The following is a 66,250-nucleotide window of genomic DNA, read 5'->3' as shown; positions in this document are numbered from 1 at the left end:
TAAACCAGTAGGGATCAACTGTAGCTTCGGGTCAGTTGATGAAGAGCCTCATTTTAAATCCCGACAAGTCGCGAAATTAACAACCATTACGAATGAATCAACTCCAAGAATTCCATTAAAAATTTTCCAGGTCCCGTTACAAGCATTATTTGATACAGGCGCGTCTAAAAGTATTATTCACGAGAGATTATTAAAAAAAGTTGGCCCCCTAGAGGTCAGGTGATCTGCAGTCAGCTTGATTTCGATTTATATGATGTAGGGGAGAAAAAGTTACATACGTTGGGAAAAGTGACTTTGCCCGTTGGATACGGAGAGTCAATTTTACAACAAGAATTTATTATTACAAATGGGATTTCTGAAGATTGTATCCTTGGATGGGACGCAATTCAGAAACACGCATTTAAGCTTGATGGAGAAACGAAGAGCATTTATCTAGCTAGAGATGGGCAAGGCTCATCTTCTGTTTTTAGGGTACCGGAAATGGCAGTTACGACGGTCAAAAAGACGACGCTATCTCGTCAGACGTCGCTCGTAATTGTAGGCCAGCTAAAGGGTTCATTTCGGTATGTTTCCCCCTAACACCGCATTTATATTTACACCAGTAGAAAATTTGCCGGCAGGAGTTTATATTGAAGAATTTATCGGAAAAGTATCGGGAGATGGAACGTATAATATTGTAGTTGAAAACCATTCGTTAAACCAAGTCAAAATCCCAAGAAACACCAAATTAGGCGTAATTGAAATTATTCATCATGTCATCAAAAAAATAGCTTTAGATCAACGAGAAGCTAAGCCTAACGAAATAACTGAGCCTATTGTAATTTCAGAAGTCAACGCTGAATTTCAAGCACCGCTCTCTAAATTATTAAATGACTTCCACGACTTGTTTGCTTCAAAAGATTCCGAACTAGGGAATACTAACCTTATTAAACACACAATTGATACCCAAGGACGAGGCCCCATTCGACAACGCCCATATAGAGTAACAAATAACCAAAGGAAATTATTAGAAGACAAAGTGCAAGAAATGCTTCAAGCAAACGTAATTCGATATTCGCAGTCCCCATGGGCTTCACCCGTGGTATTAGTAGAGAAAAAGAATGGAGAAATAAGATTTTGCGTCGATTATAGGAAATTAAATGATATTACAAAGAAAGATTCTTTTCCCATGCCAAGAATTGACGAAACTTTAGATAAATTATATGGAAAAAAATTCTTCACGACTCTCGATTTAGCTTCCGGCTATTGGCAAATTCAAGTTCATGATCCAGATATTGAAAAAACCGCTTTTGTAGTAGAAAATAATCTTTACGAATTTAAAAGAATGGCATTCGGGTTGTGTAATGCACCAGCCACTTTCCAACGACTAATGAATTACGTACTTAAAGACGTCTTAGGAAGTAAAGCATTAGTATATTTGGATGAGTCATAATCTTTTCAGACACTTTTGAAAATCACTTACGAGATATCAGAGAAATTTTTACCCTATTAAAAGAAGCAAATTTAAAATTGAAACTTAACAAATGTCAGTTTATTAAACGTTCAGTAAATTATTTAGGTCATGTCATTTCAACGGACGGTATTAAACCCGATCCTGCTAAAATTGATAAGATAGGGAATTACAAAACGCCAACTTCTGTTGACGAAGTGAGATCCTTTCTTGGGCTTGCTGGATATTATAGAAGATTTATTAAAAATTTCGGTTCAATAGCTAAGCCGTTAACTCGATTAACGCATAAAGATCTAAATAGAAAACCTTTTGCCTGGGGAACAGAGGAACAGGTTGCCTTTGAGAAATTACGCACTTCTCTGGTAACTCCCCCAGTCCTCGCTTATCCAAATTTTAACGAAAAATTTTTGCTTTTTACTGACGCATGCGATTATGGAATAGGAGCCGTGCTGTCTCAAATGCAGCATGGGCAAGAACATCCAATAGCCTACTCTAGTAGACAATTGACCAAGGCCGAAATGAAATACAGTACAACTGAAAAAGAAGCATTAGCCGTAATTGATGCAATTAAACATTTCCGACATTATCTCTTGGATAAACCCTTTGAAATTATTAGTGACCATCGTCCTTTGCAATGGCTAAAAAATCAGAAAGATAATAACGGTAGGTTAGGTAGATGGGCTATACTATTAGCTGCTACAAATTATGAATTAAAGTATAGGCCTGGACGTATTCATCAAAATGCTGATTGTTTATCACGATTGAAAGTAGCTAGTATTCAGCCGGTACCAAATAATATTAAGTTAATTTGTGAAAAACAGCTAGAAGACGACCTTTGTGTAGCCATTACAAATTATTTAGAGAAAGGAGAGCTCAATGAGGAAAATAACCAATCTAAACCCGAATGGGCTAAAGAAATTGAGTATTTTGAAATTAGAGAAGGTACACTTTATCGCCACGGAGTGCCTTCCAAAAATAGTAAGCGTAACGAAATTAATTGTCAAGTAGTGTTACCCTTATCGCTCCGCCATTTAGTGTTAAAAGAATTACATGACGCACCGATGGGTGGACATTTAGCTTTTTATAAAACGTATTTGAAGGTCAAAAATCATTATTATTGGCCTACAATGAGAAAAGATATTTTAGAATATTGTCAAGCTTGTGAAACTTGTATAGCTAACACTTCTTCCACATATAGAGCACTTTTGCACCCCCATGAAATTGCTAAAGCCCCTTTCCAAGTAATAGGCATGGATTTTTTAGGCCCTATTACTCCCGCTTCGCCTAATGGAAATAGTTATATTTTAGTTATTACTGATTATTTTAGTCGCTGGGTGGAAGCAGTTGCTCTAAAAGACCAAACTGCCCAAACCACGGCAGAATGTGTATATAAAACAATAATTGTAAGACATGGTATGCCTAAATCAATTATTTCCGATCGTGGAACGAATTTCACCTCGAAATTGTTCCGTTATTTTTGCAAGAAATTAAAAATTGACCAAAGATTGACAACGGCCTACAATCCCGCTAGTAATGGTGAGACAGAAAGGTTTAATCGGACACTAACCGCGATGTTAAGAAAAGAATTGAAAGACGGAGAACATGCAAATTGGGAAAATATGTTAGACGATGTTTTATTCGCTTATCGTAGTTCAGTTCACTCTTCAACACTTGAAACCCCTTATTATTTAGTCCACGGTAGAGACCCTAATCTTCCCATTAATGAATTTTTAGACGCTTCCCCTCAAACTTTTAAATCTGTATCCGACTATGTAGGAAATTTAGCTGATCGATTGCGCTATAGCTTTCAGCGAGTCCGTGAAGAAAGCGAGAAAGCACGGAATCGTCAGCGTGAGCAATATAATAAACGTGCGAAAGAAAGAAAATATGTCGTAGGAGATAGAGTTTTATTAGATATTCGTGTAGTTAAAGAAGGTGACAGTAGGAAATTCACTTCGAAATATAAAGGTCCTTATAGAGTTGTAAAAGTACATACCAATAATACAGTAGATATAGCCGATAATTCCTATGTATGCCAGCGTACCCACGTCAATCGTTTGAAACCTTTGTACGAAACAATGCTTTGGAAGACTGAAGATTGTCCATCCATTGAAAACTCATTGGATTTTGAAAATCGATTCCGCAAATCAATTGCGACTCAGACTACCGATATCTTCGAAAATGAAATCGGACCCGACAGTGACAATCCAGACGACACCTTTGACAGTGACGCCCTCCCATTTGACACTAATTTTCCGACTCAAGAAATGGATCAACGAAAGTTAAGCCAAGATGACGTCGCCGTTTCATCTCATCAAAATACAGAAAATCAGTTGCCATCCGCTGAAATATGCGCCGATGCTACAAGTCAGCGTCATTCCACTCCAATTTCCGATGACAACTCCACACGCGACACTAACGAGCCCGAAAATCCACCAACAGAGTCCAAGGACGATTTGTCAGTAGAAAAGCCGGAACACCAAAATGCTACCGGACGACGCCCGCAAAGAAATCGAAGAAAACCAATTCGCTTTACTGATGGAATGGTCGAATGACTTTATTGGACGGAAGCGGACGAGACATCCTCGTAATCACCATCCCCGGGGCAAGAGCTGGGATGCCAGCATCAACACCTGCCGTATCACCGTACGAACTTCAACACCAACCAGACATCGACCGGGATTCACCAGCGCCCAGCACTGATTCTCGGGAGTTCCTGCACTGGCGACACAGAAGGATCGACCTGCTGATCCGACGATGGCGCCGAGCAGCACTACCAGACGACGGGTCGTCGCAGGCCACCAACCGGCGGTCTCCACAATGACGTCGCCGTCGTGATTTTCTTTTTTTTTGTTGTACCCTTTGTAGTTATTAAGTAGGAATACATTGGTTGTTTTATGACGGTTCGAAAAAATATAATAAATAAAACATAAGAAGAGAGAGAGAGAAGTAAGTCTCTCCATTAGTAGTAAAAGAGAAAAAAATAAAATAAAACAAATGAAAGGTATACCAAAGAAAAAAAAAGGAAACAAAAACAAAAAAACAAACAAACATAGACAAATGAGAACAGTAAATTCTTGAAAAAAAAAAGAAAACAAAAACAAGAAAAAAACAAACAAACAAACAAACACAAAAAAAAAAAAAAAAAAAAAAACTTACATGAGTTCTCTCAGAGAAAAAAAAAAAAGAAAATATAGAGGAAAAGAAAATTACCTCTTTAGACGATTGAACTTCTTACACTCTTTCCATACGTTGAGATACCATAAAGCAATGTCGTGTCCAACCAGTATAAAATAATTTGTTGTTTCTTTTTGCCTCTGTGTTCTTTGAAATATTTGCATTTAAGTTGTTCCCTCTCTGAGTAGGCCCATAAATTGCAAAACTTTCCATAGAAGTAGCAGACATTTATCGAAAAAAAAAACTTGAAAGAAATAGTAGAATTTATTAGAAGTCCATCTGTTACTCTTTTTCAGTAGCAATACAACATTGGAAATAGAAAAAAGTAAAGTATTGAGAAAAGGAAATTAGTAAAACCTTGATAGTAATGTAGTCCATTTCAATTCAAAACTCCCACTCCTCTTAGAGATCCGTACACGAACGAAACAGCTGAAATTCTTTCTAAGTCCCACTGTATATCACTTCCCTTCTATGCTTTTCTATAGCTTTACTATCACTGCAAAGACTTTTCCCATATACACTACACATATATCAGCGCCACCGCTAGCGCATTCCATTCTTACACACTCCAACATACGCTAAGTTTTTCACTTTCCCTTTCGTTTCCCTACTGTAGCTTCCCCGCCGCAGCAATATTGAAAATATTCTAAGTTCTTTTTTTTTGCCGAAGGCTATTTTCTCTACTCCCCTATTCCATTTTTATTCCCCTCCGCTTCTTCCCTCCATTTGCACTTTTCCCCTGCATTGGACTTAGAAAAAAACGAGATATGCGCGTGACCTTCCACGGCAGAAAAATTTTCCGCCGTAAAACTTTGAAACGTTTCTTTCTCGTCAGCATTTCCACATGATTCAATATTTTTCAATTCTTTTTTTTGATAATTAAGCTCAGTTTCCCCTCTTTCCAACGATATAAATTTATTCAAAAATATTGTGTCCTTCTACCATAAAAACTGTTATATTACGACACCCCCTATTTTGCTATTATTTTGCCGTGGCGTAGCCGATGAAAAGCCGACGGGAAATCGTTGACCTTTCAAAAGCCGTCAGAATTTTTTCTTGCTGTTTTCTCTCTTTTACTTTGACGTTTACTTCCATTATTTCTTTTTCATATTTGATTATCTTAGCTAGTAAACCCACATGATGACTTAGACTAAGTTGGCCAGTATACTTTTCATTTTATTTTTGTTATGTCATTTACCATATATTTTTACATGTAGAAATGTCCTCGTTACCATTCCTACTGCTGCTATGCTTTTACGGGTTACACCCGCAGGCATTTGAGACCACTGTGTGCGATTGTTCGGAACCGAAGAATATGGGAATTATTCAATTTTCCGATTCAAACTGCAAACCGGAAACAAACAATACCGATACTGTGCAAGTGAAATACACCGTTTACAGTGATGAACGTGCCGCGGTGAAATTTCCCGGTTTTATTTGCGCACAGTGGATAAACATTCGCCGTATTACGAAGACCTTTTTCGGCCAATTAGTGATCGTGCCGGACAAAATTTCTATTGATACGACGCCAACCGAGTGCTACGACATGATAAACAATAAAAGGTGTGGTGAACATCATATGACTTTATCGGACAACAAATATGTTTTTGGACGTGATCCGGAAATTGTCGGATACTGGTTACAAACAATCGATTCGGAAATTCTGAATTGTGTGCTCGAACAAGTTCAGCTCTTTCAACAAATGGAAGATGAAGATTTTTCCACACCTATCGGCAAAGCTTCCGCAAAATCTGGTAACTTATCCCACAATCACCTGACACTTGTCTGGGACAAAACGTACACGCAAAAATCTCAACATACAATGCGAATTGTTGAATCTGGAACCGGCTCACTAACGAAGAAATTGGGAGATGAAAAAATATTTTCGTCTTTTGGATGATCGCCGCCAACTGGATTTCCATTTAACTCCTCAGCCACCTTGCGTTCCAACTCAACAACACTGCTCCAACCGTACTACAGTCTTTAACATCGTCGGCCAATCAAAATTGTCCCTCGTAACGGCGGCCATCATGGAAAAATTTCCGCCAATCACCGTAGAGACTCCCGCGCCATCTAGCGCTGAAGATTTAGACAAAGCGGCAAATAAACAATATATTCAAGACCGTGTTACCGATCGTGAAAATGAATTAGTGCGTATGATTCAAAGGTTAGAATGTGATGCCCGGAAAGCAAAACATGAAAGAGCAATTGCAGCCGCTCAGTATAACGGTTGGCTTGCCGCTTCACATTTAAAATTACCACAGTGCACGAAATTACAAGCTTTCGGACAAACTGCTGTTGTGGTTAAGTGTAACTCAGTGAACGTCACATTTGAAACTGTAATTACGTCATGCGGACCACAGCCAAAATTCAACAATTATACCATTAATCTCGATGGCTGGGAATTAGTTAAATATTCCCCATGCTATTGGACCAACGGATTCGTTAACTTCAACGATAAGCCTTACGCTTTTCGCAACAACACCTGGAAAAGAGTTGACGCTAACATGGTATTGCCGGAACAAACGCTGGCACATTCCTTCCGTTATGACGACGTCAAATTCTTCGATTATGAACATCGTGCTAACCCTGCTTACAACGACAACCTATTTAACCACATGAATGTCATGGCTGATATAGTAGCCGCCATGAATGAACATCCACCGACCGAATTTTCGTTGAATCACCAGCCCAGCGCATCAAGTGTGTTAGTGACAGCCGCTGGAGTAATACATTATACCAGCTGGTGGGAGACCATTAAAATGTGGTTCTTCATCAGCATATTCTGTATTCTCGGCCTAGTCATCTTACGTATCTGCTGCTGGTTGGGTATCTTTAGATAAATAAGAAAATTTTGCGGCTATCCAATAGAAGAGGCTCGTTCAACAACCACCAACCGCACCGCCGTGCATCCAGTTTGATTACGGGACGTAATCTCGCACCGCCGGGAGCGATGTAACGAAGGCCTACAAATACATTTAATTATGACACCCACATTCTTATAATATTATGTTTACTCTCCCTTGACATATAATTATGTCTACATTTTACTCTCTTGCATTTACTCTTCTTTTGCATATTACTCGATTATTGTAATTCGCATAGTAACCATTTGTCATAGACATCTTAGCGTTGACCTAATTGAACACCTGCTGTCTGACTCACACGTGCGACGCATTATCACGCCACTAAACAAACTTCCGTGATTGGTCACACGTGCGACGCATTATCACGCCATTAAATAAACATCCGTTTGATTGGTCGCACGCGCGACGCCAATCAAGCCATTAAACAAACACCTTCTGATTGGCTGCACGCGCGACATAGCGACACGTCAACAGCATCACGCCACTTTGACGAGATGCGAGGTTTCATGGTGAACCCAAAATCTAAGAAAGATCAGACAGCTAGCAGCTCGCTAAATGTTCAGTTGCCTTCAACAACACTAGTTCGACATCTAACTTGCCTTAGTGTTTTCTCTACAAGTGTTTCTCTGACTACCTGTTTCCGTAAGTGCCTATCTGAACTGTATTTCCAATCGTGTCCGTTTCGTGTCTGAATTCGCCGTATCGCTCGCGCTACTACGGTAAGATCAATTTACGTTGTCTCCACTTACACTTTGTTTCCCTTTAGTTCTCGTATTCTTATGCGTGTAGTCTCTCTTATATTTTATGGCCTAGTCTAGTAATACACTGTCATCATTGTGGGTAAACGCCTCCGAGTTCCGTGGTAATCTATTTGTCTTAATCCGTAAAGTCATTCACCCGAGAGGGAGGATGCTTTACACAAGTATATTCCATGCAGTTTACATATAGAAGTAAAAACTCATGGTATAACAGTGTATTCACATTGAATACAAGTATATTTGATGCTGTTTACATATAGAAGTAAAAACTCATGGTATAACAGTGTATTCACATTGAATACAAGTAATTTCCATGCAGTTTACATATAGAAGTAAAAACTCATGGTATAACAGTGTATTCACATTGAATACAAGTATATTCCATGTAGTTTACATATAGAAGTTAAAACTCATGGTATAACAGTGTATTCACATTGAATACAAGTATATTCCATGCAGTTTACATATAGAAGTAAAAACTCATGGTATAACAGTGTATTCACATTGAATTTAAGTATATTCCATGCAGTTTACATATAGAAGTAAAAACTCATGGTATAACAGTGTATTCACATTGAATACAAGTATATTTGATGCTGTTTTCACATAGAAGTAAAAACTCATGGTATAACAGTGTATTCACATTGAATACAAGTATATTTGATGCTGTTTACATATAGAAGTAAAAACTCATGGTATAATAGTGTATTCACATTGAATACAAGTATATTTGATGCTGTTTACATATAGAAGTAAAAACTCATGGTATAACAGTGTATTCACATTGAATACAAGTATATTTGATGCTGGTTACATATAGAAGTAAAAACTCATGGTATAACAGTGTATTCACATTGAATACAAGTATATTTGATGCTGTTTTCACATAGAAGTAAAAACTCATGGTATAACAGTGTATTCACATTGAATACAAGTATATTTGATGCTGTTTACATATAGAAGTAAAAACTCATGGTATAACAGTGTATTCACATTGAATACAAGTATATTCCATGCATTTTACATATAGAAGTAAAAACTCATGGTATAACTGTGTATTCACATTGAATACAAGTATATTCCATGCAGTTTACATATAGAAGGAAAAACTCATGGTATTACAGTGTATTCACATTGAATACAAGTATATCCCATGCAGTTTACATATAGAAGTAAAAACTCATGGTATAACAGTGTATTCAAATTGAATACAAGTATATTCCATGCAGTTTACATATAGAAGTAAAAACTCATGGTATAACAGTGTATTCACATTGAATACAAGTATATTCCATGCAGTTTACATATAGAAGTAAAAACTCATGGTATAACAGTGTATTCACATTGAATACAAGTATATTCCATGCAGTTTACATATAGAAGTAAAAACTCATGGTATAACAGTGTATTCACATTGAATACAAGTATATTCCATGCAGTTTACATATAGAAGTTAAAACTCATGGTATAACAGTGTATTCACATTGAATACAGGTATATTTGATGCTGTTTACATATAGAAGTAAAAAGTCATGGTATAACAGTGTATTCACATTGAATACAAGTATATTCCATGTAGTTTACATATAGAAGTGAAAACTCATGGTATAACAGTGTATTCACATTGAATACAAGTATATTCCATGCAGTTTACATATAGAAGTAAAAACTCATGGTATAACAGTGTATTCACATTGAATACAAGTATATTCCATGCAGTTTACGTATAGAAGTAAAAACTCATGGTATAACAGTGTATTCACATTGAATACAAGTATATTTGGAAAACTCATAGTATAACAGTGTATTCACATTGAATACAAGTATATTTCATGCAGTTTACATATAGAAGTAGAAATTCATGGTATAACAGTGTATTCACATTGAATACAAGTATATTCCATGCAGTTTACATATAGAAGTAAAAACTCATGGTATAACAGTGTATTCACATTGAATACAAGTATATTCCATGTAGTTTACATATAGAAGTAAAAACTAATGGTATAACAGTGTATTCACATTGAATACAAGTATATTTGATGCTGTTTACATATAGAAGTAAAATCTCATGGTATAACAGTGTATTCACATTGAATACAAGTATATTTGATGCTGTTTAAATATAGAAGTATAAACTCATGGTATAACAGTGTATTCACATTGAATACAAGTATATTCCATGCAGTTTACATATAGAAGTAAAAACTCATGGTATAACAGTGTATTCACATTGAATACAAGTATATTCCATGCAGTTTACAAATAGAAGTAAAAACTCATGGTATAACAGTGTATTTACATTGAATACAAGTATATTCTATGCAGTTTACATATAGAAAGTAAAAACTCATGGTATAACAGTGTATTCACATTGAATACAAGTATATTCCATGCAGTTTACATATAGAAGTAAAAACTCATGGTATAACAGTGTATTCACATTGAGTACAAGTATATTCCATGCAGTTTACATATAGAAGTAAAAACTCATGGTATAACAGTGTATTCACATTGAATACAAGTATATTCCATGCAGTTTACATATAGAAGTAAAAACTCATGGTATAACAGTGTATTCACATTGAATACAAGTATATTCCATGCAGTTTACATATAGAAGTAAAAACTCGTGGTATAACAGTGTATTCACATTGAATACAAGTATATTCCATGCAGTTTACATATAGAAGTAAAAACTCATGGTATAACAGTGTATTCACATTGAATTTAAGTATATTCCTTGCAGTTTACATATAGAAGTAAAAACTCATGGTATAACAGTGTATTCACATTGAATACAAGTATATTTGATGCTGTTTACACATAGAAGTAAAAACTCATGGTATAACAGTGTATTCACATTGAATACAAGTATATTTGATGCTGTTTACATATAGAAGTAAAAACTCATGGTATAATAGTGTATTCACATTGAATACAAGTATATTTGATGCTGTTTACATATAGAAGTAAAAACTCATGGTATAACAGTGTATTCACATTGAATACAAGTATATTTGATGCTGGTTACATATAGAAGTAAAAACTCATGGTATAACAGTGTATTCACATTGAATACAAGTATATTTGATGCTGTTTACATATAGAAGTAAAAACTCATGGTATAACAGTGTATTCACATTGAATACAAGTATATCCCATGCATTTTACATATAGAAGTAAAAACTCATGGTATAACAGTGTATTCACATTGAATACAAGTATATTCCATGCAGTTTACATATAGAAGTAAAAACTCATGGTATAACAGTGTATTCACATTGAATACAAGTATATTCCATGCAGTTTACATATAGAAGTAAAAACTCATGGTATAACAGTGTATTCACATTGAATACAAGTAAATTCCATGCAGTTGACATATAGAAGTTAAAACTCATGGTATAACAGTGTATTCACATTGAATACAAATATATTTGAATCTGTTTACATATAGAAGTAAAAACTCATGGTATAACAGTGTATTCACATTGAATACAAGTATATTCCATGTAGTTTACATATAGAAGTGAAAACTCATGGTATAACAGTGTATTCACATTGAATACAAGTATATTCCATGCAGTTTACATATAGAAGTAAAAACTCATGGTATAACAGTGTATTCACATTGAATACAAGTATATTCCATGCAGTTTACGTATAGAAGTAAAAACTCATGGTATAACAGTGTATTCACATTGAAGAAAGTATATTTGGAAAACTCATAGTATAACAGTGTATTCACATTGAATACAAGTATATTCCATGCAGTTTACATATAGAAGTAAAAACTCATGGTATAACAGTGTATTTACATTGAATACAAGTATATTCTATGCAGTTTACATATAGAAGTAAAAACTCATGGTATAACAGTGTATTCACATTGAATACAAGTATATTCCATGCAGTTTACATATAGAAGTAAAAACTCATGGTATAACAGTGTATTCACATTGAGTACAAGTATATTCCATGCAGTTTACATATAGAAGTAAAAACTCATGGTATAACAGTGTATTCACATTGAATACAAGTATATTCCATGCAGTTTACATATAGAAGTAAAAACTCATGGTATAACAGTGTATTCACATTGAATACAAGTATATTCCATGCAGTTTACATATAGAAGTAAAAACTCATGGTATAACAGTGTATTCACATTGAATACAAGTATATTCCATGCAGTTTACATATAGAAGTAAAAACTCATGGTATAACAGTGTATTCACATTGAATTTAAGTATATTCTATGCAGTTTACATATAGAAGTAAAAACTCATGGTATAACAGTGTATTCACATTGAATACAAGTATATTTGATGCTGTTTACACATAGAAGTAAAAACTCATGGTATAACAGTGTATTCACATTGAATACAAGTATATTTGATGCTGTTTACATATAGAAGTAAAAACTCATGGTATAATAGTGTATTCACATTAAATACAAGTATATTTGATGCTGTTTACATATAGAAGTAAAAACTCATGGTATAACAGTGTATTCACATTGAATACAAGGATATTTGATGCTGGTTACATATAGAAGTAAAAACTCATGGTATAACAGTGTATTCACATTGAATACAAGTATATTTGATGCTGTTTACATATAGAAGTAAAAACTCATGGTATAACAGTGTATTCACATTGAATACAAGTATATCCCATGCATTTTACATATAGAAGTAAAAACTCATGGTATAACAGTGTATTCACATTGAATACAAGTATATTCCATGCAGTTTACATATAGAAGTAAAAACTCATGGTATAACAGTGTATTCACATTGAATACAAGTATATTCCATGCAGTTTACATATAGAAGTAAAAACTCATGGTATAACAGTGTATTCACATTGAATACAAGTAAATTCCATGCAGTTGACATATAGAAGTTAAAACTCATGGTATAACAGTGTATTCACATTGAATACAAATATATTTGAATCTGTTTACATATAGAAGTAAAAACTCATGGTATAACAGTGTATTCACATTGAATACAAGTATATTCCATGTAGTTTACATATAGAAGTGAAAACTCATGGTATAACAGTGTATTCACATTGAATACAAGTATATTCCATGCAGTTTACATATAGAAGTAAAAACTCATGGTATAACAGTGTATTCACATTGAATACAAGTATATTCCATGCAGTTTACGTATAGAAGTAAAAACTCATGGTATAACAGTGTATTCACATTGAAGAAAGTATATTTGGAAAACTCATAGTATAACAGTGTATTCACATTGAATACAAGTATATTCCATGCAGTTTACATATAGAAGTAAAAACTCATGGTATAACAGTGTATTTACATTGAATACAAGTATATTCTATGCAGTTTACATATAGAAGTAAAAACTCATGGTATAACAGTGTATTCACATTGAATACAAGTATATTCCATGCAGTTTACATATAGAAGTAAAAACTCATGGTATAACAGTGTATTCACATTGAGTACAAGTATATTCCATGCAGTTTACATATAGAAGTAAAAACTCATGGTATAACAGTGTATTCACATTGAATACAAGTATATTCCATGCAGTTTACATATAGAAGTAAAAACTCATGGTATAACAGTGTATTCACATTGAATACAAGTATATTCCATGCAGTTTACATATAGAAGTAAAAACTCATGGTATAACAGTGTATTCACATTGAATACAAGTATATTCCATGCAGTTTACATATAGAAGTAAAAACTCATGGTATAACAGTGTATTCACATTGAATTTAAGTATATTCTATGCAGTTTACATATAGAAGTAAAAACTCATGGTATAACAGTGTATTCACATTGAATACAAGTATATTTGATGCTGTTTACACATAGAAGTAAAAACTCATGGTATAACAGTGTATTCACATTGAATACAAGTATATTTGATGCTGTTTACATATAGAAGTAAAAACTCATGGTATAATAGTGTATTCACATTAAATACAAGTATATTTGATGCTGTTTACATATAGAAGTAAAAACTCATGGTATAACAGTGTATTCACATTGAATACAAGGATATTTGATGCTGGTTACATATAGAAGTAAAAACTCATGGTATAACAGTGTATTCACATTGAATACAAGTATATTTGATGCTGTTTACATATAGAAGTAAAAACTCATGGTATAACAGTGTATTCACATTGAATACAAGTATATTCCATGCAGTTTACATATAGAAGTAAAAACTCATGGTATAACAGTGTATTCACATTGAATACAAGTAAATTCCATGCAGTTGACATATAGAAGTTAAAACTCATGGTATAACAGTGTATTCACATTGAATACAAATATATTTGAATCTGTTTACATATAGAAGTAAAAACTCATGGTATAACAGTGTATTCACATTGAATACAAGTATATTCCATGTAGTTTACATATAGAAGTGAAAACTCATGGTATAACAGTGTATTCACATTGAATACAAGTATATTCCATGCAGTTTACATATAGAAGTAAAAACTCATGGTATAACAGTGTATTCACATTGAATACAAGTATATTCCATGCAGTTTACGTATAGAAGTAAAAACTCATGGTATAACAGTGTATTCACATTGAATAAAGTATATTTGGAAAACTCATAGTATAACAGTGTATTCACATTGAATACAAGTATATTCCATGCAGTTTACATATAGAAGTAAAAACTCATGGTATAACAGTGTATTTACATTGAATACAAGTATATTCTATGCAGTTTACATATAGAAGTAAAAACTCATGGTATAACAGTGTATTCACATTGAATACAAGTATATTCCATGCAGTTTACATATAGAAGTAAAAACTCATGGTATAACAGTGTATTCACATTGAGTACAAGTATATTCCATGCAGTTTACATATAAAGTAAAAACTCATGGTATAACAGTGTATTCACATTGAATACAAGTATATTCCATGCAGTTTACATATAGAAGTAAAAACTCATGGTATAACAGTGTATTCACATTGAATACAAGTATATTCCATGCAGTTTACATATAGAAGTAAAAACTCATGGTATAACAGTGTATTCACATTGAATACAAGTATATTCCATGCAGTTTACATATAGAAGTAAAAACTCATGGTATAACAGTGTATTCACATTGAATACAAGTATATTTGATGCTGTTTACACATAGAAGTAAAAACTCATGGTATAACAGTGTATTCACATTGAATACAAGTATATTTGAGGCTGTTTACATATAGAAGTAAAAACTCATGGTATAATAGTGTATTCACATTGAATACAAGTATATTTGATGCTGTTTACATATAGAAGTAAAAACTCATGGTATAACAGTGTATTCACATTGAATACAAGTATATTTGATGCTGGTTACATATAGAAGTAAAAACTCATGGTATAACAGTGTATTCACATTGAATACAAGTATATTTGATGCTGTTTACATATAGAAGTAAAAACTCATGGTATAACAGTGTATTCACATTGAATACAAGTATATTCCATGCATTTTACATATAGAAGTAAAAACTCATGGTATAACAGTGTATTCACATTGAATACAAGTATATTCCATGCAGTTTACATATAGAAGGAAAAACTCATGGTATTACAGTGTATTCACATTGAATACAAGTATATTCCATGCAGTTTACATATAGAAGTAAAAACTCATGGTATAACAGTGTATTCACATTGAATACAAGTATATTCCATGCAGTTTACATATAGAAGTAAAAACTCATGGTATAACAGTGTATTCACATTGAATACAAGTAAATTCCATGCAGTTTACATATAGAAGTTAAAACTCATGGTATAACAGTGTATTCACATTGAATACAAGTATATTTGATGCTGTTTACATATAGAAGTAAAAACTCATGGTATAACAGTGTATTCACATTGAATACAAGTATATTCCATGTAGTTTACATATAGAAGTAAAAACTCATGGTATAAAAGTGTATTCACATTGAATACAACTATATTCCATGCAGTTTACATATAGAAGTAAAAACTCATGGTATAACAGTGTATTCACATTGAATACAAGTATATTCCATGCAGTTTACATATAGAAGTAAAAACTCATGGTATAACAGTGTATTCACATTGAATACAAGTATATTCCATGCAGTTTACATATAGAAGTTAAAACTCATGGTATAACAGTGTATTCACATTGAATACAGGTATATTTGATGCTGTTTACATATAGAAGTAAAAACTCATGGTATAACAGTGTATTCACATTGAATACAAGTATATTCCATGTAGTTTATATATAGAAGTGAAAACTCATGGTATAACAGTGTATTCACATTGAATACAAGTATATTCCATGCAGTTTACATATAGAAGTAAAAACTCATGGTATAACAGTGTATTCACATTGAATACAAGTATATTCCATGGAGTTTACGTATAGAAGTAAAAACTCATGGTATAACAGTGTATTCACATTGAATACAAGTATATTTGGAAAACTCATAGTATAACAGTGTATTCACATTGAATACAAGTATATTTCATGCAGTTTACATATAGAAGTAAAAACTCATGGTATAACAGTGTATTCACATTGAATACAAGTATATTCCATGCAGTTTACATATAGAAGTAAAAACTCATGGTATAACACTGTATTCACATTGAATACAAGTATATTCCATGCAGTTTACATAAAGAAGTAAAAACTAATGGTATAACAGTGTATTCACATTGAATACAAGTATATTTGATGCTGTTTACATATAGAAGTAAAATCTCATGGTATAACAGTGTATTCACATTGAATACAAGTATATTTGATGCTGTTTAAATATAGAAGTGAAAACTCATGGTATAACAGTGTATTCACATTGAATACAAGTATATTCCATGCAGTTTACATATAGAAGTAAAAACTCATGGTATAACAGTGTATTCACATTGAATACAAGTATATTCCATGCAGTTTACATATAGAAGTAAAAACTCATGGTATAACAGTGTATTTACATTGAATACAAGTATATTCTATGCAGTTTACATATAGAAGTAAAAACTCATGGTATAACAGTGTATTCACATTGAATACAAGTATATTCCATGCAGTTTACATATAGAAGTAAAAACTCATGGTATAACAGTGTATTCACATTGAGTACAAGTATATTCCATGCAGTTTACATATAGAAGTAAAAACTCATGGTATAACAGTGTATTCACATTGAATACAAGTATATTTGATGCTGTTTACATATAGAAGTAAAAACTCATGGTATAACAGTGTATTCACATTGAATACAAGTATATTTGATGCTGTTTACATATAGAAGTAAAAACTCATGGTATAACAGTGTATTCACATTGAATACAAGTATATTCCATGCAGTTTACATATAGAAGTAAAAACTCATGGTATAACAGTCTATTCACATTGAATACAAGTATATTCCATGCAGTTTACATATAAAAGTAAAAACTCATGGTATAACAGTGTATTCACATTGAATACAAGTATATTTGATGCTGTTTATATATAGAAGTAAAAACTCATGGTATAACAGTGTATTCACATTGAATACAAGTATATTTGATGCCTTTTACATATAGAAGTAAAAACTCATGGTATAACAGTGTATTCACATTTAATACAAGTATATTTGATACTGTTTACATATAGAAGTAAAAACTCATGGTATAACAGTGTATTCACATTGAATACAAGTATATTCCATGTAGTTTACATATAGAAGTAAAAACTCATGGTATAACAGTGATTCACATTGAATACAAGTATATTTGATACTGTTTACATATAGAAGTAAATATTCATGGTATAACAGTGTATTCACATTGAATACAAGTATATTCCATGTAGTTTACATATAGAAGTGAAAACTCATGGTATAACAGTGTATTCACATTGAATACAAGTATATTCCATGCAGTTTACATATAGAAGTTAAAACTCATGGTATAACAGTGTATTCACATTGAATACAAGTATATTTGATGCTGTTTACATATAGAAGTAAATATTCATGGTATAACAGTGTATTCACATTGAATACAAGTATATTCCATTTAGTTTACATATAGAAGTGAAAACTCATGGTATAACAGTGTATTCACATTGAATACAAGTATATTCCATGCAGTTTACATATAGAAGTAAAAACTCATGGTATAACAGTGTATTCACATTGAATACAAGTTTATTCCATGCAGTTTACGTATAGAAGTAAAAACTCATGGTATAACAGTGTATTCACATTGAATACAAGTATATTTGGAAAACTCATAGTATAACAGTGTATTCACATTGAATACAAGTATATTCCATGCAGTTTACATATAGAAGTAAAAACTCATGGTATAACAGTGTATTCACATTGAATACAAGTATATTCCATGCAGTTTACATATAGAAGTAAAAACTCATGGTATAACACTGTATTCACATTAAATACAAGTATATTCCATGCAGTTTACATATAGAAGTAAAAACTCATGGTATAACAGTGTATTTACATTGAATACAAGTATATTCTATGCAGTTTACATATAGAAGTAAAAACTCATGGTATAACAGTGTATTCACATTTGTAAGATCTGCTTTTAATATTGTATTTTGTCCTCGGTGCACAGTACAACGTTTTACTGAGAGTACAGAAACAGCTCTGAAAATACAAGAGACTGCAACGAGTTTATATACTCCTAGAAGGCAGCTTTCACCGGATGAAACATCCGTCGGTAGGGGCATCCGCCGGGAGTAACATCCACCGGTAGTAGCATCCGCCTGTAGTGACATCCGCCGGTGGTGCATCCTCCGGATGCAACATCCACTGGTGCTCACGTCGACCGTGACGCACGCCAGTCGTGACATACATCAACCGTGACGTACTTTGACCGTAACAAGGTGAAGTGGGAGGGGCTTAGCTGAGTGACATATACTATGTGCCACTCAAACTCCCGTGCAAGGATAATGGGAATGTAGTATAGTAAAAGCGGCTCGTTACACTCCTCCCCCCATATTGGAAATAGAAATTGTTCCATCAATTCGCCGTGTGGGGAATACAATATTGGAGTTTTGAGGAATGTTGGGGCTGTGGAAAAATAAAACTATTCTGCAGGTTATTATAAAATTGTTAATCATATTATTGTGCAGTGGTCGTCGGCATGCAACATGGTAGTTGGGTCCTAGTCTTCTTCTGATTCCGTGGTTGATAACTCAAATTTTGTGCGCTTCCTTTTTCTCTGGTTTTCTTCGTTATGTATTGCAGGTACGTTTTGCTTTCTCGTTTTCACTGGCATTTTCCAAATTCTGAATATTCGTCGTATTTGTTTGTTTTTTATGTAATCCTGTGCATAATTTCCATCTTTGTCTGGATTGTTGTCTGTGGCACCATTTTTCAGAAGCACATTGACGATGTCGGGGTTTCCATAACGAACTGCAACCATTAGAGCGGACTCAAATCTCGGCAGGGATCTCTGATTTACGTCGACTCCTCGTCTCGAGTCACAGGCTCCTAAGGCGACATTCCTATTATTAAACTGAGCTGCATAGTGTAGCACAGTTTCCGCTCCTCGTCCTGATTTGCTGATGATTGAAGTTTCCCAAAGAAAGCTTATGCTTTCTCGTTGATTAAGTGCAATTGCAACCATAAGCGGTGTTTCTCCTAGGGAGTTCCAGGCGCGTAATTTGCAATGGTGATAACTTAAAACACGTAGTAGGTGTGTATTGTTTGTTGCTGCAGCCCGATGTGCTACCGTTTGTCCATCCTCCATGATATCCGGGTCTGCTCCAAATTCTAGCAGTAGATCCGTTATATCGAAACGTTCTTCCGTTACCGTCCCATGCAACAAAGTTTGCCCGTTTACAGAGAAGGTATTTAGTGTTTCTTTCAGTTTTTCTCCTCCCCTCTTTTCTTCTTCTTTTTTCAGAGAAAGGAATTCTCGAATGGATTCCCGAGGTGCGTAAATCATTTCGTAGTTCCAATTTCCATTTTTTAGTTGGGCTTGTGCTAAGTTCTCCATTCTTATTTTTCCTGCTCTTCCATACGATAAAATTGGTACCGTCCTCATTTTGCAGTTGTTACACGATCTGGTAGGTTCTGAGTGCACAGGATCTTGTAGGTTTTCTTCCGATACGTCTTCAGGGTTGATGTCCACCTCCTCTTGCTGATCCTCCTCGGATATTGGGCTGTACTGGAACATATATTCGTCATTACTTACGCATTCTTCTTCAGATGCAGAATAACCTAATTCGTTCTCAGTGCCGCTATTATATTCGCTTCCGTGTCCTTCTTCTACTCCTAAAGGAATAGTTACAGTACTACTGCTGCCGTCGTTGCTGTCCGACTCTTTTTCCACTTCGGTGTAATTGATCTGAAAGTTTTGTCTATCGTTGTTGGATTCCATTTCGTTTTTTTTTAAATCGGCTTGTACTCGATCTAAAAAAGATGTATAGGCTGCCTGTTCTCACTCTCTCCTTTTTTTTTTTTTTTTAATTACTCCTTGTCTTTTCCTGTTGGAAATACAGCCACAACTTAGTATAAACCAAATTCATTGCATTTTCACTGTTCCGTTATGTTAGTTTTAATTCACCGTGTTCCCTTTTCCCTTTTAATTTTTTTTTTTTTTTTTTGTTTCTGATGCTGTGGTAATATGTTGATTATAAGCCTGCGCTATGCTGCAATTTATTTTTCTTATTTTTATATATTTGGGCGTGGGTTAGTAGTGCAGCGGCATAGGTCTTCCCATACCATTCCATAACCAACGACGTAGGTGCATGTCGTATGACTGCCAGTGCAGTTTTTGTTCTCATTTTCCCATTTTAATTCCGCCATTGGGTATAAATTTTCCGTTCTGGGTGCACTTGGTTTCCTTATTTTAATTGATGTTTCTCTATCTTGTGAGGAAGAAGCCATTAGTGGTAGTGGCGCAAATTATCGTGTGAAGGGCTGTTCCTCTACGCCTTCTGGTAGCATTGAATCCATTTCCTGTCGGTCTTTACTTTCATCTGCTTCTCGTATTTTTCTTCTTTTCTCTACTTGATGCATGATTCGTGGGAAAGGGTTGCAAACTATGAAGATTCGTAGGCATATCAGGAAGAGTATAAATCCTATTACAGATAATCCCATAATTTTAAGTGTGTCGAACCAAGAAAACATATTCCCAATTTGATTATCTTGTTCTTCGGTCACGATGATATTTGATAGAGATTTTGTTTCTCCTTCTTGTAACCTTCCTACTAAGTCGTTCAGTATATTTAGTTGTTCCATTTCCATTGTATCATGGGCCGGATGGCTCTTGAGGGCGAAATCAAAGTCGTTTAAGTGAAGTTCTTCAAATTCGGCGATCAGGTCCAAATTCGGTGTGTGTATGGTGGCTTCCTGTCTAACCCAATCACCGTTTGTTTCGTTGTGCTCCCAAGCATGAGGGTATCCATTGATGTTTACAAGTTGTGATTTCCAAAAACACTCAGAGTACGGGTGGATTGACCATCCATCGGTCCCAATTGTGCAGTTGCTTGTTCCATAATTAAAAAATGGTTGGAATCCACATTTTGTTTCGTTGGCAGTTAGTAATATTCTTTTTGGTTCGCATTGCTGTAGGGTCATGGCTTGTCCAAAACCATACAGTCGACTGCATACTGGTAATCCTAAGGCGGCGGCTGCTAATATTCCGTTTGTTTGCGCCAGGATTATTGCCTGTGTTCTCTTAATTTTTGAAAGCTGGCAATAAACATCTCTGATTTCCTTAGCTAATTTGTTCTCGTGTTCAGTTTCCATGCTAATTTTGAATTGCTCGTGCATTTTGCTGATTTCAAATTTAAGGTGTCTATTAAGTTCGTTGATAGATTTTGGTAATCCGTAGTTAGGGTCTTCGTTGATTGGTGACTGGTATGTGCTTGCCTCCGGTTTCCTATTTTCATCCAGTGTTGTTAATTTTAATGCTTCACTTGCCTGATTTTCTATTTTTAGGGAAGTTTGTTTTCTAATTTGTGCCTCCACCTCATTTTGGGTAGCTTTTTCAGGTGGTATTTGCCACTTCTCTGTAGCATCTGCCATGATGATCTCTTTTTCTATTGTTCTGTTTATTTCTGTTGTTGACGGTGTAGAGATATTTTTGTATGGTATTAGCCTTGAAGTTTCTGTAGTTGTGGTTGTTGAGATTATACTTGTTGAATTTATTGTGGCTATGGTTGTGTTTGAAGTTGTAGCACTCGTTGATGTTGTGCTCGGGGGGGTAGTTGTTGTAGTCGTCGATTTTGTTGTTGTTGTTGGTAGGGACTTTGTTGTTGCTGTTGGTTTGGGTGTTGTTGGTTTTGTAGTGGTGGTGGGTTTTGTAGGGGTGGTGGTTTTTGTGGTTGTGGTTGGTTTTGTGGTTGTGGTGGGTTTTGTAGTTGTGGTTGGTTTTGTGGTTGTGGTTGTTATTGGTTTTGATGTGGTGGTTATTGTAATTTTGGATGTGGTTGCTGCAGTTTTGACCGTAGTAGTTGTTGGCTTTGTTGTGATTGTAGTAGTAGGGGTAACTGCTGTTGTGGACATTTTTAGATTTTTTTCTTGACTAGGTGGTACACTCATTTTGTTTTGTAACGACGCATCGTTGATATCTCTTCTAGTTATTGGTGGAATTACTGGTAGGGTTTTACCATTTAGTGAGTGTTGTGTGTGTAGTGCTATAATTGCTGCGGCCGATAATGTTTTTATTTGATGTGGGTTTTTGTATTCGAAACTAAAGTGCTGTTTCTTGCTTCCTCCGTGACAATGACCTAGTGCTAATTTTCCTGTTTTTAGGGTGAGACATTTTCTGTCTGATGCTGGAGAGTGTAGTCCAGTCCGGTCGGTGGCCATTAATTGGCCTGTGTGATCGAAGGTTCCCCAGATGGAGCTGGTATTTGAACATTCCTGTAGTATGACCATTGACGTATTTGCCTTTATACAATGGTTGGTGTTAAAAGGTCTTATTGTAAAATCAGCAGAGTATTCAAAGGCTTGGCCTTTGTCACTGCTCTGGCTACAGTTAGCTACAGATGTTTGGGTTTGTACAAGGGGGTCATTGCTGGTGATGAGTTTTTTTAGGCTTTCCTGACATTGTGTCCAATTTGGGTCACAGGTTTCCAATGTTAATACGTTTGCTAAGCCATTGTATGTGACACATTTTTCGTTTGGTGACTTTCCGCTTTTTAGTAATCCCCAGTTGATCATGTCCCAAATTATATTTCCTTTGCCGTGGTTAAATTTTATCAATCCTCCAAATATTGGTGAATTAATGGTAGTGGTCATTGTCCTTCGTTGTTCTAGTTGAATTTCTTCCAGTTCGTCGATCGATGTTTCCGGAAAATTTTCTAAGATTTCTGGATTTGTGTTGATGGTCCCGAAAACCCATTGTTGATTTTCGTTGATGTTTTCTGGTCTGCTGCATCTGACAAGCTCCAGTGTATTTGTTGGTGTGTTTATTTTGGTCTCGTTTTGCGTCTTAACTGTGAGGCATAGATGTTTTTCTTGGGATATGAGTTGATAATTTAACATATCCAATATCCATCGCGTTGTTTTTTCTGAACACTTTTCAGCGATGATTTGGTTTGCTTCAGTTGTTGTGATACAGGAGTCAGTTTTATGGATTCTTATGGTTTGGTCGACAATATATTCTAGGTCAGTGCCGAGAGGGAGTTGGTCATCAATATCAAATTGGTGGTGTATTGTTAACTGGTTAGTGGGTTTGGACGAATTATAGAAAATGTAGACAATAGTGTCTTTTTCAACCAATTTTCCTGATTCGATTGTTTGTATAATTTTAGGATGGCCAAGTCTTAATGGTCCCCACGCATAAGAGATACTATAGAGTCTTTTTCCTGATTCTGTATCTGTGATTGGGCTGTTTAGTAAAAATTCTACTTCTTTTGTAACTGATTTTCTTATGCGATTTTGAAAGGGTTGGGATTTCTTATCAGTACTATATTCATTGCATGCCCAAGTATCTATGTTAGTTTGGTTTAGGCAGGAGGGTAAAGTTAACTTGTATAGGTGGTATAGCTTTGTGCTTGCTTCTTGTGGAAAAATGAGAAATGTAAGTGGTATCCCTACTACCCTATATCCAGGTTGACTTAATTCCTTGTTTTCTCTATCGGGTTTGTTAAAGAATGTTATTTCTATTTGTCGGGTACTATCTAGTAGGCGGCTTGTGTTAGTGTTTGTTAATTCTAAAAATCCTTCACCTTTTAAAATAATTTGTGAACTGGAAACATTTGTTGATCGGTCTCCCCAAACTATAGTGTTATGGTTTTGAACTATTTGTCCATCCTGCTGAGTTGCATTTAAAAATCCAAAAGGGCTTTCGATTAAACTGTTAGGGGATTCTTGTCTTAATGTTATTTCTTCCGCTAAGCAATTTAATACGTGGTACTCTCTAGTCGCGTACCAAGCACCTTCTCCTGTTGGAGTTGCTGTAAAGCTAATTGTGGTAGGACTAGATTGCATATTATTTCCTCCACATTTTTTATCGTTCACCATATCCCAGCATTCTAACGGGGTGATTAATTTGGTTTCTTGGGAAAATACTGTATCGAATGATCCTATCCAAAATGATCCAGTGATCTTCTTGGTTTTAACCCATTGTTTACAAGTCCAACCCTTCCATGTTTTTATAGGTTTTTGTTTTGTCATTAATGTATAATTGGTGGGGAATCTACGCTGATGATTAATTTCTAAGTTATCTTTGTCGCAATAATACGGTGAGTTTATATCAAGTATTCCCCTTGTTTTTGCGTTTTTACAGTCGCAAACAGAAGAATAAATGGTGTTTGCAGTTTGAAATGTAGTTAAAATGCAAAGGAATAGAGGTATTTTTTCCATCTGTTATAAAATAGAAATAACGTCATTTAGAATTTTTTCGTACTATTCCTTTGTCGTAAATTATAATGCGTGTTTGTCTGATGACTTGTGGGGTTTAGTTTTCGGGGTTTAGCATAGGACATTCGTGGGTCGAGGAATGAGGTGATTGAACTTGCATTGTGGGTAGGGTTAATTACCAAATGATGCTTATTATTTCTTAAGGTAGATTTAGGCTCAAAAATTTGTTCCGTCTTCCTGGGTACTTTTTTGAAATGTTTTGTATCTTTTACTGTGTTTTTTCCTTCGTTTTCTATAGGTGCTATAGGTTTCCTCGGGTTATAGGGTTTTAGACGATTTGCATGTACAACGGATTTTTGGTTTTCAATAGCAATATTTTGAATTTCGTAAGTTATATCAGAAAAAGTTTTTGTTATTCGAAATGGCCCATTCCACCTATTTATAAATTTTCCTGGGGATATTGGGGCTTTTAGTAATACTAAATCTCCGATGTTATATTTAATGCTTCTTGTTCCCGCGTCATAATATCTTTTCTGTTTGGACTGAGCTTCTGCGAGATGTTCTTTTGCTAGTTCTTGTGCTTTTCTCCATTGATAGTTATACATTTCACCTTCATTTTCATGTGTTTCAAAATGCCTATTAATTTTTAGGTCATTCGGTAGTACTGGTTCTCTTCCGTAGAAAAGGTAAAACGGGTTATCTTTAAGCGTTGCCTGCTTGGACGTGTTGTATGCGAAGGTGACAAATGGTAAAAATTTGTCCCACTCTTCTGGTTCATCTACCACGTAACATGCAAGCATGTCGCATAGAGTCCTGTTAAACCTTTCCACTAATCCATCAGTTTGTGGATGATAAGCTGTTGTTCTAATTTGCCTAATTTTAAATAATTTACATATTTCACTAACCATTTTTGAGAGAAAATTTGTTCCTTGGTCGGTTAGCACAGTTTCGGGTGCTCCATATTTTGTTATCACTTTATTTACTAAGATTCTTGCGATTGTTTGGGCGGTCTGATTTTTCATTGGAAATGTATGGACGAATCGACTGGCATAATCTGACAAAACTAAAATATATTTGTATCCCTTTACACTTTCTTGAATCGGTCCAACGACATCCATAGCAATCCTTTCCCAAACCCTGTCGACGGGTGGCAAAGGCTGCAATGGGGCTTTACTTGTACCAACTGCTTTTCGTCGTGCACACAGCAAACAACTAGTAACGTGTGCTGTGACATCTGATCGCATATTTGGCCAAACAAATTGTCTTTGGATTCTGGCTAAAGATTTTGTTATTCCTAAATGTCCTGCTAACATGTGATCATGATTATTTTCCATTATTTCTCTAATTTTAACCTGTGGTACCACTAATCTGTCATATTTATCAACTAATTCTCTTTTATCGTTTAACTTGTAATTATTTATCTCTCTTTTCATTATGCCTTCTTGGCTTTTCATTTTCATTAGGTTTTTTAAAATGTTTTTGCAATATTTATCTTCATGCTGTAATCGAACCCATTCGTTGTCTACAGTTTTGATTTCACCTTTTGTCCTTGCTCTAGTTGCTACAGTGGCTATAGGCACTATTGGGATTCGACTAAGTGAATCTGCATTTTGGTGAGATTTACCTGGTCGATACCCAATTATGATGTCATACTCTTGTATTTTAAGTGCCCATCTAGCAAGTCTACCTGCTGGTTCCGTCTTACTCATTAACCATTCTAAAGGCCTGTGATCTGTAAAAACGGTGAATCTGCGTCCGTATAGGTATGTTCGAAATACTTCGATAGCATGAACTATCGCGTACGCTTCCTTTTCTGTTGTCGACCATTTGGCTTCGCGGTCATTTAGATGCTTGGAAGTGTAGGCAATGACGACTTCAACGCCGCCTGATTCACTGAGATCAAATTCGTTAGTCTCAGCTGAATCCGCTGATTGAGGTGGAGATTGTATTTGTGCCAAAACTGCTCCTATTCCATATCCTGATGCATCCGTATAGATGATAAATTCGCGCTTGAAATCGGGATAGCTTAGGATAGGTCTAGTGATGAGACAATTTTTTATACAATTAAAGGCGTCCCTTTCTGCCTCCCCCCATTTCCATTCCGCTGTCTTTCTCGTGAGAGCTGTCAATGGGTGAGCTTTATCAGCAAAAGCTCGGATAAATTTCCTATAGTAGCTAGCCAGGCCCAAAAATGAACTCAATTCTTTTGTGTTATTGGGAGCAGGGTATTTCATGATTGCTTCTAATTTCTTTAAATTGGGTGTGATGCCTTTTCTCGACACTATGTATCCTAAATAATCTAATTCCTCTTTGAAGAACTCACATTTCGTTCTTTTCAGTTTTAACCCTGCTGTTTTTAAAATGCAGAATACTTGTTCTAAGTGTGTTATATGCTCATTTATTGAGCTACTAAAAACGATAATGTCATCTAAGTATACTAATGCAAATTTGTACAGTACAGTTTTAAGAATGGTATTCATTGCACGTTGAAATGTACTTGGCGCATTTGTTAAACCAAATGGCATACGGTTGAACTCGTACTGTCCAAATTCACATATAAAAGCCGTTTTATATTTATCTTTTTCTTCAATTTCTATTTGCCAGTAACCGCTCAAAAGGTCCAATGTTGAAAAATACATAGACCCGCACAATGCATCTACAGTGTCATCTATTCGTGGTAAAGGGTACCTGTCCTTTATTGTAATTTTATTAAGTGGTCTATAATCTATGCAAAGTCGAAGCTCTCCATCCTTTTTTGGTACCATTACAATAGCTGCAGAAAATGGGCTATGACTGTCTCTAATAATTTTGTTTTTTAACATTATCTCTATTTTTGATTTTACGGTTTCTTTTAACGCTTCTGGGGTTCTCCGAAGTCTTTGATTTGTGGGTGCACTGTCTCCGGTATTTATGAAATGCTTTACGTGTGTAACTAAACCGAGGTCGGATTCTTTGTCTGCAAATTTTAACTCGTGCTTTTCAAGTAATAGTTTGATTTTGGATTTTATCTCTTCGGGAAAAAGTGAAATTTCATTTTCTGGCTTACCCTGTTGTTTTTGATCCGCTAGTGCTGAGCTATGAATGTTCAATTGTGCGAACATTTTTAAGTTCTTGTAATCTTTTTGTGTTAATTCTTCGCAATCGTTGGTATTAGGAATTGGTATTAATGGGATATTAATTCCTGCCTTAGAAAATGTAATGTTGTAGAGTGGAAGGAAGCTATTTTGCCAAATGTGCTCTACACCTAAGTGATCGTAATATATATTCTTATCTCTAGTACTTATTTTTACGTTATTATTAGAAAGAAAATCTAATCCCAAGATACAATCCTCATTTAAATTTTTCATTACATAAAAGTAATGGTTAATTGTGTGATTGTTATTTATGGTGATAGGAAATTCGTAGTGCCCTACTGATTGGAGTAGTTGTCCAGATACTGTTCGGAATATTGGGGTATTGTTATTTTTTGTTTGTTTCAGTTTTCTGTTGTTTAAGCTATATAATATGTCAACTGATATTAGGCTAGCAGCTGCTCCTGTGTCTACTAAAGCTTTCGTTACTACATGGGCTATTTTAATGGGAATACGTATAAGTTTGGGTATTGCTATTGTGGGGCTAGTAGTGTGGTTTTGGGAAGTGGAAAGTGAATTGGTTAGATAGGTTGACGGAATGGACGATTGATATGTGCCATATTGGTCCAGCATTCTCTTGCTATATGCCCTTTTTTGTTGCACTTGTGGCAAATGATTTCCCTATTTCCTGGTGTCCTTTGATTGTTGTATGATTGCTGGGGTCTTGGTTGAAAGTTGTTTGCTTGATTTTGCCGGAATAGTTGTGGTTGATTTTGATATCTGGGAATTGCGTTGGGTTGGTGGTAAGGCCTGTACGCCTGATGATTGGTCGAGCCCTGGTATTGTTGTCGTACACTATACTGTCTTGATCTGTCTGGGTAGGTAGTGAAACCTTCTCTTGACGTTGGGCCTTCTCGTAGGTTTGGTGTGTGGTTGTAATTTCCTCCGTGTGGGCTGCCGTCTCTGCTCCTTGAGAAACTAGCTTCTCGGCTACGCGAATAAGTTGATTCTCTGCTGTTGTCTCGGCATTGTTGGAATCGGACCCTTGAGTATGGTGATCTGGCTTGTCGTTCGTTGCTATGTGGCCCTCGGGTTTGGTATCGGTCCGTTGCTGCTATTGTCGCAGAATTTTCCTGGGATAGTTCACGACTTTTATTAGCGCATTCCAATTCCAAAATTTTTTGTCTTAATTTTTCTATTTCAGTCTTTTGTTGAGATAGTTCTTTGTCTTGTTGTTGTTCGTGGTGCGTGATTCCTGCTATGACTGCAGTGATTTCTTTTTCTTCGTTGTTTTCCTTATTTTGTAAAATTTGTTCAGATATGAACAATTTTTTACAAAGAGCATCAAAGTCATTAGGATCTTCAGGCATTCTTAAATACAGTTCAGCTTTTATCTTCGGTAGAATCCCTTGCAGAAGAATTTTGATTTTTGTTCCGTCTCTCATCTTCTTTACTTTACTAAGTAGTTGGTCTTCCACGATGGTTGTTTTATCTTGATCTAATTTGTCTTCTTTCCCTTCGATGCTGTCGTATAGGCTATTTAATCTGGATACGAATGCTCGGCAATTCTCTTCTGGTTTTTGTTTAAGTTTCAATAATTTTTTCTTGAGGGTAGCTAAGTCGAAAGCGTCCTGGAATCTTTCGATGATTGCTTCTCTCCAATCTCCATAGTTAAGTTCTTCTCCTTGCTCTTCACTATATTCTCCGTGCCACTCAAGGGCTTCTCCTTTTAGCCGATCTGAGAAAAACCGTAATTTTTGGTTGTCATCCCAGTCGTTGTTCCTGGCAACGTGTTCCGCTCCTTTCAGCCATTCCGTGATGAGTTTATCTGTGCTCTTTCCTTTGAAAGGTGGGATGGATTTTTTGTCTTCTCTGGAAAAAAGTTCTCCCAAAACTTTAACAATTGGTTGAGTTAGGCTAGACACCATAGCTTGTTCGTCAGTTGTTGCTTTGCTGCTTGTCGAATCTTCTTTCCTACCGTTGGCGTCATCGGTCTTACTGCTGGCGTCGTGAGTTATTCCCATCTTAAGATTTTGATTCAGGCGGCTGTTTTCCTTTTGCAGATGATATATATCGTTGTTTTGCAACTCTATTTGGTTTTTTAGAGTATCTATCACTTGTTGTAGTTCAGAAACTTGTTCAGCTTCTAGTTCGAAATGTAAGGATTTCTCTCCAATTCCCGTTAGAGATGTTAAGTCGTTAATCTGGTTTACTAGTTCCGTTACTTCTCCAACCGTTTCTTCCCGTGTTGAGTCGTCTGTTCCTTCAGCCTCCAGAAAATGAAATTCTCGTTGTTTATATTCTGCTATGCGACTCTCCAGATACGATATTTTATCTTGCTGCTTTGTGGTGTATGCTTGGGCTTCTAGTAGTTCTTTTTCGATGTCTCTGGTCTTCACGGTTATGTCTGTCAGGTTTTTTCGCAAAGATTTTTTTTCTGTCTGGGTCTCGTTAAAGGCTTTATTCGTTTCTCTGATTTCGGTTTCTAACTGCTGGATTCTTTCTGAAGTGTTTTTAACCTCTTTCTTGGTAGCGTCTAGTTTTTCTATCAGTAATTTTTTTCTTTCTCAAGCTGGTTAATTGTCTCCTGGCTCTCTTTTTCAATGTCTGCGATAACGTCTTCTTGTTTCTTCAGTAAACTTTTAAGGTAAGTTTGTGCGGTAGTACTTTCTTGATTATTCTCTAATTCTTTAATTCGGGTGTGGGCTTTCTCAAGCGATTTTGTGAGGGTGTTATTGTTTTCTTGTAATTGTTCAAGGGAGCTACTTAAGGTGTATTTGGAACTTTTAGCTTTCTTTTTGATATTGTCAAACTGTTTATTCAAATTAGAATTTTCCAATTTTAATTCTGATAATAATTTTTTTTCACTAATTTGTTGGATTAGTACTTCTTTTTGTAGTACAGTAATTGTACCAGATAGAAATTCTTTTTCTTTACCATGAATAAATTTTACTTGTTGTAAAAGATCATCTACTTTACTTTGTTCTCCACCATGCCGTGCTATTTCAGTTTTAAGGGTATTGGCGGTCTGAGTTACTATGTTAGGTGTGATATTGTCTGGGGTCTCCAAAGTTTTCTTTAATATAGAGTGCGTATAAAGTTGAAGTGTGTTGTTAGTTTTTCTGTGGATCTCTTGCTGTTTTTCCTCTATTTTCTTTAAGTTTAGTGTTGTTGAGGTGGTTTGGTGGGGTTTAGTTTTTTCGTTAAAATGTTCGTACTCAAGCTCTACGAGCTCTTTCCAATGTGCGATAAATTGTTCTCTAATTTGTTGTGTTTCGGACTCAGGGTCTTGGGTGTCAAGGGTATCTAGGGTAGGATATAGGGAGGGTAGGTGCTGGTGAGTTAAGTCGGGGTAAAGTGGATTAGTGTTGAGAGCAGTCTCTGGTGAGTTTTTAGAAATGCTATTCATTCGCTTACCTCTGATGTTGTAGGTTCTGACGCACCTTGTAGCCTCACTAGCACATGCACTTTTCCAAACTTAATACAATATCTAACAGATCTTTTTTTTTTTTTTTTTACTCACTTTTCAGTCTTAAGCCTTTTCAGTCTCGTTGGGACCTCCAAATGTAAGATCTGCTTTTAATATTGTATTTTGTCCTCGGTGCACAGTACAACGTTTTACTGAGAGTACAGAAACAGCTCTGAAAATACAAGAGACTGCAACGAGTTTATATACTCCTAGAAGGCAGCTTTCACCGGATGAAACATCCGCCGGTAGGGGCATCCGCCGGGAGTAACATCCACCGGTAGTAGCATCCGCCTGTAGTGACATCCGCCGGTGGTGCATCCTCCGGATGCAACATCCACTGGTGCTCACGTCGACCGTGACGCACGCCAGTCGTGACATACATCAACCGTGACGTACTTTGACCGTAACAAGGTGAAGTGGGAGGGGCTTAGCTGAGTGACATATACTATGTGCCACTCAAACTCCCGTGCAAGGATAATGGGAATGTAGTATAGTAAAAGCGGCTCGTTACAAAAGCAAGTTACATTTTGGTTGTCAAAAGTTTACGTCAATGAACATCGCTACAAGTATACTTAATTTTATTTATTTATATTCATATGCATACTTTTAAACCATCACGTTCATATTGTAGCGAATGGTTTCTTGCTAGTTCAAGAAATACGAGAGTGGCGTGAGAGAGAGAGCTTTGACGCCCGTTCTCACCCTCCGTTATGGATGTAACGGAGAGACTCGCCATCCGTCAGCAATGGTCATGTTACTTCCTCCAATCGCTTAGCCTTGAATGGACGGAAGAGCCGAACGACGAAAAAGCCGGGGGGACTTGAGTAGGCGGGCAGTTTTGTGTTAGTCGTGAGTTATTTTCATTCTCTTTGCTAAGTGTAGTTAGTTTTTCTGTCTTGGTGTTACCCTCTTCTATTGCATCTTGTGTACTTGTGAGTGTTGATCGAAAACCCCTAATAAATAGTGTTACCCCGTGATCGCTCGTGACATGGTGGAGATGCAGGGTACACCTGCCTGCTAGAGTAAGGTAAGACTAAACAGGGTTTTCTTTTGTGAAGGTAATAGTGGAGTAAGGAACTAGGAGGCGGGTACTGTTGAGAGGTCCTTGGGAAGTGCGACCAGCGGGTACGGTTACCTTAAATTGCTTGGGCATAGGACCACAGTCCCGGCCGAACTTCTTACCCCTCTGTTTTCCCTCACTACCTGTGAAGACCTTGCTCTGTGGGTAAAATAGGTGTACAGGGGGAACCTTGAGACCGGAGAGTCGTACGATTTCCGTTTAAGGGGGTAGATGAATTTTGGTCAACCTAGGCAAAGTAAAAGGATAAGAGGGATCGCAGCATCACCTGAAAGGGAAGCTAGCGAGCGAGGAAGGCAAGGGAGTGAGTTGGAGGTTAAGCCGGAGGTCCTGGCGGGAGCTTGCGTGGACGCAGGGACTCAGACTTCACCCTCGATCGGCCATTTAGCTTCAAATCTTGGAGCTGAATCCCAGAATCCGATCGGAGGTGTAGGTGGTCAGACCCAGGTTGTTTGTAATTATCAGAGGTTGCGAGCGCAACAGAGGCCCCGGGATAGTGGGATTGGGGAGCAAACGGTGGTAGAACCTGCGAGTACCTCTGAGGAGGTAGTGGGAAGAGTGCGGGCATCGACGTATCCACTCGCTCCAGGTAGTGAGTCCGCTAGTAGACGCGAGCTTGTCGAGAGCGGGGTAGAAGGTACATTCAACGCTGAATCCCTTCAGTGGGACTCGGGGGATTTGCGTGAGATTTGGTTAGAGCCGAGACACTCAGAGGGGGAAGACTCTAGCGAAGACCCAGGTAGATTAAGTTCCCAGGGTGGGAGAGGCCTGAGTGTCTTATCGGGAGATTCGCCGGGAGAGACTTCGAGTGACGACGAGAGAGAGTCAAGTAGCGAATTTTCTAGCGCTTCGAGTGTCCCTTCCTCTGTACCCCCTTTAGCAATGGCCCAACGAGCACCCGCACCGCAGCTGAAATACCGTGCTCCCCCAATTTTCTTCGGGAAAAAGGACGAGGATGCCGCCGATTGGCTGGAGCGCTACGAAAGTACCGCTCACTACAACCGTTGGGGAAACAATGAAAAAGCGGAAAATTTTGGGATGCATTTAGACGGGGCAGCCCGTAAATGGTTCCTTTGTTCGGGCACTCCTGCCCAATGGGAGGATATCCCGGCGGTGGCAGCGGCGCCAGGGGTAGCGGCTGTGCCGTCAGTGCCCGGGCTACGAACAAGGTTCCTAACGGAATTTCAGTCGCAGCATTATAGTCGTTACCAAGAAGCTCGGTTACGCCAGCGCAAGCAGGGCATTGAGGAGTCAGGAATCGAGTACTTTTATGACGTAATCGATTTATGTCGTAAGGTAGACCCGGGGATGACCGAAGAGGCGAAAGTTGATTATCTTTTTAGGGGCTGAAACCCACCTTGTTGGAGAACATTTGGATTGTTAGCCCTAAAACGTCCGCAGAATTTTTGGCAGCTCTGAAATTGCACTCGGAAGCCTCAGAATTGGCTAATCGACCTGACTGGGCCATTAGCGTCCTAGGCGCTGCGAAGGGAGGGGCGCCGCCTCAGAAGGATGCGAGGGATGAGTTACGCGATTTAGTGCTTGAGCTAAAGGCTGAACTCGCTGAGTTGAAGCGAGCGGATAAATCCACGGGGTCTACCACTAAGCGGGAGGGGGTGAGGTCCCCTCAGAGCTCGGTTTCGTTTGCGTCTCGTACAGCAGACGGGAAACCAATTTGCCATAGGTGTGGGAAGGCAGGCCACATAGCTCGTTTTTGTATGGCGGAAAAGGTGAATGACAAAAAGAAGGAACCGGCGCGGCAACGGACGGAGGGAGGACGAGACGACTCACCGGATGACCGGAAGGGGAACCGGAAGGAAGACAGAAGGGACGCGTCGCGGACCGGTGGGGCAACTCGCAAGAAGAAAGTCGAGAGTCGCGAGGCCCGAGACAGTGACGGGGTTAGTGTCGGAATGGTCTCAACCGATGAAGATGAAGCTGAGGAACCCACGGTTCTACTCATAGATTCCTCACGTTTAATTACCGAAACTGTAACCTGTCAAGGGGTGGATATCCGGGCCGTAATCGACACCGGCGCCGTAGTGTCAGTCGCGTCCCCCGAGTTGCAGCGTAAGCTACAGAGAGAACGGGTGAAGTGGGACGGGCCGTCAGTGGTAATGGTGAATGGGCAAAAGGCCCCCCCACTAGGTGCCATGGAGTTAGAAATCCAGCACCAGGGGAAAGAGCCAGCGGACGAGTACTAGTACTCGAGATGAGGGGCATCGAGCTGCTGCTGGAAAATGATTTCCTTAGTCAGTTTAAAAGGCTGCAAATAAACTACGATGCAGAGCGCCCGGAGTTGTTGCTAGGAAGTATAGTGGAGGAGTTGGCTGACGAAGAAGAACACAAATCAAGCCCGAAGATAGTGACAAAAAAGGCTAGAATGCTCCCTCCCCGGGCCATAGTTCCGGTTGAGATTGAACCGGCGAACTTGGGCAAAGCAACCTGGATGATTGAGCCCTCCGAGCACCTCTCACGAGTTAACGGAATCACCACTGGGAAGGTGCTAGTGTCGGCTGACCCTCTACTTGATCGCGTGCTTATCGTAAACTGGGCAAATAGTAAGACGTATTTACGGGAGGGCACGGTGTTGGGTCAGATAGAAATCGTTGATTCATCAGTAGTTCCCATTGAAGAAGCGGCAGCGCAAAGAGAGGGTGCGGCTGTCATGCACATGTCAGAGGAAGCCCGCCCTGGGCCGTCGCAACCGGGTGTCATCCCCGCGAAGCTTTTAGAAAGCAAGTCTCGACTGACCTCCCCGCCGCACACGCTGAGAAGCTAATAGACGTGCTCGAAGAGTTTGGCGCCTGTTTCGCCCTTAAAGATGGTGAGCTAGGGATGTGCCGTAAAGCAGTGCATCGAATCAACACCGGAGCTGCCGCACCAGTGCACCAACCGCCGTACAAAAGCGCATGGAAGGAGAGGGCGATAGTGCAGGAGCAGGTGGACGAGATGTTGCAAAAGGGAGTAATCGAGCGCTCCAGTAGCCCCTGGGCTTCCCCGGTCGTTTTGGTGAAAAAAAGATGGGAGCTGGAGGTTTTGCGTGGATTATCGGCGGTTGAACGCCATCTCGGTGAAGGACGTATATCCCTTACCGAGAATAGAGGAAACGTTATCTCGTCTGGGGAATGCTTGTGTTTTTAGTACAATCGACCTCGAGAGCGGGTACTGGCAAGTACCCCTCCACGAGGCCGATAAAGAAAAGACGGCCTTTGTGACGCCGGACGGTCTTTACCAGTTCTTAGTGATGCCGTTTGGTTTGGCCACGGCCCCAGGGACTTTCCAACGGATGATGGATTTAGTGCTTACAGGTCTCAGGTGGACAGTCTGCCTCGTCTACCTGGACGACATTATTATTTACGCGGCTGGGGTTGACGAGCATTTGAGCCGAGTCCGTCAAGTCTTGTCTACCCTACAAGGAGCGGGGTTGAAGATCAAGTTAGTTAAGTGCCAGTTCGGGGCGGGCGAGATCAAGGCTCTAGGTCATGTAATCAGTGGGTTAGGTATTCGCCCAGACCCCGAAAAGATAAATGCCATCGTCAATTTCCCTACCCCCACCTCGTTCAGAAGGCCCAGTGAAAGACTGAAATGCGTGCGTAGCTTTGTGGGGCTGTGTTCGTATTACCGCAGATTTATCCCTCAGTTCGCGCATTCTGCTAAACCCCTGACGGACATGTTTAAGAAAGGGGGTGTTTTGTATGGGAAGCGCCACAAGAGACGAGTTTTTTCGCCTTGAAGCAAGCCCTGGCCCGAACGGCCACTCTAGCCTATCCCGACTTTAATAAGCCATTTGAAATTCACCCCGACGCGTGTGATTACGGCCTAGGGGCCGTACTATTGCAACGCGTCGACAATGTTGAGAGACCACTAGCGTATGCGAGTCGACTCCTGTCCAAGAATGAGTGTAACTACTCCATAACAGAAAAGGAGTGCTTGGCTCTAGTGTGGGCTGTGAAGAAGTTCCGCAGTTACATCTGGGGAATGGAGACTCTGGTGGTGACCGACCACCACGCCCTTTGCTGGCTGCTGACGAAGAAAGATCTAGCGGGACGCCTAGCCCGTTGGAGTCTCCAACTCCAGGAGTTTTTACTGCGTATCGCGTACCGAAACGGGCGATTACACTCGGACGCCGATGCACTGTCTCGTTACCCAGCTGACGCAACTCTGGAGCTTCCTGAGGAATTACAGTGCATGTTTGCCGCTCTGAGTATCGACCTAGAGACCAAAGGTGCAATCCTGAGTGCCCAAAAAGCCGAGTGGAGTCGCGCATTTTCTGAACTGGAAGAGGGGAAGCGATATCCCCAATTCCGTCTCAGAGATGGAATGCTATGTCGAGCGCAAGAAAGAGAGGACGGCCTCCTTTTACGATTGTGTATCCCTCAGTCCTTCCGAGAGGAAGTGATGCGTGCCTGCCACCATGACATTACTGCGGGACATTTGGGGTTAACACGGACCCTCCACAAGGTGCAAGCTCGGTATTACTGGCCGGGTATGGGAAATGACATTCGTGAATTCGTGCGGAAGTGCCGCGAGTGTCAGTCGCGCAAACCGATATACCAGCGTCCGGCTGGATACATGGAGATCCAGCAGAGTGAGCATCCCTTCGAGAGACTGGGCATGGACATTCTAGGCCCTTTCCCTCAGTCCAAAACTGGTAACACCAACATCGTTGTTGCCGTGGACTACGTTACAAAGTGGGCGGAGACTAAGGCTCTGCCGAGAGCGGACGCCGCGGAGGTGGCTGACTTTTTAGTGAAAAGTGTGTTGTTGCGTCACGGAGCCCCTCGTCAGTTGACAACCGATCAAGGACGCTGTTTTATGGCCGAGGAGACCCGAAAGGTACTACAGGCGATGGAAACCAACCATACGCCCACCACGGCATACCGGCCTCAGGCGAATGGTTTGGTCGAACGGCTGAATCATACTCTGGCTGATATGTTATCTATGTATGTAAGTGCGGATCACCGGGATTGGGATGAATCCTTACCATACGTTACCTTTGCCTACAATACCAGTCGTCAGGAGAGCACGGGAAGAACCCCTTTCTACCTCGTGTATGGGAGGGAGCCCATTCTTCCTGTCGACGGAGCCTTAAATTCCGACCCGAATCTTGTTCCTCCTCGCGACCAAGACCCCACGGAATGGGCCCTAGGAAGGTTACACCGAGCGCGTCAAGATGTACAGAGGCTCAGTGCTGCTGTACACAGAAAACAAAAGACTCGGTACGATGGGGGACGCCGAGAACCCCCGACTTACCTGCCGGGAGAGGAGGTGTTAATTTACAAACCAGTCCGGAAGATCGGGAAGTCGGAAAAGCTTCTACATCGCTGGTTTGGTCCCTACACGATCATACGCCAAACCACCCCCAGCAACTACGAGATCAGACTTGGCAGGTCCCCCAAGTCCGAAATTGTGCATGTGGAGCGCATGAAGCCCTTCATCGATTGTGTGAGCCCTAGGCCCCAGGTGCAAACTACAAGTGCCTTGAGCTCCGGCGATGAAGAGGCCTCTCAGCAGGACTCGCCCCAGGCCCCCACTGGAAATCGGGCGCCGGTCCGACCACCGGAGCGGCCTCCGTCGTTGGAATCAACCATCCCGCAGCAAGCTACACCAGCCGCTGAAGAGGTAGGCGGAGGCCTCCGTCGTTCCGCGAGGATCCGGGCGGCCAGAAAAACATTCCTGTTGACCTTCCCGCTTCTATTGTTTCTCACGGTGATGGGAGAGTTTAAGCCCACCTCAACCAAGGAAGTAGTGGCTTACCAAGGGGTGATTTTTAAGTCAGAGGGCGAGGTATCGTTCTCTGATTCCGAATGGGTCGTGGCTACCGACCTTACGTTTGATCACCTGACGACCATGATGAAGACCCTGCAAGAGTGGCTCGACATGAGGATGGATACTATGGCTAATCGTTATGACGGCCCTAGAGACAAATTCAAGCTAACGCTACAACAGCATGTGAAGGGGGAGAGCAACCGTCGAGCTAGGGAAGCTGCGACGCTGTAACCAACGTTTCCAGTGATCTAAAGGCGGCCGTCAACCTGCAAGCTGCGAGGCGTAAGCGAGGACTAATCGACGGAGGTGGCAAAGTCCTAAATTGGCTCTTCGGAGTGTCCACGCAGGAGGATCTCGAGCATGTACACGGTCGCCTTGACAGGTTATCCACGGAGACTACGTCCATTGTGCATGCTTTGGAGGTTCACGCAACTCTCATCAATGAGACCTTGTGGGAGACTAAAGCAGTTGCTGACGCTGTGGCCGAATTACAGACCGCTTTCGCACAAATCGAGAAGGAAACCTGGAAACTGGACCAAAAAATTGATGGTGTTGTACGGGAAATGGAAACGCATTTGATAGCTATTACGAAAGTGGAAGATGCGTTTCGGCAGGTGGAGTCCGCCATCGCCTGGCTTGATGAGGCGCTGAATAATTTTTCGGTTGGCATCGCCACTATGTCCATGGGGCGGCTTCCTGTTACTCTTTTCCCTCCATTGCAAGTGCAAGCGGTGCTGAAGGAAATCAAGGCGGTTTTACCGCCCGGTTGGTCGCTGAGTCCCTCCATTCAGAACGGGGATATCTGGAAGGTTTACACAGAAGCGAAGGTTGTCGTAGCGACCGTAGGTAACTACCTCCGCATCTTTATACATTTACCCGTGTTCGAGTTCCCCTTTAGGTTTACGCTATATGAGGTCGTCAGCTTACCGCGCCCCATTGGCAATGCCACACTAGGTGCTCAGTTTGAGCCCCTTCCTCCATTTCTTGCCGTGGCTAGAGATAGCCAGGCCTTCGTGGAACTGACGGCCTCCGATTCTTCCCGCTGCGTGGCTTCTCCTACGTCCATATACCCGCTCAGCCGAGCCGTAAGTAGGAAGCACCGGGAGTCGAGCTGTGCTATGGCACTGTTTTTGAAGGACGAGGTGCGGAGCCGCATCTACTGCAGAACTAAGCTTTCGCCCTGGAGAGGCCAACAGACGGTTTATTTAGGTCACCGTAGATGGGGTTATTCCACCACACAAGGAACCACTATAACGTTCACCTGTCCACACGAACGCGGGAGGCCCAACACCGTCATCGAGAAGGAAGCGTTTGATGTCTTCGAGGTTCCCATGTCGTGTTCCGCCCACACCGACGACTGGATTTTTCAAGCAAGCCTCAGGAAGAGTGTCATACATCCACTCAGTAACCATACTTTACCGACTCTGACGCAGCTGGAGAACCTAGATCAGCTCCTACCCGAGGACGCTGAAAGAGAAAATCCCCCTCTCGGCGAGAAAAACAGTGCGCCTACCAAGCCCTTACTATCGCGCCACGCTAGGTTTGGGAGCCGTCTTTCACTCATGGGTGAGCACTTGCGCGCCATTGAAGAACAAGAGAAAGCGAGAGTGGATATGGAGGTCAACCGCACCGTCGGCCCCCGATACCCCTATGAACTAGCCGTAGCCATAGTTGGCCTACTGCTGGGCGCCGTGACTGTGCTATTTTTCGGCTGGCGCCGATATCAGTTGTCGCTCGCCAGCGTTACCCAACGCTTAGTTGAACTGGAAGGCAGATTAGCTTTGCATGAAGCTGAAGTGGAGGGACGGTTGTAATCCGACCCCCCCAAACACAGAACAACTTATTTCAGTTTTGGTTTGTGTCATTATTCTTATTCCTAACTTTTTTTTTCTCTTTTTTCCTCCTTTATATGTAGTCGGTCCGGTATTTTATGTGTGGTTTTTCTGCTGTTAAAGTTAGTGTGTTGAATTGGTTTCATGTATGTTAATTAGAACGAGACATTAGGCCCGTCTAGTTTCTGCTCGAGGGAAAGTGCGATCGGGTCGAGTCGCCGGCTGAGGAGGGGGATGTAGCGAATGGTTTCTTGCTAACAAGGTGAAGTGGGAGGGGCTTAGCTGAGTGACATATACTATGTGCCACTCAAACTCCCGTGCAAGGATAATGGGAATGTAGTATAGTAAAAGCGGCTCGTTACAAAAGCAAGTTACATTTTGGTTGTCAAAAGTTTACGTCAACGAACATCGCTACAAGTATACTTAATTTTATTTATTTATATTCATATGCATACTTTTAAACCATCACGTTCATATTGTAGCGAATGGTTTCTTGCTAGTTCAAGAAATACGAGAGTGGCGTGAGAGAGAGAGCTTTGACGCCCGTTCTCACCCTCCGTTATGGATGTAACGGAGAGACTCGCCATCCGTCAGCAATGGTCATGTTACTTCCTCCAATCGCTTAGCCTTGAATGGACGGAAGAGCCGAACGATGAAAAAGCCGGGGGGACTTGAGTAGGCGGGCAGTCTTGTGTTAGTCGTGAGTTATTTTCATTCTCTTTGCTAAGTGTAGTTAGTTTTTCTGTCTTGGTGTTACCCTCTTCTATTGCATCTTGTGTACTTGTGAGTGTTGATCGAAAACCCCTAATAAATAGTGTTACCCCGTGATCGCTCGTGACAATATTGTGGCAGGTTTGATGGAAAAGGAGTAATATCTTCATATGTTGGTACTCAACGAACCAATATACCAAATAGTGTTTCCGTGGTTGGTTGCATCTCACAACCAAATGATGATGGATGCAATCTTATTCGTCAAGTTCAAACCAGGATTGACTCACAACAGTATATTAGTTTTCTCTTGGAGGTGATGTCATCATATCCAAAAGTGGAGCCCATTACAGTTGTTCACAATAAGTAGGCCTATTGTTTATATGAAAACTTAATGTTCATTTCCTATGTAACAATTCTTATCATTTTAGATATCCAGTTTATAGCAGTCTCAAAGTAACTAAATGGATCGGAGATAATCCAAGAATGTCTGTTTTGGATAGCTGGCCACCAGCTAGTGGTGATTTGATGCCAATTGATTCAGTGTTCTCAGAAATTTTGACAGACTTCGACGAACAAGAAATGCGTGTACACAGTGAAAAAGCTCTTTATGAAGAAATCAGAACCACATTTGTTTCTTTAACTGAAAAAGATGGTTATGTAAAGTATCTTATTTCCCAAATCCCAATTAAGTTGCAAACGATTGTTTTGAAGAAAGGTGATTCACTTTGATTCACCGATTAAGTAAACTGCATTGAAACATTGATTTCTTGATCAGGGAAATAAAAACACAAGAGAGGTTCAATCGATTAATTGTGTTGTATTGAAACCTTATTTGGTATACTTATCAAGAAAACAAACACGAAGACATGGTTAACGACCACATACATTACGCATTCTATTTTGCTTTACTGCTCGAGTTATTCTTTCCCTTCTTGGGACAACTGGACTATTACGTGGTTCACTGGGAAGGTCCTCTTCTTCTTCCACTAGATTGATTGATGACACATTTTCCTTATCGTACCGTAGCACTCTGGAGATACTTTTCCTTCCCTGTTGCGGATTCGAAACTGCAGGTGTAGTTTCGAAGTATTGATCCTGAAAATTATATAATTAATTCAGTTAACAAAGAAATGCATCATTGGTTTAAAAAATATAACAAACAAAAATTTTGATTACCTCTTCCACACTGTGTACTTTGTTTGATTTCCTTTTTCCTTCAGCTGCTTTTGCTTTTGTTGCTTTGGCTATCTTCCGATTCTCTGCTGCTTTTAGCTTCCGCTCCTTTTCTTCATGTTCCTCTCGAATTCGTTTTATTTCTGGAGAGCTGGTCAAACATCGTGATGCCCCAAGTCGTTTATTATGATTGGAATTTCTTGGGCCATTTTGTGCTACTTGTGGCAATTGCAGAAAATCGTGTGGACGAAAAGAGTGAGGCTCGCGAAATTTTACTGGAGTATTTAGCAGCTGTTGGGGGCTGAGCTGGTTAGGCAAACTTGCAGTAGTAGAAGCCATATCATTAATTGTTGAGGGTGACCCAGTTGGCGTTGTTCTTTCATGTTCCGTCTGAATAATTGGCGTAGAACTAGATTACCTAATTTCAGAAGAAGCACCTGCTTGTGGCTGAGCAACAGGGGAAACGCTGATTGGACTCAACGTCAACTGTCCAGCTGATGAAACTGTCAATAAATAATGACTCTTTGGAGGTTCTTGGGTTGCCACTGTGGTATGCTGGGCAGCTATAGAAGATGGCATCTCAAATCGCAATGTTTGGTTTACTATTACATGCAAAAAGGGATATTACTTTAATAACGTTGATTGTTATTAGAATACATTTAAATAACTTACCTGAGATGGGAAGATGCTGGATAGCATTACAGATAGTTAAACCATTTTGACGAGAATTAACCTCAGTTGGCGCTGTAGGTATAATGTGGTAAAGTCGACATTAATTTATGAACATAGGAGTAAATGTAATGAAAACACTTACATACCTGGTAAATCAGTTACGATAGAAGGAGCATACATGCTGTCAGGAATGGCATTACGATTAGAAGGGCCTTGAACCCTTTCTTGATATTTTTCTCAGTAAATGCACGTTGCAGAGCAGGTTTTGAAAGAAGAGGGATTTCATAAATTGAAATGCGTTGACCTGGATGTTCCCTCATCCAATCCGAGTGACTATCTGCAAGATTGGACTTAAATGGGCCAAAGGTAGTTCTGTCCAATGGCTGTGAAGCATGAGAAGTGTGAGGGGGCAATGTTTGAAGAATTATGCCATTTTCTTTGGCGAAAATACAAATGGAATAACCCATATGGCTGATGTGGTTATCGAGGAACAACAATATAGGCTTTTCTTTAGTAGGCCTACTTTGAACTTGGGAATGAAAATGTTTCAGAGCGATCAAAAAGTTTTCCTCTGTCATCCATCCTGAAGAGTGGGCTAATGCAATAAAGCCTTCTGGCAAGTTTTTCATTTTCTCGCTCACTTTCTTACGTGGGAATACAAAAACACCACCGAATAACTTTCCAGAAGCATTTACGAAGGGCAACATTGTCACGTTTACACCTCTTTCTTGAGAAGTCATTTGATAAACCTGAAATTATGAAATTCATATTATTATGTTCATATTTAGAAATCATAACACAAATTTAACCAAAAATTATACCTGGTGAGTGCCTTTTTGTGCAATAATTTTTGCTGGTTCAACTAGAGTTGTGTTATTAGTCTCATCTGCATTGAAAACGGAATCTGCATCAAACTTGTGTTTTTCATATAGCTCATCCACCTACAAGAAATTTCAAAGATTAAGTAAAAAAGAAACTATTGAAAGAAATTAATCTAAATACCTGGTCGTAAAAGTTGTTCATTACAACTTTGTTTAAAGCAGCTGCCCTAGCCTGGCTTGTTGCTTCAGGTTTACGAATTGATAGCCTCTTGTTTCGTTTTAGAAAACTACTAAACCAATCTTTTCCAGCTGTTTTCTTATGCAGCCAAGTTGGAGGGACCGGGATACCATTAAAAACAGCATAAGAGTACACGAGAAGTTTCAGTTTTTTTGGGGTCAAGCCATGGCTCCTTAGTTGTGATACAATCAAGTAATCAGTCAATTCTTGCTCGTGTTCTGGTTTCAGCACTTGCAGATGGTGAAATGTTGGTTTAATTTTGGTATCAGGTGGTAGGTTTGAAAAGTCTGGAAACCGTTTCGAATAACCAAAAAGTGTGCTTTTTGGTATACCACTTGTTAAAGGAACTTCTCTTAATGATTTACCACTAGTTTTAATCAAAAGTAATGCAGAAACTATCTCAGCATCAGTAGTTGGTGGTTTAGCCTTTTTTCTCTTGTAGACACGAACCCTTTTTACAACGAAATTATGGAATAGTTTTTACACAGAATATTTAAAGAACCCGCCGTTTTTAAACTAGAACGTCTGCTACCATAGGCTCCTCCCTTCTTTTGCGGGTTCGGCTAAACAAACTGCAGAAAAAGGGAAAACAAACCTTTACTATACTGTATTTCATTTCATTTCATTTCTTTGAATTTCTTTACTATAAAGTAACATAAAAGGTACACCATCAAAACGGAAATGAAATTTCGGTTCGATTGGTATATTTATACGTAATAAATATTGGCTAAAATTATTTTAAATATATATATTCTTCAACTGTCCGAAAAAGCCCCTTCGGTTGGGTAAAACCGGACAAAAAGGCAATGAAACTAAAATGTTTATATTTAAGCCATTTATCACCAGAAAGAAATTGTAAAATAAGTTTTTAAAAGTAGAAAACCTAGGCTACATTTTGGTACAAAAACAATTACTTATATTTGCTTGTATTTAAATAAATGTCAACTAGAACACAGTTGGCAAAATTTTGTCCGAAATAGCCCCGCAACCCCCTACACTGTTATACCATGATTTTTTACTTCTATATGTAAACTGCATGGAATATACTTGTATTCAATGTGAATACACTGTTATACCATGAGTTTTTACTTCTATATGTTAACTGCATGGAATATACTTGTATTCAATGTGAATACACTGTTATACCATGAGTTTTTACTTCTATATGTTGTAAGGAATGCATCAGCTCACTCTTTCTTGGAAAAATATCCTCCCTCTCATTCCTGGAAACAAGTCATTTTCCTTTCCATCCTTTCATTACGGTCACCTTGCGTTGGTGATCGCGTTGACTTTGTTTGTCGTATAAAACCCCATCAGTTGTAATTCTTCGTTAGTCAACGCTGGGCTGTTCACCCAGTCTAGTGTTGATTCACCCCTTCGCGAGTCAAGTGTCAGGTCGTTTATTCGACCTGCTACTGGCTTGCTCGTTCCCCGTTTAAACTTGTCTTATTTGTGTCTTTGTTGTGCTTGACGCTGGCTATACGGCTACGGCCTGTATGTATGCCTCCAATCGTTTGAGACATTCATCGACTTGTTTGAATCATGTTAACATTTTACGGGAATATACCATCGAACGAAGTCCGCAGCTTCCCTTAATCGAGTAAAAGCTATTTACTTAAAGATGAAGTAAGTAGGGGTTTTACAATGTAAACTGCATGAAATATACTTGTATTCAATGTGAAAACACTGTTATACCATGAGTTTTTACTTCTGTATGTAAACTGCATGGAATATAGTTGTATTCAATGTGAATACACAGTTATACCATGAGTTTTTACTTCTATATGTAAACTGCATGGAATATACCAACGTATGCTCACAAACTTAAGACACAGATTTGTCTTGGTTTTTCCCAAAGTAACAGAAGAAGGGTTGACTTAAGAAAAAAGATATTTTTTATTTTTTAATGGTTATAGACCGAACATGGTTGCTGCATGCAATAATTGATTTCATCACGCTTGGTTCGAGGTGTTTTCAGTTGCAGGACGGTATCATATATATCATAAATCATAGATCTTAAAACATAGCTTTGTCTTATGTTAAAAACTTAGTAATTTAATTTTTTTCCTTTTTTTCAAGGAAAAGTAATTATTAATTGTTGCTTTTATTACTTTGTTTTATTTTTATCGATTTAAAATCATGTTTTATTACTTAGTTTGCGAAAAAGAGCGAAGCGAGACTATTGTAGCTACTCTTTCTTAAGACATAGCTTTGTCTGAAGTTTATTGAAAAATTTAAGTTGATTAACTATAAATTTTCTTCAAGTTTAATTAATTTAAAATATTAGTTTTATTTATTTATTTTATTTTCATAGATTTATAATTAAGTTTGTATTTTTTACGTTTATTTAATCATCATCAGAGTCACTAGAATGTGTTTCAGTCTCCTCATCAGAAAATTCAAATTTTGTGTAAGAATTGTCAGTTTCCTCATCAGAAGTTTCAATTTCAAATTCTGTGCCAGAATTTGAATAAGTTTCACGTACGAAATTCGAAAAATCGTTGTTTCAATTCAAATTAAATATTTTTAGAAAGAGTTGAATTTGTAAATTAAGATGCTCATTTTGTGAATGTGCCATGACTGCATTTCCTTTACAAAATGTTTCGTTCGCTTTCTCAGAATGTGTTAATTGTTTTAACGATGCTCGCTTGTCAGTCAAGAATCTAATGTAGTTTATCATTTCGATCTTAGTTAGCTCAACTTCCTCCTTTGCTATTTGCAAAAGTATCCAACAATCAAAAACATGATATTTATCGGCATACGAAACTGTCGAAAATATGAATTTAATAATTTGTATAAGTGGTAGATTATGCTAATTTTTCGTTTACGTGTTGGAAACTTAGTGTCGTTTTCATTTATGACTGCTTCCCAAGGAAAAATACCTTGATTGAAATCCTCGTAAGAGATTGGTAGGTCTTTATACTTTGAATTTAAAAGGTCAATCGTCTGTAAAACTTTTTTCTTAGTTTCAATTAAAATTCGCCTAAACTTTGTCCGAGCCTTCGAATTTTCTGTAAGGTTAAAAGTTTTTTTTCTGAAGATAAAACATTTCTTTTTACTTGAAAAATTATTAATATAAAATAACTTGCTTCTTTAGAGATTTTTATGTGAACCGTTTTCAGCTGAACATAAAATTCTTCCAGCATTCTTCTTAATTTATCAACAGGAGTAGTCTTTGTTCTTCGTTGGTCAATGAAGCTTTTCTTTCCAGTCCCTTGTGAATCAATGGGAGATCACCATTTTCAAGGTTATATGACTGTAACAATTCTTCAACTTTTGTTACGCCTTTTCTGATTTCCTTCCTAGCCTACAAATCAAGGTGGTACTGTAAATATTTGCTTGTATTGTAAAAGTTACTCACTCTCTCTAATTTGTTGCGTAAGAGGAATTTCATGTTCTGAATTTTATTCCAGTTCCAATAGAGGATTGCTAATGTTAGAAAATCCGCTCTGTCTTCAGATTGCATTATTTCAGTTTAATATTGTTAAAGGATAACAGTTTAAGATGTCTTACTAATTTTTGACATATGCTTGAGAACATAAGCATAAAGATACAGTTTTGAGAATACTTGCTCGTGCTCCTCTCCTCTGCTTAATCGAAGTCCTTTTGTCCATCGGGGATTCCAAAGCACCTGTTATGAATGTTGGACTTCAGAAAAATATTTCTCTTACTTAAAAATTCAAATGGTACCTGGCAAGGTAATTGATGTGCCATTTGATGCATTATCGGTAAAATTCCTGTCATTTCTTTTGTTAGCATCATATATTCTGGAAATTCCGGACGAACTTTCTGATGCATTCATTTCCAATATTGACACACAAAATCGTAGCAAAAGAATGTAGCCTGACTCTTCCAGGCTTCGTAATGCATAAATGCCGTATGTGTCCACGATTCGCCTTTAAAACTATTGATGGCATACGGCCCTATACAGTGCTTGCAAGAGCGAACGACGAGCTCAGTCTCGTTATATTTTTTATTTTCATTGGAATCTTATCTTGCAGCTTTAAAAGCCGATCCCCCACACATGTTTTTCTTTTTCGACTGAAAAAAGCAAAGAAACAAATTGCACTACAATAATGTTAAATTAATAGAATATTGCTTACTGTTTGAACTTTGTTGTTAATCCTTTGACGAAAACTATCAACTTCAACATCCGACTTGTGATGACGCCATCTGGCAACACCGTACCCGTCGGCTCTATATATAGGGGAGAACCCCTTCCCTCTGGGTCAGTCTCTGTCTGCTCTTCATAGAGCACTGGTCGCAGGTGTATCCAATACACGTTGATTCAAGCCGCATCCTATTCTCTCATTCTAAGTTCATCACATGGCGCAGATGGTAATTGTTTCAATGTTAGTACATTTATCGTGACAATTTATTGGTGAATTTCCCGACCAGAGTGATTGTGTACTGCAGTTTATGTGTCGTCACGACAGTATCGTTTTTGACCGCATGACTGCGCACGGCACTGCCCAGTTGACTCTTGACTATTGTTTGGCCTAACATTTTGCCATGTTCTAATCCGTGTTCATCAAAAGGCATCTGACAGTTAACTATTGATTGGAGGTGAAATTTTTGCTCATATCGGTCCTTTTTCATGATAGCGATCGTGATTTATGGGCCATTGAGCTGTTTCTTGTTTTGTTTTTGGAACATTTTTTTGCCATGCTCTAGTCGGTCCTTGTCATGGTAGCAATCGTGATTGATGGGCCACTGAGCTGTGTATTTTGAGTTTTTTCCCCACATTGCAGTGGTATTTGTCGGCAACAAGCGTCCGTCTTTTTTCCGAGCTGGAGGAAGTGAGTGAATGGCTTGACATTGGCTGGCTTTTGGGCAATTACCGCAACATGGCGACTACGGCATTCAAGCCGTATGGTAAACCTCCTCCTTTTGATTTAGATGAATACAAAGACTCTTTTGAATTATGGCACAAGAAATGGAAAATTTTTCTCAGTTTGTCGACGATTGATTCGGCACTCGACGCAGATGATCGGGACTTATACAAGGCTCATACTCTGCTATCGTGTTTATCAACCGACACACTTCAAGCTGTACTTTCCATGGGCCTCACCGACGCTCAACTTGACGACCATACGGTTGTCATCGACCATCTCCGTGCTCGTTGCAATGCCGGCCGCAACCGCCACGTGTGGCGCCAACAGTTCACCGCCAAAAAGCAAGGCATTCAACAAGCAGCAGACGATTGGTTGTGCGAGTTACGTGATTTAGCCCGTAAATGTGAATTTGCAACAGATTTTTGTGCTAGCTGTGAACCAACCCGAATATTTGGCCAACTAATTTTCGGCGTAGAAAGTGACGAAGTTCGTGTTAAACTACTTGAACACGGAGCAACTTTATCACTAGATCAGGCGCTGACAATTATTCGAACTGCAGAAGCCTCCGACAAGCAGTCGAAGAAATTGAAGACAGGTGATGCTGCGGCAATTCAAGGTGCGACTTCTTCTTACAAGCGTTTCAAACAAAAATCCAGCAATCCGCCAGTAGGTGGCAGCAGTTCAGCAGGCGCAAAATTCGCGGGCTGCCGGAATTGTGGATCAAAGACACCCTGTAAGCCTTTGACGGCCTGTCCGGCCCAAGGGAAAGAGTGTAAAAAGTGCGGCCTACTGAACCATTACTTTAGAGTTTGCCGGAACCCAAAAGCAGTTAAAAAACAACAGGGCATTTACATTGACCCCTCCCCTCCGACAGTAGGGGCTGTGAACGTGAGCGATTTAGTGGAACTGGCCGTCAATCCGGAAAAATGGACATCATCGTTAGTGATCAATTTTCTCCCAGATACAGGTGCTGACCTAGACGCCATCCCAGAATCCCTCTACAAGCGGAAGTTTAGCAAGGTGGCGCTGCAAAAAGGTGTACAACCAGTTATAGCAGTTGGGAGCCCGGTTATCAACATTGGTGTGTTTAGTGCGGTTATTGTGTGGACGACACGTGACAAAGTGTCTCGATCAGTAAACACTGCCATTCACGTGTTGCGCGAATTGAAGCAGCCAGTGTTGTCCAAAAGGAGCCAACAGACGTTGGGAATGCTTCCAGCCGCCTATCCGCATGCATACGTTGGAATGGTGGCGAGCACGCCACCTACTGACAGACAACGACAAGCCGATCTCAAAACTCTCATGAACGAATGCCCGCGGATTTTTGACGGAACCTGCCACCAGATGTCGGGACCACCATGCCATTTCCAGTTGATGGAGAACTCGCAGCCTGTGGCAATGAGGGGCTCTCGCCCAATATCCGTCCCTTTGCTGCCAAGAGTTAAGGCAGAGTTAGACAATCTCGAATCTGCTAACATCATCCGAAGAGTGATAAAGCCCACAGCATGGGTACATCCGTTTATAGCTCTTCCGAAGAAAATTGGTGACATCCGTCTGGTAATCGACTTTCGTGAGTTGAACAAGTGCATAATTAGGCCAAATTTTGAGACGGCCACACCTTTTCAGGCAGTGCGCACCATTCCGCCCGGAATGAAATTCTTCACAGTGATTGACGTGCTAAAAGGCTATCATCAGGTACCGCTAGATGACGAATCAATCGACCTGACAACATTTTCTACTCCCTTCGGGCGATATCAGTACCTTCGTCTTCCGTTCGGCGTCTCGCATGCAGGCTGCCGTCGAGTGTCGGAAGTGTTTGATGATCTCCCGAATTGTCGACGCATCGTTGAAGATATTCTCGTATACTCCGCAACGTACGATGAGCACATCGAAGCGGTACGAAAATTATTCCATCGAGCAGCAGCTCACAACGTTGCCATCAACACCACCAAAATAGTGTTCGCCCAGCCCGCTGTTACTTTCGGCGGTTACGTCGTGGATGCTGACGGTTTTCGCCCGGATCCAGAGCTCACCCGAGCTATCCGCGAGTTTCCAACACCCGGCTCGATTACAGACGTCCGTTCATTTTTTGGACTTTGCCAGCAAGTTGGCAACTTTTCTGACCAGCTGGCCGCTGCATTAGATCCATTATCCCCACTGCTCAAGACTGGCTACACATGGGAATGGACCACTCAACATGAAGAAGCTTTCACGGCAGCAAGAACACTCTTGTCTACCGTTCGTGATTTAGCGTTTTACGACTCAAAGCGCCTGACAAGTCTTCATGTTGATGCATCACGGCTTAATGGACTCGGATTTTTACAGCTCGACGATTCAAAAGTGTGGCGTGTTGTGCATGCGGGATCTCGTTTTCTCTCTAGTGCTGAAACACGTTATGCCATGATCGAACTCGAGTGTTTAAGTGCTGCATGGGCTATGAATAAGTGTCGTCAGTTTCTTGAAGGACTTCCTTCGTTTGAATTAGTGACGGACCACAAACCATTAGTGCCCATTCTGAACAGTTACGCTCTAGACAAACTAGACAACCCCCGTTTGCTTCGTTTACGCCTTAAGATGCAGCGCTACTCATTTATTGCTCGTTGGGTGCCCGGAAAACAAAACTCCGACGCTGATGCCCTCTCTCGAGCGCCGGTCGATAAAGCAACCACTAGTGATAAACTGGGTGAAGCATTGCCATCTTTTCAGGGAAAATTGCTCTGATGAGTCTTTCCGACAATCAGCTATCACAAACTGATCCGAATCTCGACCCAGTGTTAGAAAAGATTAAGTGTGCTGCAGCCATCGATCCGGTTATGGTAAAACTGAGAAATCAAATCATCTCCGGTTTTCCAAACGACAAGTGTAATTTAGACAGTGACTTGCGTCCCTTTTGGAGTGTAAAATAACGTTTATCAATCGATGACTCAGATGACATGATTGTAATGGGACCTCGTGTCGTTATTCCGCATTGTATTCGTGCAAAAATCCTGCGTGATTTAGTGCAGATGCACCAAGGTGCAACAAAAACACGTCAACGAGCCCGTTTATCGGTATACTGGCCGAACATTGATAACGACATTGTGAACGCCACCAGAAATTGTGAAACGTAAACAAAACATCTACCTTCACAGCAACCAGAGCCGTTTCCGAGTCCGTCCACCAGCAACGCGTCCGTTTGAACAAATCCATGCGGATCTAGGCGAAGTCAATGGCCGCCATTTTTTAGTGATGGTGGATTCATTCAGTGGTTGGCCTCATGTGGTTGCATTTCGTGACAGAAAAACAACAGCACACAATGTCATTGGCCATATCCGTAATTTTTTTTCTAGCGTAGGAGCTCCAGTCACCTTTTGGTCGGACAACGGGCCGCAGTTTGGTGCAGCAGAGTTCCAGCGTTTTCTCACGGATTGGGGGATTACTTCCCTCACGTCTTCACCATATTATGCTCAATCCAATGGCCGGGCTGAAGCAGAAATCGACTCAATGAAGACGCTCATCCGTGGATCATGGATAGCTGGCGCATTTAACGAAGAGAAATTCGCCAAAAGTATCATGCTTTTCCGAAACGCGCCGCGATCTGGTGGTGCAAGTCCAGCACAGTTGATTTTCAACCGTCCGGTGCGTGACTGTCTGCCAGCTCATCGCCTATTATATATATATATATTCGATTACTAAGTTCTCGAACCTGGATTCCACATCGTCCATTCTATGGAAAAATTTAAAAACTGTATACCTACCATTGTCATAACTTATAAATAATGCTTACACTCTTTCATTTTCTAGTTTCCTCGCTTTTCCGGCAGAGGCCAAACGCCTCAGCTTAATGATAACATCAGATGATCTCACTAAAGGTTTTTTCCGCAACTGGGGCAATCAATTTTGTTCCTTTTAAATACTTCCTGGTCAATGTAGTGGCGACATGTTTCCCACTCTCTTTCCGCAGTAGTGAACAATGGTATATTGATTGGTCCACTCTGCAAAAGCCGAATCATTTTTATATCGTATCATGGTCTTTATTTAATTTTAGTGTGTTATGTTACGTACCTAGCCATATTCCTCAGATACTTCTTCAAGAGTGTGAGCGTATCTGTTCTTCGAAGAACCTGGACATTTGTGGGAAATGTGGTGGCATAGAAGAAGTGCCTCTTCTGAAAACAGGTATGTGACCGTTTCCGATAAACTTGCCGGGGAAAACCCAGAAAATACATAATGATCGATTGTTGCTTTCGTTAGAGAATCACAAGTATCGCAAACGAAAGTTGCCCCCTTTAAAACAAATCGACCTGTTAAAAAGGTTTGCGAATATTAGAAAATATTTCTAATATAGTTTATATTCAGCGTAATTCTTACCTTACTCAGTGACAACCACGATTGATTCTGTAACATTGGGAATAAGTGACATCGATCCATGGCAGCTTAGATCGCAGCATTCATGAGGTACGAAGCATGGGACGCAGACATCTGTAAAATAACAAGAAAGTTAAAAGTTAGCTATGTTCGGTGATTTATCTTCTTATTCCCATACCTTTTGTTATAATGTTTTCCTCTGCATTGACAAAATGATCGGGTTGTAATATTTCTAAGCGGTCCCTAAGCCGTCGATGAAATGGCATACCAGAGTGAGTGTTTGTATCGCATTGATAACAAAGGTGTTTCTTGCAGGTCATACATCTTACAGAGCAATGGTTGAGGTCCTCGTGACACTGTTCACATTTTGAATTATACAGTGGCTATCTTGAAACATTTTCTGTGAAAATTCTTCTTCTATCATGCCGTCCCCATGCAGCTATTGCTTGCCGTTCTTGCCATGTTTGATGGCGTCTAATCTGCATGCTATCTAAGTCTTTTTGAACCTGTCTCCTAAGGTCGTCTATAAATACACAATTTTAGATTATTAATAACCAAAATAACATTCTATTAAATTTTTCATACTAACCAAGAGCTTCTGGGCTGATGACTGATGGTACATCATCACACAGTGAATCATGTGCTGCACTGTTAGAGGGTGAAAAAAATGGTGGCTGTTATATGGATGATGAACAATGTGGAAGGGCATCACCAAAACTAGGATCTTTTTTTTTGTCGACTTTTTCCCACATAAATAAAGCACTTTCCGGCAATAGGTTTTTGTACGGTTTTCGGTTTCTTTTTATTTGCCTTAGACTTAGAAAAAGAAGAAAAACACCTCTTTCTCTTGGAATCAATGCACTTGCCTTTCTGTTCTGTTGACGAGGTTTCCGAATCACTGTCTGATGAGTTTCTGCATCATTTGATGATGAACTTTCTAAATCACTTGATGATGAACTTTCTGAATCTCTTGATGATGAACTTGCTTTTGTCATTGTAAATATATTTGTAATTGGGCGGAAACTATTTAACAAACGTATTTACGAGCCAAGAAATGAAAATGTAAATTCGTCTGCAGTTTCAGTTGTTACATTAATGAACCATAGATGTCGCAACCCTTTTAATACACTTGCTTTGTGCTATTTAACTAGTGAAAAAAAATTATTTTAACCGATCTCCTGCAAAATTATTTTCTTAAATGAGTTTCTTTTCAGTAAAATGTTATATAAATAAAAACCAAGAAAATGAATCGGTTTAAATATCGATACATTCTTCATGGCGGCTTTTTTAAAGAAAAACTGTACCGTGTACAGATCCTGCTCCCGTCAGGTGTCTAATCTGTCATTAGTTATGGGTATCAAGTGCAGTTCATTAAAGTGTACATTTTACATAGTGGGTTTTTGGTTTCTTGTAGGCAAGATCAAATTTTACTGGTTACAAACAAAAAAATACGTCATTCGGTGATATTCAACGGGTCGAACTCGTAAGTATCCGCTGCTCATCCGAAACATGTATGCTTGATTTATATCGTTCTCATTGGATACTAGAAGTACCTCGCGATCGAGAAGGAGAGTTTACCCCGCAATTATTACCTAAAGTTGTTAGAATGTCCAACGGTTTTAAATCTTTATAAGCACATTTAAAACTATTAAAAGAAGATTGCTATATTTTTAACATTCAAGATTAAGTAGTTCCTGGAGTTCTAGCTTTTCCTTTTGTTCTCCCCAATAAATCCCCCCCCCCCTTTGATTGCAATGAAATTGGCCTATGAGCGTAATCCTCATAAAATCGAGAGACATTCATCCTCTGAAATAGTAAATTGACCAGCATGGAACTAGAGAGAGTCAATCAGAAACTTTGTGTAAATTCTACGTTATTGCTGAAATTAAATCTTTTGAAATTTCTGTTTGGTATAGATTTTGCTGATAATTTTATATTTTGATCAACTTCTTTTCCATCTAGGTGCTTTAAAATTACCTAACAAAAACGGAACACGTATAAGCTACTGCCTCCATTATCTTGGCAAATTTCTTGAACTAGACTGGCTAAAATTGGAGCAAGCTCGGTATCTTCTATTAATAAAACATTCTCAGCGTTTTTATTATAATTGTTATAAAACTGGGAAGAAATTTTACAGATAGACAGAATTTCTCTGTTACTTTCTGTAGTTTTTCTACTCGTAGCCTCAAATCATGTGCCTATCTATGTATTGGTTCCACTCCGAAACTGTTCCAATTTTAGCCAGTCTAGTTCAAGAAATTTGCCTTAGCAATTGCTGTAAACATAGAAGGCAAGAAAGAGTTACTCTTATGAAAAAATAATAATAGACAAAAATGGTAATCAATCAAAAGAGTACTTTTAAACTTAAACCGAGCTATTAATCTATTGCTTTAAGAAAACTTTTCTTGGACTTAAAAATAAAATTAATCGTTAAATTTGCTATTAATCGCTTGAAAAAAAGAACATATAAATATCATAGACGCTCTGTTAGAAAAATTATAAACAAGCATGTCACAAAATTACTTTAAAATATGGGGCCTAAAACAATTTGGGGAAAAATGGGATCATTTACAACAATACACAGCCCTGGGGAAAGCCGATGGGAAAATGTGCGTGGACGCCCATGTAAAATAAGCAGATTCAAGTATTTAACATAATTGCGTATTTACACAATCTCCCTTTGATTATTTTCGATTTACTCGGAGCAAATCCAAATGCAAAAGCAATACAAAGGAAATTCAAGTTAGACATCATCTCATCTCATCTCTAAGGAAAATGGTAAGAGGAAGTTAATTACAGTGGTTTTTCCTGCTCTATACGGGCTGCGCTGACGGGTTAAATATGGAGAGACTACTCCCCGTTTCTCGTCTTTAAAAAAACGACGATCCACTAATCGCGATATTTATTCAAGGGGAGTAGGAGGAAGCCAGAAAAAAGAGAACGTCTGCTAAGTGCAATATAACATCGATAGGGTATAGATGTACGCTTCCCTGTAGGAAAAGGGCGGGTTACAGTTTTTTCTTTTTCAGATTGAATATCGAAAGAAACCTAGGAGAACAAGTAAAAAAAGGTAAAAAGAAATGCTAGACTGTAGACACAGTGTGCGGCAGGCATAAACTTTATAATAGCAGCTATCTCTACTCTTTTTTTATGTAACGAATAGTAAGAGAAGAATCGAGTTGGCCAAGGGTGGGGTCCCATATTGAACTATTTATTTTTCTATTTGATGTCGTAATGTTTGTAACATCGTTTGATGTTTTCTTCTTCATTCGTGTTGTAAACCATTTGTCATCATCGATATATGTATTCAACATTATATGACAAACTGGAGGGCGAATGGGATTTTACTGAACAACAATTCATAAAACCCTTTTATCATTTACCGCGTCAAATTCCAACACTTCTGACTCCTCCCATTTCCACGTTGACTTCCGCACAGAATCGGAGAGTGACAAAAGTTGTGAGGAAGAACAAGACGTAGCAAGGAGGAGGCTGGATGAAGCTTTGATAGAAAAGAAAAAAAAAAGTTACAGAATTTAAGGAACATTAAAGGAAGAACAGTAAAACGGCGAGATACGGATCAACAACAGAGACTTATGGTGTTCAAGGTAGGTTTTCGAGGGTTTTAATGCATTTTTCTTATTTTTTTACTAATGAACGATATTTATACGTCGTATAGGAGTCTTACAGAGGGAAAAAAGAGGTACCTCAAAGAAACAAGCCATGGTCGGCTCTTGAGTGGCAAAACCATTGGAACTCCCTCGATCAAAGACAACAGGACAATCTAGATCTAGAGAAAAGTATGCAATCAGATTTTGAGAGACTAGAGAAAGAAGAAGACGACGAAGTATGGGACAATCGAAAGGGGAAACAGTTAACAAATATCTACAAAATATACACACAAGTTTTAAAGATTTATATGTTATTTACATTAGAAAAAGAAGAAAAGACAATCCGATAACGAGAGCATAGAAAGTGGAGAAGAAAATAATGAAAGATTGGACAGCGGAATAGAGAACCAGGTAATAAATAGATACAATATATACAGTTTAATATAATTTAAATTTACAATAGCAAATAGGAAAATCACACAATGAAACAGTAGAAATCGAAGAAGAAAACGACGAAAGATCGGACAGGGGAATATGGAATCAGGTAGGAAGTATATACAAACTAAAAAAACAAAATTTAAAAGATTTTTTAACACTGTGTGTACTTTTTGTGTGTGTTAAAAATATAACTGGCAGTAACCTAGTCCTTATTTTGATATTAATCCGGTCAGGCAAAAGGAATACAATGAATTCAGAAGCAGAAGATTTTTTAAACTTTTGATTTTAAAAAATAAAATAATACGTCTTCTTCGGCAGTATTCTGGGCTGACCGACGGACGAATTATTTAAAATTCCGGACTAAATATATTTATTCTTAAGAGACAGCTTTGTCTTAAGTTAGATGCACGTTATTTTTTAAAAAGGTTGGTTCACCTTTGAAAGAAAATGTATTTGTAAAATTTTTTTTACATTCTATGAACCACAAATTTCACAACATTGTCAGCATGAGTTAGTAAGTCCTTCAAAGTCATTAATACTGGAACATTTTAATTTCAATTCGTTTGTAAATAGTTCATATTCAACCGCTAGATAACGAATGGGAAGAGAATATTTTGTTAAAGAAAATATATATGATGTAAAATCGACCATTGACAGGTATGAATGAATTTGATTGGCTAATTAAATTTCCTGTGCAATTTTTTCATCTGGTTAAAATTTTGGTAAAATGCAGGGAGACCCGGGTCGGATCGAGTTGGCCAAAACTTGATCCTCAACACGCCCCGAATGCCCTTATCAAAAACCCAAGCCAAATATAAAGTAAAATGGAACCAGTTTTTTTTAAATTACTTTACTTGAACGATTATTAATGAAATCAACAATTTTAAAACATAAGAAAGAGCTATGTCTTAAGAAAATATATAGCCTATGAAAGCATCGCTTAGGGCGTAAATCGATAAAATTATTTACAGTAAAAATTTAAAATTAAGGTAAGTGTGATGAAATCTCCTGTTCAATGAAGCAACCGTTTAAGGTCTATAATCATTTAAAAAATGAAATAATGTTTTCTTAACACAACCCTTCTTCTGTTACTTTGAGAAAAACCAAGACAAACCTGTGTCTAAACTTTGTGAGCATGTGTTGGAATCTACTTGTATTCAATGTGAATACACTGTTATAACATGAGTTTTTAATTCTATATGTAAACTGCATGGAATATACTTGTATTCAATGTGAATACACTGTTATACCATGAGTTTTTACTTCTATATGTAAACGGCATGGAATATACTTGTATTCAATGTGAATACACTGTTATACCATGAGTTTTTACTTCGATATGTAAACTGCATGGAATATACTTGTATTCAATATGAATACACTGTTATACCACGGGTTTTTACTTCTATATGTAAACTGCATGGAATATACTTGTATTCAATGTGAATACACAGTTATACCATGAGTTAATACTTCTATATGTAAACTGCATGGAATATACTTGTATTCAATGTGAATACACTGTTATACCATGAGTTTTTACTTCTATATGTAAACTGCATGGAATATACTTGTATTCAATGTGAATACACTGATATACCATGAGTTTTTACTTCTATATGTAAACTGCATGGAATATACTTGTATTCAATGTGAAAACACTGTTATACCATGAGTTTTTACTTCTATATGTAAACTGCATCAAATATACTTGTATTCAATGTGAATACACTGTTATACCATGAGTTTTTACTTCTATATGTAAACTGCATGGAATATACTTGTATTCAATGTGAATACACTGTTATACCATGAATTTTTACTTCTATATGTAAACGGCATGGAATATACTTGTATTCAATGTGAATACACTGTTATACCATGAGTTTTTACTTCTATATGTAAACGGCATGGAATATACTTGTATTCAATGTGAATACACTGTTATACCATGAGTTTTTACTTCGATATGTAAACTGCATGGAATATACTTGTATTCAATATGAATACACTGTTATACCACGGGTTTTTACTTCTATATGTAAACTACATGGAATATACTTGTATTCAATGTGAATACACAGTTATACCATGAGTTAATACTTCTATATGTAAACTGCATGGAATATACTTGTATTCAATGTGAATACACTGTTATACCATGGGTTTTTACTTCTATATGTAAACTGCATGGAAAATACTTGTATTCAATGTGAATACACTGTTATACCATGAGTTTTTACTTCTATATGTATACTGCATCAAATATACTTGTATTCAATGTGAATACACTGTTATACCATGAGTTTTTACTTCTATATGTAAACTGCATGGAATATACTTGTATTCAATGTGAATACACTGTTATACCATGAGTTTTTACTTCTATATGTAAACTGCATGGAATATACTTGTATTCAATGTGCATACACTGTTATACCATGAGTTTCTACTTCTATATGTAAACTGCATGTAATATACTTGTATTCAATGTGAATACACTGTTATACCATGAGTTTTTACTTCTATATGTAAACTGCATGGAATATACTTGTATTCAATGTGAATACACTGTTATACCATGGGTTTTTACTTCTATATGTAAACAGCATCAAATATACTTGTATTCAATGTGAATACACTGTTATACCATAAATTTTTACTTCTATATGTAAACTGCATGGAATATACTTGTATTCAATGTGAATACACTGTTATACCATCACTGTAAACTGCATAGAATATACTTGTATTCAATGTGAATACACTGTTATACCATGAGTTTTTACTTCTATATGTATACTACATCAAATATACTTGTATTCAATTTGAATACACTGTTATACCATGAGTTTTTACTTCTATATGTAAACTGCATGGAATATACTTGTATTCAATGTGAATACACTGTTATACCATGAGTTTTCACTTCTATATGTAAACTGCTTGGAAAATACTTGTATTAAATGTGAATACAGTGTTATACCATGAGTTTTTACTTCTATATGTATTCTGCATGGAATATACTTGTATTCAATGTGAATACACTGTTATACCATGAGATTTTACTTCTATATGTAAACTGCATGGAATATACTTGTATTCAATGTGAATTTACTGTTATACCATGAGTTTTTACTTCTATATGTAAACTGCATGGAATATACTTGTATTCAATGTGAATACACTGTTATACCATGAGTTTCTACTTCTATATGTAAACTGCATGTAATATACTTGTATTCAATGTGAATACACTGTTATACCATGAGTTTTTACTTCTATATGTAAACTGCATGGAATATACTTGTATTCAATGTTAATATACTGTTATACCATGAGTTTTTACTTCTATATGTTAACTGCATGGAATATACTTGTATTCAATGTTAATATACTGTTATACCATGAGTTTTTACTTCTATATGTAAACTGCATGAAATATACTTGTATTCAATGTGAAAACACTGTTATACCATGAGTTTTTACTTCTATATGTAAACTGCATCAAATATACTTGTATTCAATGTGAATACACTGTTATGCCATGAGTTTTTACTTCTATATGTAAACTGCATGGAATATACTTGTATTCAATGTGAATAAACTGTTATACCATGAATTTTTACTTCTATATGTAAACGGCATGGAATATACTTGTATTCAATGTAAATACACTGTTATACCATGAGTTTTTACTTCTATATGTATACTACATCAAATATACTTGTATTCAATGTGAATACACTGTTATACCATGAGTTTTTACTTCTATATGTAAACTGCATGGAATATACTTGTATTCAATGTGAATACACTGTTATACCATGAGTTTTTACTTCTATATGTAAACAGCATCAAATATACTTGTATTCAATTAAATACACTGTTATACCATGAGTTTTTACTTCTATATGTAAACTGCATGGAATATACTTGTATTCAATGTAAATACACTGTTATACCATGAGTTAATACTTCTATATGTAAACTGCATGGAATATACTTGTATTCAATGTGAATACACTGTTATACCATGAGTTTTTACTTCTATATGTAAACTGCATGGAATATTCTTGTATTCAATGGGACTACACTGTTATACCATGAGTTTTTACTTCTATATGTAAACTGCATGGAATATACTTGTATTCAATGTGAATACACTGTTATACTATGAGTTTTTACTTCTATATGTAAACTGCATGGAATATACTTGTATTCAATGTGAATACACTGTTATACCATGAGTTTTTACTTCTATATGTATACTGCATCAAATATACTTGTATTCAATGTGAATTCACTGTTATACCACGAGTTTTTACTTCTATATGTAAACAGCATCAAATATACTTTTATTCAATGTGAATACACTGTTATACCATGAGTTTTTACTTCTATATGTAATCTGCATGGAATATACTTGTATTAAAAGTGAATACACTGTTATACCATGAGTTTTTACTTCTATATGTAAACTGCATGGAATATACTTGTATTCAATGTGAATACACTGTTATACCATGAGTTTTTACTTCTATATGTATACTGCATCAAATATAGTTGTATTCAATGTGAATACACTGTTGTACCATGAGTTTTTACTTCTTTATGTAAACTGCATGGAATATACTTGTATTCAATGTGAATACACTGTTATACCATGAGTTTTTACTTCTATATGTAAACTGCATGGAATATACTTGTATTCAATGTGAATACACTGTTATACCATGCGTTTTTACTTCTATATGTATACTGCATCAAATATACTTGTATTCAATGTGAATACACTGTTAAACCATGAGTTTTTACTTCTATATGTAAACTGCATGGAATATACTTGTATTCAATGTGAATACACTGTTATACCATGAGTTTTTACTTCTATATGTAAACAGCATCAAATATACTTGTATTCAATTAAATACACTGTTATACAATGAGTTTTTACTTCTATATGTAAACTGCATGGAATATACTTGTATTCAATGTAAATACACTGTTATACCATGAGTTAATACTTCTATATGTAAACTGCATGGAATATACTTGTATTCAATGTGAATACACTGTTATACCATGAGTTTTTACTTCTATATGTAAACTGCATGGAATATTCTTGTATTCAATGTGAGTACTCTGTTATGCCATGAGTTTTTACTTCTATATGTAAACTGCATGGAATATACTTGTATTCAATGTGAATAAACTGTTATACCATGAATTTTTACTTCTAGATGTAAACGGCATGGAATATACTTGTATTCAATGTAAATACACTGTTATACCATGAGTTTTTACTTCTATATGTATACTACATCAAATATACTTGGATTCAATGTGAATACACTGTTATACCATGAGTTTTTACTTCTATATGTAAACTGCATGGAATAGACTTGTATTCAATGTGAATACACTGTTATACCATGAGTTTTTACTTCTATATGTAAACTGCATGGAATATACTTGTATTAAAAGTGAATACACTGTTATACCATGAGTTTTTACTTCTATATGTAAACTGCATGGAATATACTTGTATTCAATGTGAATACACTGTTATACCATGAGTTTTTACTTCTATATGTATACTGCATCAAATATACTTGTATTCAATGTGAATACACTGTTGTACCATGAGTTTTTACTTCTAAATGTAAACTGCATGGAATATACTTGTATTCAATGTGAATACACTGTTATACCATGAGTTTTTACTTCTATATGTAAACTGCATGGAATATACTTGTATTCAATGTGAATACACTGTTATACCATGCGTTTTTACTTCTATATGTATACTGCATCAAATATACTTGTATTCAATGTGAATACACTGTTATACCATGAGTTTTTACTTCTATATGTAAACTGCATGGAATATACTTGTATTCAATGTGAATACACTGTTATACCATGAGTTTTTACTTCTATATGTATACTGCATCAAATATACTTGTATTCAATGTGAATACACTGTTGTACCATGAGTTTTTACTTCTATATGTAAACTGCATGGAATATACTTGTATTCAATGTGAATACACTGTTATACCATGAGTTTTTACTTCTACATGTAAACAGGATCAAATATACTTGTATTTAATGTGAATACACTGTTATATTATGAGTTTATACTTCCACATGTAATCAGAATCAAATATACTTGTATTCAATGTAAATTCACTGTTATACCATGAGTTTTTACTTCTATATGTAAACAGAATCAAATATACTTGTATTCAATTTGAATACTTTGTTATACCATGAGTTTTTACTTCTATATGTAAACAGGATCAAATATACTTGTATTCAATGTGAATACACTGTTATACCACGAGTTTTTACTTCAATATGTAAACAGGATCAAATATATTTGTATTCAATGTGAATACACTGTTATATTATGAGTTTATACTTCTACATGTAAACAGAATCAAATATGCTTGTATTCAATGTGAATACACTGTTATACCATGAGTTTTTACTTCTATATGTAAACAGGATCAAATATACTTGTATTCAATGTGAATACACTGTTATATTATGAGTTTATACTTCTACATGTAAACAGAATCAAATATACTTGTATTCAATGTGAATACACTGTGATACCATGAGTTTTAACTTCTATATCAATGTGAATACACTGTTATACCATGAGTTTTTACTTATATATGTAAACAGGATCAAATATTATTGTATTCAATGTGAATACAATGTTATATTATGAGTTTTTACTTCTATATGTAAACAGAATCAAATATAGTTGTATTCAATGTGAATACACTGTTATATTATGAGTTTATACTTCTACATGTAAACAGGATCAAATATACTTGTATTCAATGTGAATACACTGTTATATTATGAGTTTATACTTCTACATGCAAACAGAATCAAATATACTTGTATTCAATGTGAATACACTGTCATACCATGAGTTTTTACTTCTATATGTAAACAGGATCAAATATACTTGTATTCAATGTGAATACACTGTTATATTATGAGTTTATACTTCTACATGTAAACAGAATCAAATATACTTGTATTCAATGTGAAAACACTGTGATACCATGAGTTTTAACTTCTATATCAATGTGAATACACTGTTATACCATGAGTTTTTACTTCTATATTTAAACAGGATCAAATATACTTGTATTCAATGTGAATACAATGTTATATTATGAGTTTTTACTTCTATATGTAAACAGAATCAAATATAGTTGTATTCAATGTGAATACACTGTTATATTATGAGTTTATACTTCTACATGTAAACAGAATCAAATATACTTGTATTCAATGTGAATACACTGTTATACCATGAGTTTTTACTTCTATATGTAAACAGGATCAAATATACTTGTATTCAATGTGAATACACTGTTAAATTATGAGTTTATACTTTTACATGTAAACAGAATAAAATATACTTGTATTCAATGTGAATACACTGTTATATTATGAGTTTATACTTCTACATGTAAACAGAATCAAATATACTTGTATTCAATATGAATACACTGTTATATTATGAGTTTATTCTTCTACATGTAAACAGAATCAAATATACTTGTATTCAATGTGAAAACACTGTGATACCATGAGTTTTAACTTCTATATCAATGTGAATACACTGTTATACCATGAGTTTTTACTTCTATATGTAAACAGGATCAAATATACTTGTATTCAATGTGAATACAATGTTATATTATGAGTTTTTACTTCTACATATAAACAGAATCAAATATACTTGTATTCACTGTGAATACACTTTTATAGCATGAGTTTTTACTTCTATATGTAAACAGGATCAAATATACTTGTATTCAATATAAATACACTGTTAAATTATGAGTTTATACTTCTACATGTAAACAGAATCAAATATACTTGGATTCAATGTGAATACACTATCATACCATGAATTTTTACTTCTATATGTAAACAGGATCAAATATACTTGGATTTAATGTTAATACACTGTTATATTATGAGTTTATACTTCTACATGTAAACAGAATCAAATATACTTGAATTCAATGTGAATGCACTGTGATACCATGAGTTTTAACTTCTATATCAATGTGAATACACTGTTATACCATAAGTTTTTACTTTTATATGTAAACAGGATCAAATATACTTGTATTCAATGTGAATACAATGTTATATTATGAGTTTATACTTCTACATTGTAAAAAGAATCAAATATACTGGTATTCAATGTGAATACACTGTTATATTATGAGTTTATACTTCTACATGTAAACATTATCAAATATACTTGTATTCAATGTGAATACACTGTTATACCATGAGTTTTTACTTCTATATGTAAACAGGATCAGATATACTTGTATTCAATGTGAATAAACTGTTATACCATGAATTTATAATTCTACATGTTAACAGAATCAAATATACTTGTATTCAATGTGAATACACTGTTATACCATGAGTTTTTACTTCTACATGTAAACAGGATCAAATATACTTGTATTCAATGTGAATACACTGTTATATTATGAGTTTATACTTCTACATGTAAACAGAATCAAATATACTTGTATTCAATGTGAAAACACTGTGATACCATGAGTTTTAACTTCTATATCAATGTCAATACACTGTTATACCATGAGTTTTTACTTCTATATGTATACAGGATCAAATATACTTGTATTCAAAGTGAATACAATGTTATATTATGAGTTTTTACTTCTATATGTAAACAGAATCAAATATAGTTGTATTCAATGTGAATACACTGTTATATTATGAGTTTATACTTCTACATGTAAACAGAATCAAATATACTTGTATTCAATTTGAATACACTGTTATACCATGAGTTTTTACTTCTATATGTAAAACAGGATCAAATATACTTGTATTCAATGTGAATACACTGTTAAATTATGAGTTTATACTTCTACATGTAAACAGAATAAAATATACTTGTATTCAATGTGAATACACTGTTATACCATGAGTTTTTACTTCTATATGTAAACAGGATCAAATATACTTGTATTCAATGTGAATACACTGTTATAT

General features: G+C 37.3%; 6 protein-coding genes and 1 pseudogene across 6 annotated transcripts; 2 read left to right on the top strand and 5 right to left on the bottom strand.

Annotated features, from left to right (window-relative positions):
- The first annotated feature begins 5,846 nt into the window (after positions 1–5,846).
- Positions 5,847–7,470, top strand: LOC123467027. Its single transcript, XM_045167089.1, has 2 exons — positions 5,847–6,424; positions 6,489–7,470. The coding sequence occupies exons 1-2, from the start codon at positions 5,847–5,849 to the stop codon at positions 7,468–7,470; spliced, it is 1,560 nt and encodes a 519-aa protein (XP_045023024.1).
- An 11,974-nt stretch (positions 7,471–19,444) lies between these two features.
- On the bottom strand, positions 19,445–20,665 carry LOC116927136 (serine/threonine-protein phosphatase 6 regulatory ankyrin repeat subunit B). Its single transcript, XM_045167088.1, has one exon. The coding sequence runs from the start codon at positions 20,663–20,665 to the stop codon at positions 19,445–19,447; it is 1,221 nt and encodes a 406-aa protein (XP_045023023.1).
- A 527-nt stretch (positions 20,666–21,192) lies between these two features.
- LOC123467026 lies at positions 21,193–25,901 on the bottom strand. The gene is made up of 2 exons (XM_045167087.1): positions 25,705–25,901; positions 21,193–24,166 (listed from the first exon to the last, which is right to left on the bottom strand). Exons 1-2 carry the CDS (start codon positions 25,899–25,901, stop codon positions 21,193–21,195), a joined length of 3,171 nt encoding a protein of 1,056 aa, XP_045023022.1.
- Positions 25,902–28,753: 2,852 nt separating this feature from the next.
- LOC123467025 (myosin heavy chain, cardiac muscle isoform-like) lies at positions 28,754–31,166 on the bottom strand. The gene is made up of 3 exons (XM_045167086.1): positions 31,152–31,166; positions 30,840–30,966; positions 28,754–30,717 (listed from the first exon to the last, which is right to left on the bottom strand). Exons 1-3 carry the CDS (start codon positions 31,164–31,166, stop codon positions 28,754–28,756), a joined length of 2,106 nt encoding a protein of 701 aa, XP_045023021.1.
- Positions 31,167–40,698: 9,532 nt separating this feature from the next.
- On the top strand, positions 40,699–41,844 carry LOC123467017. The gene is made up of 3 exons (XM_045167078.1): positions 40,699–40,740; positions 41,176–41,397; positions 41,463–41,844. The coding sequence occupies exons 2-3, from the start codon at positions 41,351–41,353 to the stop codon at positions 41,761–41,763; spliced, it is 348 nt and encodes a 115-aa protein (XP_045023013.1). The 5' UTR covers positions 40,699–40,740; positions 41,176–41,350; the 3' UTR covers positions 41,764–41,844.
- Positions 41,845–43,079: 1,235 nt separating this feature from the next.
- Positions 43,080–43,902, bottom strand: LOC123467024 (MFS-type transporter clz9-like; the record flags this gene model as incomplete). The annotated part of the gene is made up of 3 exons (XM_045167085.1): positions 43,882–43,902; positions 43,701–43,820; positions 43,080–43,628 (listed from the first exon to the last, which is right to left on the bottom strand). Coding segments are annotated over exons 1-3 (690 nt in total), but the record flags the coding sequence as incomplete, so codon positions are not given.
- Positions 43,903–46,285: 2,383 nt separating this feature from the next.
- Positions 46,286–47,661, bottom strand: LOC123467023 (annotated as a pseudogene).
- Between the last annotated feature and the right edge of the window lie 18,589 nt (positions 47,662–66,250).

This window comes from Daphnia magna, unplaced genomic scaffold (genome assembly GCF_020631705.1).
Source record: "Daphnia magna isolate NIES unplaced genomic scaffold, ASM2063170v1.1 Dm_contigs134, whole genome shotgun sequence".
Classification (NCBI taxonomy): Eukaryota; Metazoa; Arthropoda; class Branchiopoda; order Diplostraca; family Daphniidae; genus Daphnia; species Daphnia magna.
The sequence above is the reverse complement of the archived record's forward strand: the minus strand, read 5'-3'. Positions and strand labels throughout refer to the sequence as shown.

What these genes read in the sequence shown, in the direction of transcription:
- LOC123467017 (XM_045167078.1), top strand. Translation starts at nt 41,351, where the DNA reads ATGTCATCATATCCAAAAGTGGAGCCCATTACAGTTGTTCACAATAA. An exon ending in ATTACAGTTGTTCACAATAA is followed by an intron (nt 41,398 to 41,462) that starts GTAGGCCTATTG and finishes TTATCATTTTAG; the next exon opens with ATATCCAGTTTATAGCAGTC.
- LOC123467026 (XM_045167087.1), bottom strand. Translation starts at nt 25,901, where the DNA reads ATGCTTGCATGTTACGTGGTAGATGAACCAGAAGAGTGGGACAAATTT. An exon ending in CATGAAAATGAAGGTGAAAT is followed by an intron (nt 24,167 to 25,704) that starts GTATAACTATCA and finishes AAATCGCATAAG; the next exon opens with AAAATCAGTTACAAAAGAAG.
- LOC123467027 (XM_045167089.1), top strand. Translation starts at nt 5,847, where the DNA reads ATGTCCTCGTTACCATTCCTACTGCTGCTATGCTTTTACGGGTTACAC. An exon ending in ACACTTGTCTGGGACAAAAC is followed by an intron (nt 6,425 to 6,488) that starts GTACACGCAAAA and finishes TCACTAACGAAG; the next exon opens with AAATTGGGAGATGAAAAAAT.
- LOC123467025 (XM_045167086.1), bottom strand. An exon ending in ATTAGAGAATAATCAAGAAA is followed by an intron (nt 30,718 to 30,839) that starts GTACTACCGCAC and finishes AATTACTGATAG; the next exon opens with AAAAACTAGACGCTACCAAG.
- LOC116927136 (XM_045167088.1), bottom strand. Translation starts at nt 20,665, where the DNA reads ATGGAATCCAACAACGATAGACAAAACTTTCAGATCAATTACACCGAA.